This window comes from Mobula birostris, chromosome 1, assembly GCF_030028105.1.
Source record: "Mobula birostris isolate sMobBir1 chromosome 1, sMobBir1.hap1, whole genome shotgun sequence".
NCBI classification, from domain to species: domain Eukaryota; kingdom Metazoa; phylum Chordata; class Chondrichthyes; order Myliobatiformes; family Myliobatidae; genus Mobula; species Mobula birostris.
In genome coordinates this window covers 165,786,455-165,847,402 of record NC_092370.1, presented here as the reverse complement: position 1 = coordinate 165,847,402, position 60,948 = coordinate 165,786,455, and the positions used below count along the sequence as shown (strand labels likewise).

The 60,948-nt window shown below is 43.7% G+C and overlaps 1 protein-coding gene across 1 annotated transcript; it reads right to left on the bottom strand.

The window, feature by feature from the left end:
- Positions 1–333: 333 nt before the first annotated feature.
- ppp1r14d (protein phosphatase 1 regulatory inhibitor subunit 14D) lies at positions 334–53,465 on the bottom strand. Its single transcript, XM_072276901.1, has 4 exons — positions 53,061–53,465; positions 11,749–11,829; positions 4,382–4,414; positions 334–672 (listed from the first exon to the last, which is right to left on the bottom strand). The coding sequence occupies exons 1-4, from the start codon at positions 53,238–53,240 to the stop codon at positions 604–606; spliced, it is 363 nt and encodes a 120-aa protein (XP_072133002.1). The 5' UTR covers positions 53,241–53,465; the 3' UTR covers positions 334–603.
- Positions 53,466–60,948: the final 7,483 nt, after the last annotated feature.

The window sequence follows — 60,948 nt, the reverse complement described above, 5'->3', positions numbered from 1 at the left end:
CTGAAGTATTAACAACCACTGAAGCATAGTCATGGTGTAATGTTTGAAGGGCAACCAATCCTTGCACAGCAAGCTCCCACAAACAGCAATGTGTTAGACATTGTGCGATCCTCCCTATGCTTCCTCAAAGGGTGCCCCAGGATATCTGCATCCACCTGCATTCAACATGTTATCCAATGGCGAGCGTGGCCTCTAATTCTGACACGCTGTCTCACCATTATCAGCCTGATCCATGGGCTGGATTTCCTGGAACGGCTGGGTTGTGCCTACATTTTGAAAGGCGCTGAAGATCAAACGGGCTGAGGTACAGTTTACTTAACTAGCCAACACAAGTTACACCTAAACATCATTGTTTATTAACACTTTAACAAAAAAAGTCATAAATAGCCACAAACATATTTTGCTTGTTTTCTGTTTTTTTTTACAAATGTGTGGGTTTCGACCCCCAACCTGGCATGCTTCAGAGATTTCAGTCCGGTGACTGGTCTTTCTTCTTTGACCAATAAAAGGGTGTCATTTACATGAACAGATCAGAGTGGGGTTCACCTGACCTCGCAGTCAATTCCATCATAGAGACTGTTCCGCTGGGAGTTGACCTCAATGTCACTTCTTCTGGGAGACTGTCATTTTCCGAAGACCCTTTATTCTAATGAGCAGCTCATTGATAAAATCCTGGACCAAAGAAGGGAGAAAGAGAAAAGGAATCAGCTTCTGCTCTCCTGCAACATTATGTGGGCAATAGTCTGAGGAAATTAGGGATACGAGTGTGAGGGAGATATCACAGGTGTAATCTGGCATATTAAACAGACTTGATAAATGGACTTCAATTTTCTTGGTAAATTTGAATTTTGTTAAGGACCCCACTAGAAAGTAAACCTTTGCTTAACATAACTGCAGCACTTACAACCAGAGGGTGTGGCCTAAGCCCGGGAACAAATAAACTCTGAAAGCAGAATCCTTGAAGCTGACACAAGGAATTCTGCAGATGCCGGAAATTCAAGGAACACACATCAATGTTGCTGGTGAACGCAGCAGTCCTGACGTAGGGTCCTGGCCCGAAATGTCGACTGTACCTCTTCCTAGAGATGCTGCCTGGCCTGCTGTGTTCACCAGCAACTTTGATGTGTGTTCCTCGAAGCTGAGTTCATTGATCAGTGTTGAAGTGAGTGAAGTTATCTATGCTGGTTCAGGAGCCTGATGGTTGAAGAGTAATTAACTTTCCCTGAACCTTTAATAACTTTTCCTGGTGGTGTGAGACCTAGGGCTCCTGTATCCCCTTCCCAATGGCCTGGTAGGTGGGAACCTTGATGATGGATGCTGCGGTCTTGCAGCACTCCTTGTATTTATGCAATTTATATTTGCATTCATTTGCAAGATACATATATGCATTAGATTTTTGTTGCTGAATGAATTTCTGGAGATGATTACTTTGCATTTTAACATGTGATGATAGGTTATATCTTGTGCCAGTCTGGATTTCCCACTGGATGGATTATAGGTGTTAAAACCTATTCCAACATTTGAATTTAGAGCAGGGAAACAGGCCACTGGCTTCAGTATGCCCTTGCTCTTGTAGACTTAAACTCATTCATTTTTCCTCACATTCCTGTAGCCTCCCCTTAAAAGGGAAGTGAGATCCACTGCAATTTGTGAGAGTGAATTCGAACATACTTTGGATAAATACATTTCTCCTGGATTGTTATTGCTTTCTCCCATTATCATTCTGGCATGGATCTGGATTCCTGTGCCACAGAAACCTCTAATGAAGTCATAGATACAACACAGCAAAAGGCTGTTCAGCCCATCAGGTCTGCACTGACTGTCAACTACCAACTTGCACTAATCCTACCTCTCCAGTCACGCATCAAGATATACCACGCACCTTCACCTTTGGCCATTCTCTGTGGCCAATTGACCTACTATCCTGCTTTGTACCTTCTATATTTTAAATGTCTTCATTAGATTACCCCAAATACTGCACCCTTCCTCCTCCCTTTTAGGGATGTTCCCAGGCCTCCTGCTGTTCCATCAACCCTACCTGCTCCATTGAAGGATCATTTGAACCACGTACACTGCCATTAAGCCCTTTCTGTGTAACACAGTGCAGGCTTCATTGTTCTCCATGTGGAGTTTGCACAAGGACAGCTTCTATCCCGAGTGTTACACGGTAGTCTTAGGCACATTTCTATAGCCAGAGTACCTAAGACTTTTGCACAGTATTGTATTTGTTGATGTGGAGCGAAGGGCGAGTTTGTAAATCTGGCAGGAGCAAAGGAGTGTTGGGAACAGAGAGGGTGGAGTGCTGCGGGAGGATTTGTGGGACAGGTGGCAGTGAAGGAGTGCCCGGGCAGAGGGTGTGGCATGGATGCAGCCACACCCAGTCCTGAGACACCAGGCAAGGTCATTTGATTCCGAACAATTGGTTTATTGATCATTACTAGTGCTTTCCACTCCTTCCCCTCTTGCTTCCCCTTTTCTCAAATAATTTCCCTCTCCCTGCCCCCTTTGCACTCTCAGTCCGAAATAGAGGCCCATATCAGAATCAGGTTTATCATCACTCACATATGTCATGAAATTTGTTTTTTTTTGTGACAGTGGTACAGTGCAATACATAAAATTATGACAGTATTGTGCAAAAGTCTTAGGTACCCTATGTGACTAAGACTTTTGCATAGTATTATATTCCATTCGAACAAAACTTTCATACATCAAAAGGTGAACTCTTGATCGCCCAGTCTACTTTGTCATGTCCCTTGCACTTTGCCGATTACTCAATAACATTCTCCCTGTGAGTGGGTGAGTTTCTGCAGAGCTCCACCTTCCTCCCACATCCAAAGATGTGCAGGATGGTTGACCCTTGGTGTGTCAATGAGTGATCGAATCTGGGGGAATCGATGGGAATGTGGCAAGAATAGACAGGGATAAACATATATGGGTGTCTGGTGGCCAGTGTGTATTTAATGGGCCAAAGGAAGGGGCTGTTTCTGTGCTAACAAAGTCCAGAACTGAGCCCTCTAAGGGTAGTTAATGCAAGATTCCATTCACGTTTCAAATAACTGATTGAATTTTGAATTCTATTTCTCTAAAAATTGCTCTTTTAATTTCTGATGTCAGCTTTAAAATTATGCAAAGCTAGTGATATTAATCCCCACTTTTCTGTGTAGATAGTATTGTACTTGTCTGTATTTAGTAACAATGTTGACTAACACTAAGATTGAATGGAGACTGTTGTTGGATGGCAATACTAATCCCACCTGTCTATCAGCACGCTTGGTATCAACCGGTGGGTATGAAGTTAGTCACATCGCCCAGCAATATGATTTAAGAAAGCAAGGACTTGCATTAATAGAGACTGTTCACAAGGGGGTGTCGAAAGGAAATGTGGAACTCAAGTGCAATGGTAATCACCATTGCAATGCAAACAGTTTGAACACAGCAAGAAATTAACAATAAAGAAGTAAGAAGAAAGATAATTGCCTTTTGGTTGAAAACTAAATACTGGTGTTCACCAAGTCTTCTTTACAAAGTACCAATAAATCTTTTACATCCAGCTCCTAGGCATTTATTACTCATCTATAACCACTTTTGAGGAGACTATAGTGGACCTGCTGGAATACAATTGAGAGGGTCAGCAGGTTTACTTTATAGCTGGAGTCAACTACATCAGTGTGGGGCGGGAGTCACATATAGCCCCAAGGTGTACATGGAGAGCATATTATATTTTAGTGAATTAGGTTACTTTTTATGATAACCCAATAGCTTCAGTCTTTTCTGATACTGCTGCCTATACTTGTCTTTGGTCATTTTTGTGCGTCTGCTGGATCACATGCCCGTGAACAATGCCCACGCAGACCTGGCTGTTGCAAGAAGCAGACAGTGAAGAACCTCACCCTTCTAACGCCAAATGAGAAGGCAAGAGCCCCTTAATGACTTGAAAAAAGACTGAGAGGGAATCTCATTGAAGTGCACAAAAAATTCTTACAGAGCATGGCAGAGAGGACACCAACCATCCGGGATAGACAGTTTGAGATCTTTGCATCCCTGTGGAGATTTCACTTATGTAATTAGCTCATGAAGAGAGCTCTAGTGGTTCAGACACTGAGTATACTCAAGTTAGACATCGGTATTAAGTATATCAAGGGATATAGGGTTAATTCAGGAAAGTGGTGTGGAGTTGAAAGATTGGCCTTGATCTTCTTGAATGATGAAGCTGGATCAAAGATTGGAATGCCCTGCTCAACTCCTTATGGAAGCAGTATTAATACAATTCCCAGCTTGTGTGCCTACGGGACCAACCCATCCCCTTGCTCCTCCTGCACATGAACTCATTGAAGAGACCAGAGTGTTAGAGGGACATGAGAGAGCAGTAGAATTCACTTACCTCTGTCGGTTTACAGCATTCGTGTAGCATCTCCTGCAATGAGAAGGAAAGACTGTCACCTCAAGCTAGAGACATCAGAAAAGAGACATTAAAATATTGAAGCAAGATCCGTATCATGGTTCTGATATTCCCTGTAGTCGATTTTTCTTTCATAGATGTTGAGTGGAATTTCCCCGCCTGTCAGGGACCACAAAACCATTGGTGAGAAAGGCCAGTTCCCCATGTGTAAAACAGCACCGGTGTTGAATGGCGAGGCAAATAAACCATGAAAGCAGAAGGGCGATACGTTCTTCATTTTGCATGATTGCACAAAAATGAGGAACGTTGAACAAATCAGCTTGGTCAGGCCATGATTACTGTTGTGCAAGTTCAGTTTGTTGAGAAATAAAACAGCTTATTGGCCTATCAATTACTCAAGACAGTCTGCATCAGGGATGTACCCGGGTTACTACAGTAAGGGAGACAATTGCCGATCTTTGTGTCCTCAGTGGCGCCATTCCCTTTTCTCAATTCCTCCATCTCTGCTGCATCTGCTCTCAGGATGAGGCTTTTCATGAGGCTCTTCATTCCAGAACGAAGGAAATGTCGTCCTTTTTCAAAGAAAGGGGCTTCCCTTCCTCCACCATCAATGCTGCCCTCTACCGCATCTCTTCCATTTCACGCACGTCTTACCCCATCTTCCCACCATGCCAGCAGGGATAGGGTTCCTGTTGTCTTCACTTACCGCCCCTCCAGCCTCCACGTCCAGCACATAACTCTCTGGAACTCCTGCCATCTCCAACGGGATCTCACCACCAAGCGCATCTGTTCTCTCCCCGCCCCCCACTTCCTGCTTTCCACAGGGATCACTCCCTACGTGACTCCCTTGTCCGTTTGTCCATCCACACTGACATCCTCCTGGCACATCCTTGTAAGTGGAACAAGTGCTACACCTGCCCCTACACCTCCTCCCTCACTACCACTCAGGGCCCCAAACAGGCCTTTCAGGTCTGTTGGGGTCATAGACTGTGTCTGGTGCTCCCGGTGTGGCCTCCTGTATATTGGTGAGCACCTATGCTCCGTCCGCCAGAAGAAATGGCGTACACCTCCCATTCCCAATCTGGTATGTCTATCCATGGCCTCCTCTACTGTTGTGATGACGCCACACTCAGGTTGAAGGAGCAACACCTTATATTCTGTCTGGGTAGCCTCCAACCTGATGGCATGAACATCAATTTCTCAAACCTCCAGTATTGCCTCCCCCACTTCACTATTCTCTCACCTCATCTCCTTGCCTGCCCATCACTTGCCTCTGCTGCGCCTCCCCCTTTTCTTTCTTCCATGGCCTTCTGTACTCTCCTATCTAATTCCCCCTTCTGCATCCCTGTATCACTTTCACCAATCAACTTCCCAGCTCTTTATTTCATCCCTCCTCATCCAGTTTCACCTCTCACCTTGTGTTTCTCTCTTCCCCTTCCCCGTCTTTTAAATCTACTCATCTTTTTTTTCTCCAGTCCTGCTGAAGGGTCTCAGCTCGAAACGTTGACTGTACTCTTTTCCATAGATGCTGCCTGGCCTGCTGAGTTCCTCAAGAATTTTGTGTGTGTTGCTTGGATTTCCAGCATCAGCAGATTTTCTCTTGTTTGTGACAGGAATAGTGCCAGGGGATTGGAGAATGCCAAACGTTGTTCCTTTGTTCAAGAAAGGTAATAGGGATAATTCTGGGTATTATAGACCAATAAGTCTTATCTCAGTGGTGGGCAAACTATTGGAGAAATTCTTAGAGACAGGATTTGCGAGCATTAGGAGAAGCATTGTCTGATTAGGGATAGTCAACATGGCTTTGTGGGGGCAGATTGACCCTCGCAAGCCTAATTGAATTCTTTGAGGAAGTGATGAAACATATCAATGAAGGCAGAGCAGTAGATGTGGTGTATATGGATTTTAGTAAGGCATTTGACAATGTTCCCCATGGCAGGCTAATTCAGAAAGCCAGGAGGCATGGGATCCATGGATTCAGAATTGGCTTGCCCACTGAAGGCAGAGGGTAATAGTAGATGGAGCATGTTCTGTCTGGAGGTCTGTGACCAGTGGTCATGGACAGGTACAGCACATAAACAGGCCCTTCAGCCCATCTATTGCATGCCAAAACCATTTACTCCCATTGACCTGCACTGGGACCATAGTCCTCCATAGCTCTACTATCTATGTCCATATCCAAACTTCTCTTCAACATTGAAATCAAGCCCACATGCCCAGTTGCGCTGGCAGCTCATTCTACACTCTCATGACCCTCTGAAGAAGTTTCCCCTCATGTACCCCTTAAACTTCTCACCTTTCACCCTTAACCCATAACCTCTGTTTGTAATCCCACCCAACCTCAGTGGAAAAAGCTTGCTTTCATTTACTCCTCATAATTTCGTATACCTCTATCAAATCTCCTCTCAATCTTCTATGTTCTAAACAATACAGTCCTAACCTATTTGATCTTTCCTTATAACTCTGGTCCTCCAGACCCAGCAACATCCTTGTAAATTTTCTCTGTACTCTTTCAAACTTGTTTTCATCTCTCCTGTAGGTGGATGACCAAAACTGCACACAATACTCCAAAATAGGCCCCAGCAATGTCTTACACAACTTCAATATAACATCCCATCTTCTGTACACAATACATTGATTTATAAAGACCAATGTGCCAAAAGTTTTCCTTATGACCCTCTATCTATCTGTGATGCCACTTTCAATGAATTATTTATCTGTATTCCCAGATCCCTTTGTTCTACCACACTCTTCAGTGCCCTTTTGTTCACTGTGCAAGACCAACCCTGGCTGTTCCTTACGAAGTGCAAAACCTCACACTTGGTTGCATTAAATTCCATCTACCATTTTCCAGCCCATTTTTCTAGCTGATGCAGATCCCTCTGCAAGCCATGATAGCCTTCCTCACTGTCCACTACACCCCCAAATCTTAGTGTCTTCTGCAAACTTGCTGATCCAGTTAACCACATTATCATCCAGATCATTGATATAGATGACAAACAATGAAGAACTCAGCACCGAACCTTGTAGCATGCCATGAGTCACTAGCCTCTAGTAAGAGAGGTAACACTCTATTACCACTCTCTGGCTTCTCCACAATGCCAATATCTAATCCAATTTACCACTTCATCCTGAAATCCAAGCAACTGAATCTTCTAGACCTGCCTTCCACCGGGGTTCTTTTCTAGGACCCTTACTGTTAGTGATTTTTATAAATTACTTGGATGTGGAAGTGGAAGGGTGGGTTAGTAAATTTGCAGATATCACAAAGGTTGGTGGTGATGTGGATAGTGTACAAGGTTGTTGTAGATGAATGGGACATTGACAGAGCTGGATTGAGGAGGGGCAGATGGAGTTCAACCCGGAAAAGCGTGAGGTGATTTACTTTGGAAGGTTGCACTTGAAGGCAGAATACAGGGTTAATGGCAGGATTCTTAGCAGTGTGGAGCAACTGCGGGATTCACGTCCATAGATCCCGCAAAGTTTCAGTACAAGTTGATAAGAGTGCTTAGGAGGGACATGGAGTATGGGCTTGCTCAGTTGGGGGATTGAGTTCAAGAGCTGCGATGTGAATTTGCAGCTCTATAAAACCTCAGTTAGACCACATTTGGAGTATTGTGTTCAGTTGTAATTACCTCTTTATAGGAAAGATGTGGAAGAGGGTGTGGAGGAGATTTATCAGGATGCTGCCTGAATTAGAGAGTATGTCTTATGAGGAAAGGTTGAGCAAGGTAGGGATTTTCTCTTTGGAGAGAAAGAGGATGAGAATTGACTTGATAGAAGTGTACGCAAGATAATAACAGGCATGGATTTAGTGAATAGCCAGAGACTTTTTCCCCCCAGGGTGGAAATGGCTAATGCAAGGGGGCATAACTTCTAAGTTGTTGAGAGGAACTTATAAGCGGGAATGTCAAAGGCAGGTTTTTTTCTTACACAAAGAGTGGTAGTTCATGGAACATGCTGCCAGTGGTGGTAGTAAAGGAAGAAACAATAGAGACATTTAAGAGACTCTTGGATAGTTACATAGATTAAATAAAATTAGAGGCTACGTGGATGGGAAGAGTTAGATTGATCTTGGAGTAGGTTAAAGGTTGCCACAACGTTGTGATCCAAAGTGGCTGTACTGTGCTGTACTGTTCTATGTCTGATCAATCAGAAAACAGACACTTCACAGGAGCAATCGAGTGCCAGTGTACACTTTCTGCTGATGATAAACTCTGCATTCAGGATATAACTTTGCAAAATCACTTATTTGTTTTCTGAAATGCGCCCATCAATCTCTACACACAGTGTGCTTGGAGCTGATGCATGACAACAAACTAATCACAAAAGGACTTTCAACAAGTTTGATCAAATGGGGCATAAAAGTTCTGACCAAGGGTGCAGACCTGAAAGCTAGATTCTTTCCACAGGTGCTGAGTTTTTCCAGCATTTTTTCTTTGTCCTTGATTTTTAAATAAAATTGCAAAACCCAGCAGATCTTCTTGTCTTCATTTTAAGGGCTCAAATGAGATCCTTCGTTGGAATTGTAATGCTGGCACTCTTCAATATGGCCGCAACAAAGAGACTTTCTTTAAGGGTGGATACACTTGGTTTTTATTAGTGTGCACCAACCATGCAGTTCAAGAACAATCAGAATGACTTAAGTGCTCTAATCACAAGTGGCTGAAAAGGTGCATTTTCACCCCACCCTTTAAGGAAGAAATCCTGGAAGTCTTCCTAATGTGAAGTCTTCATTCCAGCCAGAATCTCTAATGAGCTCACCAGAGGGAGATCATTCAATGGGCTCCAACCAAAGAGACATTCCAATGGGCTCTGTGCCAGCAGAGCCATTAATTTGGGGAGACCCATTAAACAGTCTGACTGGAATGAATGAATGATAATCTATTGGTATTGAAGATGGAATGCTTAGAGTGCAGTTAGCCCAGGAGTATCATGACTGTCTGCAGTAAGTCTCTCTCTCCCAGTGCTTCCTTAAGCTACTGTCTATCTACAAATTGTTCCAGTGCTTCAGGCATGCTCTCTGGTCAATTAGAGTGACCATACTCACTATATATGAAAGTCTGAGCTGTTTTTCTAATCCTATCATGTTCCTGTGCTTCTAATAAGGCGCTGGGAATAGTAATGAAATTCAGGTATGTCCTCAAAGTACATTCATTATCAAAATGTGCATCTATATATACAACTTTGAGATTCGTCTCCAGAAAACAAAGAACCATACAAATTAGAAAAAGTGGCTCACCTGAGGAATGGGAGAAATTCAGAGTTCAGCAGAGGAGGACAAAGGGCTTAATTAGGAAGGGGAAAAAAGATTATGAGAGAAAACTGGCAGAGAACATAAAAACTGACTGTAAAAGCTTTTATAGATATGTAAAAAGGAAAAGACTGGTAAAGACAAATGTAGGTGCCCTACAGACAGAAACAGGTGAATTGATTATGGGGAGCAAGGACATGGCAGTCCAATTGAGTAATTACTTTGGTTCTGTCTTCACTAAGGAGGACATAAGTAATCTTTCAGAAATAGTAGGGGACAGAGGGTCCAGTGAGATGGAGGAACTGAGCGAAATACATGTTAGTAGGGAAGTGGTGTTAGGTAAATTGAAGGGATTAAAGGCAGATAAATCCTCAGGGCCAGACGGTCTGCATCCCAGAGTGCTTAAGGAAGTAGCTCAAGAAATAGTGGATGCATTAGTGATAATTTTTCAAAACTCGTTAGATTCTGGACTAGTTCCTGAGGATTGGAGGGTGGCTAATGTAACCCCACTTTTTAAAACAGGAGGGAGAGAGAAACCGGGGAATTATAGACCGGTTAGCCTAACGTCGGTGGTGGGGAAACTGCTGGAGTCAGTTATCAAAGATGTGATAACAGCACATTTGGAAAGCGGTGAAATTATCGGACAAAGTCAGCATGGATTTGTGAAAGGAAAATCATGTCTGACGAATCTCAGAATTTTTTGAGGATGTAACTAGTAGAGTGGATAGGGGAGAACCAGTGGATGTGGTATATTTGGATTTTCAAAAGGCTTTTGACAAGGTCCCACACAGGAGATTAGTGTGCAAACTTAAAGCACATGGTATTGGGGGTGAGGTATTGATGTGGATAGAGAATTGGTTAGCAGACAGGAAGCAAAGAGTGGGAATAAACGGGACCTTTTCAGAATGGCAGGCAGTGACTAGTGTGGTACCGCAAGGCTCAGTGCTGGGACCCCAGTTGTTTACAATATATATTAATGACTTGGATGAGGGAATTAAATGCAGCATCTCCAAGTTTGCGGATGACACGAAGCTGGGCGGCAGTGTTAGCTGTGAGGAGGATGTTAAGAGGATGCAGGGTGACTTGGATAGGTTGGGTGAGTGGGCAAATTCATGGCAGATGCAATTTAATGTGGATAAATGTGAAGTTATCCACTTTGGTGGCAAAAATAGGAAAACAGATTATTATCTGAATGGTGGCCGATTAGGAAAAGGGGAGGTGCAACGATACCTGGGTGTCATTATACACCCGTCATTGAAAGTGGGCATGCAGGTACAGCAGGCGGTGAAAAAGGTGAATGGTATGCTGGCATTTATAGCAAGAGGATTCGAGTACAGGAGCAGGGAGGTACTACTGCAGTTGTACAAGGCCTTGGTGAGACCACACCTGGAGTATTGTGTGCGGTTTTGGTCCCCTAATCTGAGGAAAGACATCCTTGCCATAGAGGGAGTACAAAGAAGGTTCACCAGATTGATTCCTGGGATGGCAGGACTTTCATATGAAGAAAGACTGGATGAACTAGGCTTGTACTCGTTGGAATTTAGAAGATTGAGGGGGGATCTGATTGAAACGTATAAAATCCTAAAGGAATTGGACAGGCTAGATGCAGGAAGATTGTTCCCGATGTTGGGGAAGTCCAGAACGAGGGGTCACAGTTTGAGGATAAAGGGGAAGCCTTTTAGGACTGAGATTAGGAAAAACTTCTTCACACAGAGAGTGGTGAATCTGTGGAATTCTCTGCCACAGGAAACAGTTGAGGCCGGTTCATTGGCTATATTTAAGAGGGAGTTAGATATGGCCCTTGTGGCTACGGGGATCAGGGGGTATGGAGGGAAGGCTGGTGCAGGGTTCTGAGTTGGATGATCAGCCATGATCATAATAAATGGCGGTGCAGGCTTGAAGGGCCGAATGGCCTACTCCTGCACCTATTTTCTATGTTTCTAACCCAATGGGCACTATTATGTAAAGAAGAGTGTCAAACACCCAATGTGCTGGGGAAAGAAAGCAAATTGTGCAAACAGTAAGAGTAAGCAAATAACATTCAGAAGTTCATGAGAGTTCACAACCGTTAAGGCAGTCACAGCTATGCACTAACCTGGAGTTTCGAGCGCTGGTCTTCATCTGAGATTTCTAGCAGTTCATCAATGTCAATCTCCAGCTCTGGGATTTCTTCCTCCTTCAGAAATAAAGAGAACAGTTATTTAAACGACATAGCAGACCCGGGAGAGGGGGGTGACAGTAAGAATTACCACAGGCTAATCATCTTAAACCTAGTTTCGGTTAAGGATGTGACAGTGTTAGAGAGGGTGCAGAAAAGAGGTTGACTAGGATGGAACACCTCAGTCTCGAGATGAGACTGGAGGGGCTGGGTTTGTTTTCCATGGAGTGGAGCAGGTTACAGCCATGTATCTGAGGTATATATAATTACACAGAGTGGATGGAAAAAAAGAATCTCATATGAAGATGGATAAAATGAGAAGACATAGATGTAGAGTAAGAGTCATAGACTCAGTGGGGACCACAGAGAGTGGTGAGTACCTGAAATGCACTGCCTGAGAGAATGGTGTAAGCTGAGTTTCTAACATTAGCGAAATGTCTGGACATGAACTTAAATCACCTAGGCATAGAAGGTTATGGGTCAGGTGCCGGGAGCTGGGGTTAATACTGATGATGCACACTGGTTGGCGTTGAGATGTTTGGCCTAATGGTCTATTTCCAGGCTGTATGACTTGATGCAGGCTTAGGAATCTATTATATTTACTCACAATTCCGCTTTTTGGGGCCCCAGTTGTATTTGTTCTTAGATGTCTTTTAACCAGCACTGAACATTCTACCACCACAAAGCATTTCAGTCTCAACGGGAAGTGTCGTTAGTGAACTTAGATGCAAAGTCATCGTCAGGATCTTCCTCAGATGCCCACTTCCAGAAAGGCTCTCTGAACCATAGTGTAGACTCCCATCTACCTAGAGGCAGAGTAAACACAGCCCTCACTGTGAAACTATTTGAAGAGAATTGCGGGGACCACAGTGGTAGAGGGGCACAGCCGGTACAGCCACTGCCTCATAGCGCCTGTGAGCCAGGTTCAATCCTGACGTCCAGTGTTGTCTCTGTGGAGTTTGCATGCTCATCCTGTGACTGTGTGAGCTTCCTCTGGGAGCTCCAGTTTCCTCCCACATCCCAAAGACATGCAGGTTGATAGGTTAGTTGGCCATTGCCAATTGCCCTTAGTCTATGGTGAGCGGGAGAATCTGGGGCAGTTGATGGGAACATAGGGAAAATTAAAAATGAGATTAGTGTAAATGGATGGCTAATGAACAGTGCAGACTTGATGGGCCAAAAGGCCTTTTTTCTATGCTATGCCACTCTATAACTCTATGATTACTACACATAGGCCTTTTTCTACCTCACCAAAGCATTGCCTGGGAGGAATTGTAGAATGCCCACTTGAAATTTGAATACCCACAGAAATTTGTCTTCAACTCATATTTACTTCATGATGACAAACAATATCCATCAAATGGGTCATCAACAGAGCCAGTCTCAGTTCATACCGGTGTCAAACAGTACTGGCACTTCTTTCAATCAATCTCACTTCCAATAAACTTAGCTTTGCGTGGAGCTTTAGAACACAGGAGCAACTCTGAAGCTATGACAACTATACTCCAGAACCATCCTCAGTAATCATGTTGTAGTATACAGACAAAGTGCTTGTGTCTGCTCAGAGGACAAGTTCCAAGCTTTTGTTGACTTATTTACTTAAGGTTACAAGTGGATGGGCTTTGCAAAGACCCTTTACCAACTTGCCCCTGTTGTACAAAGCCAGCCTCGAACAAAGAAGTTTGCATTAAAACTCAGGAAGATCTGGACTACTTTGCATATCTCATCCCTCAGTGAAGGCAAATATTGATGATGAGATTTGACATCACTTTCACTGGGCCAACACAACCTTTGGTCAATTGGGATAAATATTGGTTTATCAGGCAGCTCTGATTCATTGGTATGTTTCTGAGACCTGGACTACCTCAAGCAGGCACATCAGGGCAATGGAGATATGTCCAAAGCTGATCTGGTATCCAGAAAATCACCAAATTAATTGAAAGGATAAATTAAAATGTCCTACATCCCCAGCACTAAGGCCCTCGTTCACTCTGTCAGCTCCACTGAGTAGACCATTTTCATCACTTGCCCAAAACCTGACACTCAGAACAGGCATCCAATCCAAGGAGCAAATTTAACATCCCCACTGACTCCTGGAAATCTTTGGTCCACGACCAAAGTAGAGTAGAAATATGATAAGTTAGCATTGTGGGCACATAACAGCTCCAAGAAAATGCAGGGGGAGTTCAATTCTTTGCAAATCAAGTCAGGCATCTTTATCCTATCTATGGAAGAGTCTGTGGTTCCCATTTTGACCTCATCAGTCCCCTGAGAACCCACAGAGATGGAATGAAAGCAAATCATCCTCAGTCCCAGGGGACTGGCAATGAAAAGGTTTCTGTATATATCCTGGGTTAGTTCACCCTGGGGAAGATATCTTCTCTGCATTGTGTTCATTCACAATGGATAGCATAGTGGGGAGAATTTACTTCTTTCATAGCTATGCAAAGCTGCTCACATACCTGGCAACCAATCCAGAGAATTCCTCTATATCCTCATAGTACACACCAATACATAAGAGCAATCACAAATTCCTGTCACTCCTGGGGCAATTTCCAGGACCATAACTAATCACTAGGTCCAGCCTCCCCAAGATAAACAACGAACAACTCACCTTAAAGACTCTGTAAACAGTTCCAACTCAGTGACCCTTCATCACAAAAACTTTTGTGCTGTTACATGTATAAACTTACCAGCTTTACAACCCATATAGTTAATGAATCATAAAGGGTGCTCGCTATGGTGTCAAGGTTTGAAAAGACAGCACTAAATACTAAACCATATTTTTTTTTCCATTCTGGTTATGTATTCTTCACTTGGATCAAGAATTTATGAAAGACCACAGATTTCTATGGTGGTGGTCGGAATTTGTTCAATAGATGTGTTTTGAATATTTTTCCACTGAGAGAAACATGTGAAAAAGGAGATCCAAAGGTCACTCAATTCAAACTGTACCTCTAATTCTATTTATCTGTGCTGTTATATTAAGGGTCAGGGCGGAGGGGGTGGTGCAATGCTCATTCAGGTCTGAATAGGAGCCCTACAGACCTGATGCATTGTAGCACCTGACCTTTTCCTAACCTTCTGTTTCCAAGTTGGAGTTCACAATTTATGACAACTAGAAGATTTAATTTAAGAGTTTTATTGGAATGGTATTAAAACTTGGACAGATACTGTTAATGTTCTTACCACAATTATACCTCACTTAAACTGTTCTTTACCATCACCTTTTCTTAAATTAATTAAGCTACTTTCAACTCACAAATCAGGATCTCAAGTAAAAATTGTATTCTTTTTGTCAAGGTTGCTCTGAAAGTCAGGTTGGGCAAAATGCATTTTCTCAAGTTGACTGATTGACGATTCCTCTGACTGCAGCCACCATAACTGACTTTGTCCAACCTTTATCCTCACAGTTCCATTATACCAGGCGTTCCTGTACTGTATGGATCTATTTCTTTTAGAGCAATGACTCCCCTTAGCACTAATTATTGACTGATAACCTATCCATGCACATTGATCTGCTCTCTCTCTCTCTCTGTCTCTGCAAAGTGAATGTACCAGTTAGCCTCACCTCTGCATGTCTGGTTATATTTAATCGATATGTAGTTGTACAGACAACAAATTGGTGACAAGTACAAACCCAAATATCAGTGAGTATCACCAACTGCATCAACAGTTATGACACAAAAGAATTCAGAGGAAGGCAAAGAGACAATGAGAGGAAAGAGTGAATCTTTGGCAGGTGGGAAGAGGTTCTCAAAGATTGACTTTTCACTAGCCTATCTACACATGGAAATCGAGGAGTCAAGCAGGATGTTCCTCGCTATCAATACTCACAAGGGACTTTTCTAGTATAATCGTCTTAACCTTGATGTCATGAAGAAAAATGGCGTCAGACATCAGATCCTGACCAACCAGCAATGAACAGGTTAGCTTGAAAGCTTTATCTGAACCTTCAAGAAGTCCATTAAAACTATGGACAAGGGGGGCATTTCTCTACAGCACAAGGTGGACAACTTCCTTTTTGGCTATCGGAACTCTATTCATGCGACGACAAATTAAACGCCTGCAATGCTGTTCATGAGCAGGAACCTGAGATCTCGCATAAACCTCCTGAAAGCCGATCTACGGAGGGAAGTGCAGAATGAACAGTTGCTAACTAAATCAGCAAGAAGCTTCAGGGTTGGGCAGGAAGTCCTAGCGTGTGATTACCGAGTAGACAAGTGGACACCTGATTAGATAGCTACAAAAACCGGACCACTCATGTACACAGTGGATGCTGGAGATCATACATGGAGACATCATGTGGACCAGGTACTGGATGCTCAGCTGAAGAACGCACCTGAGTCAACTGCATCCAACAAGGTGGATATAATATGGCCACCGGACTTGCCTCTCAGTGACAATCAAGTCACTGATAGCAACATGACACCTGCAACAGAGAAAGTTGTCTTTGACACGTCACTGGCCAAACCTGATGCCGCTCCGCTGGTCCAAAGGCACGATCCTGAAAGAAACACGTAACGCTCAGCTATATCAGCTCGTATATATCTAGGGGAAATCCCGTCTGGCGCCCGCCTGGACGCTTCCGGTTGTGTCAGTTGCTGTAACACTGCCACCCAAATCAGTTTCAAACATCAATCGTCAGCCAGCACACACAGTACGTTTTACCAAGTACACTTTATAGATATTACTAAGTCTATGAAATTAATATAAATTCAATACAGAAAAAGGGAATGGAAAAGGCGCCAGACTTATCGAAGTTCAAGTTCTTCGTGCACAAATTGGAGCTCAGGAATTTCTTCGGGACCACCCTGACCCAGTCAACTCACGGCTCGGGACCACCCGGAGTGATTGACCGACACCTTCCTGCACGTCTGGTGTCCTCCAGGTCTCTCGTCCAACTCTCTGCCAAAGACCCCTCGTTTCCAGTCATATGAGACAGCATTATCACCCCAAGAAAGAATAACGTGGACACTGATTGGCTAATAGCACCCTGCTGTCTGTATTAACTCAAGCAAATGTCTAGCTGGAGACTTTCTCAGCACTTAACAAAACATAGAAGCCATTTTAATCCACATACGCAGCAGTTTAGAAGATTAACATAACAAAGAAGCCATTTTAAATTTAACATAACAAAGAAGAAACCTCATACAAACAGAACGCCACCCAAAAGACTGAATCTTTAGTACAGTGAAGTTAATTATGGACTGTGATTGTGAAAGCATGTTTACTTGAGTATGGGTTGTCAAAGGGAAATAAAATATTTTGTTACATATACAGTTTTATGTTACATTATTCTAAAGGGGAAGGAAATGTAATGTATGGATCTATTTCTCTTAGTGCAATAACTCCCCTTAGCACTAACTATTGACTGGTAACTTACCCTTGCACATTGATCTGCTCTCACTCTCTCTCTCTCTCTCCGCAAAGTGAGTATACCAGTTAACTTCACCTCCGCGTGCGTGCTTTTATTTAATTGATATGTGGTTGTACAGACACAACAGTTCCCAACCTTTTTTTTTGCCATGGACCAATACCATTAAGCAAGGGATCTGTGGACCCCAGGTTGGGAACTGCTGCATTATATAGACATGCAATCAACTCTCTGCATTGAGCCTCCGCTGTTCTGCTTTCAATTTTGTGTGCCTTTACTATTATCTGCAGCTATACACCTAGGTAATTATTCTGAATAAAAAGTGCATCTCCAGCAAGGTTTTAATTCATCAGTCAATATTTTCCTCAATTCTGGGAGTAACAAGATTCTTGTTTATTAAATATGGGTATACTTTTCTTCTGAAAGTTTTATTTTTCTGTTTAGTTTCAGGACAATAACATTGCATGACCTGATCTAATAATAATAATCATAATAATAATAAGTTCTTTTTTGATTGCACGTGGGGAAAGTCTTTTGTTACAGCTGCAACGTTTTTTAAAAAGTTAGCAGTGTGCAGACTTAACTAATAAAGTACAGAATAACTTACACAATAATAATTTACCAATGTGCAATAATAATGTATGAAATAATAAAACAGAGACTATTGTACTGTGATGTGTGTTCTGTTGCACAGAGGTGAACTGCTGTACATGCTGCTTTTATGATCTATCTTCCCTTGGTTCTGAATCTGCAACAGAATCTGACATTACACTTTATGTAGTTTTCTGAACTCTTTAATATTTTAAGGTTACTATGTATTCCCTAACAATTTTCTATACATGAGGATTGCAACCCTAGTTACAACATGGCAGCCTCATAATTTAACCCAAAGTACTCCTAGTGGGATCTGACCAACTTCATAACTATGGCCTAATTTCCCACCCCAGAAGATCACGGTCAACCTTCAATCTCCAAGATGCCACCAAGGTGGTTTTTGATTGTGCTTTTGTATTCATGTACTAATGAGACAGCTCTGTGTTTTGGGATGTACTGACTTTCTGGTGGGACGTTAATGAGAGGACAGTGTGTGCTCTCATCAACAGGTGTAAAAATGTCACGGCACTGTTACAGAGAAAGACTGAGAGGAATTCTCTTGGATCAACCAATGTTTACCCTCAAATATGTACGTTTGTATGATCAGAACAGACGTGTCTAAAAACTAATGCTGTATCTCAAGTGTAATCATACTTACCACAATGGAAACAGAGTCAATTTGCCAATACAATAATAACCAGATTATCTGTTTTTGGTGAAGTAAGGAGATAATGTTGAACAGAAACACAAATAGAACTATCCTCTTCCTCAAGTAGCATCATGCCTTAGAGTTGGCCTTTCTGTCAGATCAGCATTTCCCTCTGTTTGTACTGTGTGTATCAGCCTGGATTATTTGACATTTAAGTCTTAAAGGTGGGCTTGATACATTGATCTTCTAACTCAAGGGAGAAAGAATTTGTGTGTCACCACTAATAAGGATCAGGCACAAGAAAGTAGGGACCAACCTTCCAGGTTATCCAACTAATAAAAATCAGTTTCTAGGATTGTGCTGGAGAAAAATCCTGTGAACATTAAATAAGCACTTTCTTCAGTCTAAATATTTGATGTTTATTAAAGCTATTGTCCAAATGGCTGTCTGATTGGCACTCAAGAATCAGCTAATAAACTACAAAATGTCTGTTTCGCAATTACCCTGGAGACGAGGGGCTCCAAAAACAACCGAGGGAGTTTCAATGAGGAGTCATTAGAGCTAAAATCATGTGACAAAACCTTCAAGATTATGCTAAGTATTGCTAGTATTCCTACACAAGAGGGTCGGCAAAGAAAGTCATAAACACACTGAGTTGGCAACGGTGGCTACCTTTACCTAATAGTTAACGTATTCATAATAGTATAATCAGTGAACTGCTGCATTTGATTGATAAAATGAGGTGGGGAAGGGAGATAAGGCACTGATAGAACAAAGAATGATTGAAATCATCTGGGACATCATTGGGAGATTATTGCCCTACTACTTTATTAAAGATTGATTAGAGAGACAGACATGAATGTATCCACAAAGACCACATAGCACTCAAGGCATCACCATCAATAAGCAGGAAGTGATCAGTCAACATTGTCAAGCCTCACTAAAGAGACCAGGAAATAATTGCACATTAAGCAGGCTCATTAATAGTAAAAATCATCTCCATGATAATATTAGTTTAAAGTTGAAAATGTAAAAACATTTTCATCTCTTTCAAAATCCATAAATGGTACAGAATTATAGATGCTGGGGAGTGAGTACCATGTTAAGATTTAACTGCCTGATGCAAGTAACTTAGATATCTGAGACAGAGTTTTTGGTTGGAACTTGGTAATCAAAGATGCCAAGTTGCATTTTGTACATTTTGAATATCATACACTTGATATCTGCAAAATAATTCAACTAGTAAAAATTTCAAAGGCAAAGTAATTGTCCAAAGCACAAAACCATATTTCCAAACATAACAAGATATAATTCAACAATTTTGGAGTTTCACAATAATGGTTATGTTTCTGGAGTAGTAATAAAGGCTCAGAGTCATAGTGTCACAGAGCAACACAACACACATACAGGGCCTTCTGCCCAGTGAGTCTGTATTGACCACGATGCCCACCGAGTTAGTCCCAATATCCTGTGTTCAGCCTGTAACCCTCTAAGGTCGTCCCCTCCATGTTGCTATCCAAGTGCTTTTTAGATGAGACTATTATATTTGCCTTAACCACTTTGTTCCATATACTCACCACCCTGTGTGTGAAGTTGCCCCCATTTCCTTTTCTAAATTCCTCTCACCCCAAAATCTATACCTCTAGTTTTGGACTCCCCTACTATGGGGAAAAGGCCGCATTATCTCGCCTTATATATGTACCTCATAATTTTAAACATTTCTATAATGTTACCTTTTATTCTCCCACATTCCAAGGATGCTGCCTGGCTTCCTCCAGCATTTTGTGTGTATTGTTTTGGATTTCCAGCATCTGCAGATTTTCTTGTGTTTGTGATACACCAAGTATGTAATATAACTGTAACATAATGTCCCAACTCCTATACTCAGTGCCTTGACTGTTGAAGGCCAAAGTGCCTGTAAGCAGATGAATCACAAGGTTTACAATAAGATTGTATACAAGGTTGTATACATACTTTGATAATAAATGTACTTTAAACTTTGACTTTGTACTACTAATAGACAATAGGTGCAGGAGTAGGCCATTCGGCCCTTTGAGCCAGCACCACCATTCACTGTGATCATGGCTGATCATCCACAATCAGTAACCCGTTCCTGCCTTCTCCCCATATCCCTTGACTCCGCTATCACTAAGAGCTCTATCTAACTCTTTCTTGAAAGCATCCAGAGAATTGGCCTCCACTGCCTTCTGAGGCAGAGCATTCCACAGATCCACAACTCCCTGGGTGAAAAAGTTTTTCCTCAACTCCATTCTAAATGGCCTACCCCTTATTCTCAAATTGTGGCCTCTGGTTCTGGACTCCCCCAACATCGGGTACATGTTTCCTGCCTCTAGCATGTCCAATCCCTTAATAATCTTATATGTTTCAATCAGATCCCCTCTCATCCTTCTAAATTCCAGTGTATACAAGCCCAGTGGCTCCAATCTTTCAACATATGGTAGTCCCGCCATCCCGGGAATTAACCTCGTGAATCTCCACTGCACTCCCTCAATAGCAAAATGTCCTTCCTCAAATTTGGAGACCAAAACTGTACACAATACTCCAGGTGTGGTCTCACCAGGGCCCTGTACAACTGCAGAAGGACCTCTTGCTCCTATACTCAACCCCCCTTGTTATGAAGGCCAACTAAGCCCCTCTGTTCCATTACATTCCCTAGTGCTCTGCCATTCATAGGATAAATCCTACATGGGTTTGACTTTCCAAAATGTACTACCTCACACTAATCTCTATGGATTTCCATTTGTCACTTCTTGGCCCAATTCTTTGTCTGATCAGGATGACCCAATTCCCTAAATGATCAAAATGCATTATCTCACACTTATCTCTATGGAAATCCACTTGTCACTCTTTGGCCCAATCTCCTAACTGATCAGATCCCCCTGTAATTTAGGATAATCTTCTTCACTATCAACACCATCCCCTAAATTTTGTGTCCTCCACAAACGCATTGAACAAACCTTGTACATATGCATCCAAATTATTTACGTAAATAACAAAATACAATGGCTCCAATGCTGAACGCAGTGGGCATACCTCTACACACTAGCCTCTATTCTAAGAAACAGCCTTCAGCCATCACCTCCAAGCCAATTTTGAATCCACCCTACTAGCTCTCCATGAATTCCACAGGACCTAACATTCCAGACCAGCCTAGCATGCAGGACTGAGGTACAGACAGGCAACATTCACTACCCTCCCATCATTTTGCTCTTTGGTTACCTCTTCAAAAAAAAACTCAAAAAAAATGTCAAGCACGACTTTCCTTGCATAAAGCCATACTCCAGATAAACTCTATCCATCCAGCGCCAATACATCCTTCCCTCCAGATACTTCCCCATTAATGATATCGGGATGATTGGCCTGTAGTTCACTGGCCTGCTCTTGCTACCTGTCTTAAGCAATGGAAAAGCAGTAGCCACCTTCCAGTCTTCGGGAACTTCACAGTGACTAGCAATAAAACAAAGGGCCTCTACAATTTCTTAATTAGTCTCTCAAAAAAAAAGCCAAGAATCCGCTCTGTCAAGCCCTAGTGATATTTCCAACTTAATGAGCTGTAAGACTGCAAATACATCCTCCTTGGTAATATGAATGTCTCCAAAACATTACCACTTGTTTTCCTTATCTCAACAGCCACCATGATTTTCTCCTCTGTAAGCAGTGAGGAAAAATACTCATTAAGTATCCTCCCCCCCCAGTCTCTGCAGCTCAAGACATAGGCAACCCTGCTAATTTCTATGGGGCCTCTCTCTCCCCAGCCTCCCTTTTACTTTTAATATAGCTATAGAACCTCCTGAGTTTTCCTTAAACCTACCTTGCAGATCCATCTCAAATCCCGAATTTGCCCTCCTGATTTCACACTTAAGATATTATTAATTTTTTTATGGTCAGCAGGGGTTCACTCATCCCTGATTTCTAAATGCAATACATGTTTCCTTTTTCTTGAACAGAGGCTTAATATCTTTTATCAGTCAAAGTTCACTAAGCTTGCCATGTTTAGCCTTCACCTGAACAGGAGCATACTGCTCCTGGACATTGGATATCACACTCTTCAAACCCTCCCACTAACCATTCATTTCTTTTCAGCTTCAAGCAGGCTTACCCAAGCAACACACACAAAATGGTAGTGGAGCTCAGCAGACCAGGCAGCATCTATGGAAAACAGTAAACAGTTGGTGTCTCAGGGCGAGATCTGAAACCTCCACTATTATTCCTACCATGGCAGCTGGGAAATTTATAATTTCTAGAATATTTAACAATGATCATAGAGATCACAGAGCTCCCAGACCAGGGTATCAACTCAACTGGTTTTCTGGTTCCTCACTGGGGAAGGAAATTTGATGTCCTTACCCAGTCTGCACCCATATCCAACAAGAGTCTAATGTCAGGTTTGTCCCCTATTTCCTCTTCCTCTCTTACCTCTAAGAAATTAAGGCCAATTGCATGCACCCTACTTTTCCCCTTGATTCCAAAGCTAACCCTGGAACTCTTCTAGATGATGTTACATGGTATCACAGCAATTATAGTGGAGGAGTTGATTTATTTTCAAAGTTTAAAGTTAATTTATTATCAAAGTACATACACACATGTCACCATATACAATCCTGTGATTCATTTTCTTGTAGGCATATTCAATAAATCCATAACAGAATAATAACTATAATAGAATCAATGAAAGACCGCACCAACTTGGGTATTCACCAGTGTGAAAAGACAAGAAACTGTGTCATCATAAAGAGAAAGAGTTGATAATGATAAAGTAATAAGCAGCAGCTATTAAGAACATGAGATGAAGAATCTCTGAAAGTGAGTCCAAAGGTAGTGGGAACACCTCAATGATGGGACAAGTGAAATTGACTGAAGCTATTCCTTTTGGTTCAAGAGCCTGATGGTTGAAGGGTAATACCTGTTCCTGAACCTGGTGGTGTGAGTCCTGAAGCCTGGTGTGAATACCTTCTTCCTAATGACAGCAGCAAGAACAGAGTGTGTTCTGGGTGGTGGGGTTCCTGATGATTGATGCTGCTTTCCTGCAACAACACTTTGTGTAGATGTGCTCAATGGTGGGGAGGGCTTTACCCATGCCAACTGCACCAAATCCACTACTTTTTGCAGGATTTTCCATTCAAGGGCATTGGTGTTTTCATACCAGCTTTTGCAGCATCTTTTGTTCCATCGCTCTTCCGGAAAGGAAACTTATTGAATATCCCATTTCATTACTAGATTATGGAGGGAGGGAAACTGTCAGACACTACTGATGTTCCTCAGATTTAACATAATAGCAGATTAAGGGCCTGTTTTGTGGCTTGATTTTGCACATTAGCATCCAACAAGTGCCCTTAACAGCTCCCTCTGAGACAGCAGAGCTTAGAGTTGGATATCTGAATTAATAATCCAAAAAGTGTAACTTGAAATCTCACTGTCCCAGTTTTAGAATTATAGTGAAAGTGAACACTGAACTGTAAAACCAGCGCTCTATCACCGGCCAGTACACAGCCAGTCTTTATATGGAATTGCAACATGTTATGTTGCCCGAAGTGACTCAGCAAACTACTGCCACTTAATTGGATTAAACCAGTAGTTCAAGAAAGACCAACGCCAAACTTCCAGGCAAACAGGGATGGGCAATAAATAGCTGCCCTTAAAGCAAGCAGTTTGATGAAAACCTTGTACTGATACTAGCCATGCCCTGGATTGTTACAGGTTGTGACAGCCGCTGGTGACATCATCACTTGTCATCTGATGGGAAGAACTGAGGGACTCTGTATTCACCGAAAAGAAAAATGCCCATTCAATATCGATTTCACACAGACTGCTTTCAATTCAGAGGGCAACACTGTTACCAGGAAGCTTTGTAGAAAGAAGCTTTGTTTTGATAAATTAACCCACCGAAGTGCGGAGTGGGATTAAGCATGAAGGAAGGAACCAGGCTGCGACAGGATGCAAAGTGTCTCAAAGTGTTTTGCGGAGATTGGCTTGGTTTACGTTTAAGATGCTAGGCTTCCACCATGGGTTCACAGCTCAATTTGGGAAATAAATACGAAGAACAACTTGATACAGTACTTCCTCTGCAGTGATACAATGGAAGGAGAGCAAGAGAATTTCCCCAGTGTCCCAATGATCACCACCCAAACACATGATCTAATCATTACTATTATGGTGCATTTATCGCATTTCTTAAAGTTTAGCAATGAATGCACTTGAAAGAAAAATGCTTAGCTAATTGTGAAGTTACTTGAGAGCCTTGAAGACACAAAAGTTTAAACACAAGAAAATCTGCAAATGCTGGAAATCCAAAGCAACACATGCAAAATGCTGGAGGAACTCGACAGGTCAGGCAGCATCTATGGAAATGAATAAACAGTCCATGTTTTGGGCCAAGACCCTTCTCCAGGACTGGAAAGGAAGAGGGAAGATGCCAGAATGGAAAGGTGGTGGGAGGGGAAGGAGGATAGCAGGAAGGTGACAGGTGAAGCCAGGTGGGTGGGAAAGTTAAAGGGCTGGAGAAGAAGGAATCTGATAGGAGAGGAGAGTGGACCATGGGAGAAAGAGAAGGAGGGGGTGGAGGGGGAGCTGATAGGCAGGTGAGAAGAGGTAAGAAGCCAGAGTAGCAAATAGAAGAATAGGGAAGGAGGAGTGAAAAATATTTACCAGAAGGAGAAAATAATGTTCATGCCATTGGATTGGACACTCCCAGGCAGAATACCAGGTGTTGCTCATGCACCGAGTGTGGCCTCATCATGGCACAAGAGGAGGCCATGGACCCACATGTCAGAATGGGAATAGCAACCTAAGATAAAATAGGTGGCCATTGGGAAACTCTGTTTTTGGCAGATATAATGGAGGTGCTTGTCAAAGTGGTTCCCCAAGTCTCACTAATGTAGAGGGGGCCACAGCAGGAGCATCAGACACAACAGACAACCTGAACAGATTCACAGGTGAAGTGCTGCTTACCTAGACAAACTGTTTGGGGCCTTGAGTAGAGGTGAATGGGGCAGGTGTAGCATTTCTGTCACTTGCAGGGTCACATGCCAGGAGGGAGATTAGTGGCGAGGGATGAATGGACAAGAGAATCATGGAGGGAGAAATCCCAGTGGAAAACAGAGAGTGATGGGGTGGAGAAAAAGATGTGTTTGGTGGTAGGATGGCAGATGCTGTGGAGAATGATATGTTGGATGTGAAGGCTCATGGAGTGTTAGGTTAGGACAAGAGGAACTCTAGCACTGTTAAGGCAGTGAGAAGATGGAGTGAGCGTGGATGTCTGGGAAATAGAGGGGACACAAGAGCTGTTGTAAAAAGGTAAGTCTCCCATTTTATGGGAAATATCAAGGTCTAAAATATCAAGGTGAAAAAACATAGCAGGAAGCTGGGAGTCTCATCTCTGGAATGAATGGTTATGCAGATATGGGTCAAACAGTGTGCAAGCTGAGTGTAATGACTTCACCCTGCACTAGAGGCAGCAGAGATCCAAAATACTGTAACTAATGGACAATACAAAGGGAAAATTAAACTGCCAGACGTCCTCAGTGGGTCAGGCAGCACCTATGGAGGCAAATATTTGGTCAAAATATTGATTCGAAACCCTGCATCACACAATCCTGATGCAGGACCCCTACCATCTCTTTTGCCTCCACAGACATTACCAGCAGAGATGCTGCTTGACCCACTGAAATCATTTTTTTTTGCTCCATATTCCAGCATCTGCAGACTCTTCTGTCTCTGGAAAATTAAAAAAAAAATTGTAAGTAAAAGTGGGATTTGTAATCCTTCTTTAAAAATTGTGATTAAGGAATTGAGATTCCTTTGCTTCAGAATTGAGATTCCAGTGCTTTTCCATTGTTTAAGCCAGGTAGCAAGAGCAAGCCTGTGAACTACAGGCCAATCACCCCGACATCATTAATGGGGAAATTTCTGGAGGGAAGGATGTTATCGGCGTTGGATGGATAGAGTTTATCAGGAGTATGGCTTTATGCAAGGAAAGTCATGCTTGACATTTTTTGAGACTTTCTGAAGCAAAGGAAAAACTGAGAGACTGAAGATTAGAGGAGCAAGGGAGAGCCCTCCAAGTATTTATCCAATTCTTCTTTGAAACATTATTGAAATTGTTTCTATCACAGTTTCAGGCAGTGTAAAGAAGCATTTTGTTTAGCTGCATCTGTGTCTTTTGCCAAATGCAACAACAATTATCCACCATTTTCCTGGATAAATCTACCCATGTCCTCTGGTTAGTGACCCTCCAGCTTAGTGGGACAGTTGTAAATTCCTCCTAATTTTAGAACATTTGGAAATAATTAAGATTTACTCACCCGGGGAGTTGAAGTGAATTGTGAATTAGCTTCTATTTTAAGCCTTTGCATTGCATATAAGGAGATCAAATTCACCTGGCAGCATACCAAGGTGAACAGAATTAGAACAGAAACAAAAGAGATTCTACAGATGCTGGAATTCCTGAACAACACATACACACACAAAATGCTGGAGGAACTCAGCACGTCAAGCAGTATCTAAAAGCTAGCAGTGAATTGCTGGATTGAATGTCACCTCTTATGTACACCAGAGCAAGTTGTATTAATTTAATAGTTTAAAGTGTTGTCATTTCCACACATGCTGCCTAACCTGCTGAGTTCCTCCATTTGTACTAGCCTGCTGCATTGTCTGGTCACATAATCTCAATCTGTATTCCATCAAAGATTTCCTTAGCTTGAAAGCCCATAACCTTCCGCAGAGAATGCACCTTGCTCCCCGTTGTGGTGAAATTGGCACACCCACAACCCAGCAAGACTGGGGGTGTCCCCACGTGTAATGCCTTTCCTGGGGAGGAGTGGTTAAGTGCAACTATTGCCATTTAGGGCAGTAGATTTAAAGAGGGCACAGTGCCTGTTTTGAGAAGATTAGATGAAGATACCAAAGAGCCTCTGTGTTATGAGGGCTTAGATGATAGGTTAAGGGTCTTAAGAGTCTCAGATCAGTCAAAGCAGACTTGGGGGCCAGCAATCTGCTCTGACCATCACCTACCCATTTTTACTCTAATCCTACACTAACCTACTCTATTCTTCCACATTGTCATCAATTCCTCCTAGATTCTACTACTTATTAGCATTGTAGAGGTAATTTACAGTGGCCAATTAACCTACTTGCTCATTTTTGGGATTTGGGAAGAAACCAGAGTATCTGGAGGAAATCCATGCAGTCACAGGGAGGTGGTCAGCGTACACAGCATACTAGAGATCAAGCACAAACCCAGGGTGCTAGTAGATACAATGCCGTGCCACCACATCAATGCCACGGTGCCATTTCTGTGCCACAAGGAAAGTTATAATGAAGGGCAAGTCACTGAGTATGAGTTCTACAAGAGAGTTTCATAGAAAGTAAGATATAAAGTAGGAATTTCCTCCGGAGATTCGGCATGTCATCAAAAACCTTGGCAAACTGATGTGTGGTGGAAAGCATGGTAACTAGTTGCATTACGGCCTGGTATGGGAACAACAATGCCTTTGAGCAGAAAATCCTACAAAAGGTAGTGGATTTGGCCCTTTTCACCACGGGTTAAACTCTCCCAACCATTGAGCACATCTACATGAAACATTGCTGTAGAAAAGCAATATCCATCATCAAAGATCCTCACCACCTGGGCCATGCTCTATTCTTGCTGTTGCCATTAGATAGATGTTACAGGCACCTCAGGACTCACACCATCAGGTTCAAGAACAGTTACTACCCCTCAACCATCAGGCTCTTGAACCAAAGGGGATAACTACACTCACTTAAGAACTCTTTTATCTTGTTATTTCATGCTTGTTATTTGTTGCTATTTATTTATTATCTGCATTTGCAGTTTGTTTAGCATTTACTGTTCCTGATGTTTACAGTTTACAGATCCTGTTTACAGTTACTACTCTATAGATTTGTTAAGTATGCCTGCAGAAAAACAATTTCAGGACTGTACGTGGCGACATGTATGTACTCTGATAAATTTTACCTGTACTTTGAATTTTGAACTTTGAAGGAATTAGAACAAACATGTGTTATGGATCAGGTCAATGGGCGCCAAAGGTGTTAGAGTGATTTTTGGGTTTAGGTTATTTACATTTAGCAAATGACTTTGGTTACCAGTCTTCTGCCTTTGAATATGTATTGTGAATTTGATTTGGAACAATAGATTCCTAAAAGCTGTGGGTCCCAGTCCAGACGATGCTGGCGTCTGTGGGATGGATGCAAATCAGGAGGCGTGAAGTTTGTATGTAGTTTCAAAAGAAAGCATTGTCGATACTCTCTAAATATGGAATTATCCTTTGTGTTTAGCACATGAATATCAAGCCCCACGTTGGGCCAGCAGATTTTTCCACTGAAAGCGTCTTCATATGATGCCTCCTGTACCTTGTTTCGTCAAATAAAGAAGCTGCTTTGTATCTACCAGTAATTTTCTCCACGGACTTCATTCACTCAACAACAAAGGGGACAGCACTCCAATGGTTACCTCATACAAAAGAAAGCAGTTGTAATTACCAGATTTCAATCATCCTAGCCTCGCCAGGTCATCATACTGCAGCATAGCGGTGTCCTAAACTCAAATATTTCCATCTTCCTTTCAACATAAGTCAGATGTTTGGTGATGATTGCACAACTTTGAATTCCATTTGCTTCTCTTCATAAAATAAAGCAGCCCTTCACTGCAACCATGAAAACCTAGACAACATTCAGGCATGGAATGATTAGTAGCAAGAAAAAAAATGAGAAATTTGAGCTCAGGAACATCTAAGAATTAATGTGCAGATGAAGCAAGTGGTATGCTGGACTTCATTGAAAAAGGATTTGAATCTAAGAATAATGACACCTTACTGAAATTAAGAGACCTGCTAAGAGGTCTCCCTATCCAAAGACATGTTGTTATCAGGTTTAGCTAGAAACAGGGTCAGAGACTCAAACTAAAGAGCAGCCATTCAGATCTGAGATGAAATTAAATTAACTCATGCAGAAAGCAATGGATATTTGGATTATCTACTCAAGTGGAAGCTCAGTTGCTGAATAGATTTAAAAAAGAGGTTGACTTTTGGATGTTAAAATAAATCATGTTTCATGGGGGGTTAGTGCAGGCAAAAGATCAGTCATGAAATTGAAAAACAAAGCAGACAGGAGGCACAAAATGGGCGACTCCTGCTTCTTTTTCTTGTGTCCTTAAATGCCACAGAAGAGTCAGCCAATAACATTTCCAATAACTATCTAACCATCTAGCCTCAGCATACAATGGCTTTTACCATTGGGAATCCTCCAGTATCCCAGGGATCCCCACTGGTCAGAAACTCAACTGGATCAGGCACATAAGTACTAGACCAAAATACAGCCCAGAGACTGGGTATCCTGCAACAAGTGGCTCACCTTCTAACGACACAAAGCTTTCCCGCCTTCACAGGCGCAAGTCAAGAATACACTGACATATCCTACATTTGGCTGGATGCAGAACAACAATATTCAAAAAAGCTCAACATCGTCCAGGAGAAGGCAGTCCATGAGATGCTCTGACCCTAAATATTAATTGCTTCCACCACTGGCACGCAGTGGCTGCGGTATGCAGCATCTACAACATGTACAGTGGTTAATCATGAGGCTGCTCACAACATCTACTAAATGCATGACCTCTCCAGCAACAGGTACAAGAACCGCGTGTGCATGGAATTGCCACCACCTGCAGGTACCTCTGCAAGTCTTACATCTTCCTGATTCAGAAATACAGCTTCATCCTTCATTACACTGTGTTTAAATCCCCTAGTACTCTGAGAGTGGAAGAATTAAAAGGATTATAGTGCTTCAAGGGAAGTGCTCACTGCCTCCTTCTCAAGAGCAGTTAGGGATGGGGATGACTGTGGTCCTAGGTATCCCATAATTGAAAGGATAACTTTTTTGTCTCAGAGATTTTAAACACAGATGTTCCCCCTCCCCCAATGGGGATGTTTCTTATCTGGAATAATCTATCAGTGGAAGTAGGACAGACAGATACAATTATGATGTTTAAAGGTATACCTAGAGATTTTGTGAGCTGCATGCAAAAATGCCATCGCGTATCGCCAATGCCATCTTTGAAAAGGTATATAGATAGGAAAGGCATAAAGGGATCTGGGGAAATGGTTAGCAATGCTAAACACAACTGTCAGCATGGATGAGGTGGGGTGACAAGGCTCATTTCTGTGCAGTACGTCTCTGTAATTTTATGATCCGATGAGCTGCAGCGATATTGAGGCAGCGTCACAGGGGAGTAATACAACCCGATGTGCGTCATCCTGATACACATCAAGCACACAATGTGACAAAGAGGTGACGAGGACTGTGCAACAACACGAAGATTACAATGTTGGGCGACAGTTTTAAATAGTATCAGACAGCTCTGCTCTTAAGCAGTCATGACTATTGTGCATTAGAGAGTAGCAGCAGAATATTAGACCAGATAGGGTTAGAAAGAGGGAATTTCAGAAGAGAGCAGACCACATTGAGGGGTATGGGAACCATGTAAACTCAAGTGTAGCCTTAGATATTAAACAAATTATCTTAAAAGGCAAATCTTTTATGGGATTAGCCTCTGACCTTCTATGACTATTCTGAACTCGATGCCCTGAGAGAAAAATCTATCAGTCCCAGAGTAAACTAACCAAAACAACTGACAGTGAGCACCGATGTAGCAGAGAGACTTTGAAGCCTGCTGAAATCACTTCACAGTAGGAAGAGAGGCAGTGACTCAGGAACATCAGAGTCAACATTAGTATGAGTTTACTCACCTGATTGGAATCCACAGGTTTATATGTCTGACTAATTATTTACACTGGATTCCCAAAAGGAAGTAGATCTTCAGTTATAATTTTTGGTCTTTCATTGGACTTTGATCCTTGTTAGTGGTACAGATGTTCATTGTTTTGGCCTCTCTCATATCAGTACTTTTAATTGCTCTACATTTAGCAGCCTTGCTCTTAGCTCCTTTGACTCTGTTGTTGGTCTTGATAACGCAGTATATACAAAGTTGACAATGCCTTCAATAAAATCAGACAATGCTGGAAACTCTCAACAGGCCAAGCAGCACGTCTGGGAAGAGAAACAGATCTGACACTCTTTGTCAGAATGGTTTGTCAGCGTCTCTGATCTGAAAATATTAACCTTGCACCCACTTCCCCACAGAGGCTGCCTTGCCCACTGAGTTTTTCCATCATTTCCTGCTTTTATTTCAAAATTTCATCATATGCAGTTTTATTTTGAAATTCAGGACCTCTTTCTCTTCATCACTGACTGGTGAGCGTGTTCACTCTGGGGGAGTGTTACCTCAGCTCTTCTCCACCTCTGAGGAGAGCACCTGGCCCAGGATTTCCAAATGGGATCTTCTACTCCAATAACCTGGAGGAGCAGCCAATAAGACGGGCCAGTTGAGAGGAGGCAAAAGCTTTCTCAAAAGAGAAACAAGTATTAGGATTAATAGGTTGAAGGTGAGAGGGGAAATATCTAAAGAAGACATGAAGGCCAGAGCTTCCACAGGGAGGGTAGGTATATGGAAGAAGGCGCCAGAGGAAGCGATGGCGATGCGTACAATTAAAACATTTAAGATATATTTGGAAAGATTTATGAAAGGATACGAATAGGAAAGATTTATGGTGATATAGGCCTAATGCAAGCAAGAGGGACTAGCTCATTGGTTGGCATAGATGAGCTGGACCGAAGGATCTTTCTCCATGCTGTCTGTCTCTATGACATTGCACCTCTCGGGAAGTAAGGGGTTAAGAATCATCTTTATTAAGACCTCAAATCAAACTGCTCAAGATAACTGGGAGGATGAACCTGGGACTGTTTCTTGAAGCCACACGTCGTAGAGGTGAGAACAGAACATTTTTTTGAAACTTTATGTAATGAGGCACAGTTCATTAATTATCTCACATCGGATATTCTCCAGTGAAGACTGATAATACTATTTTTGAGAATGACGGTTAAATATAAAATTACTCTTAAATAAAGTTATACATGCATGAATGAGAAATGGCTTGGAGATAATGAAGGCAATTAGATCAAATGCTGGTAAATGGGCAATAGCAGACACAAAAATATTTTGCAATGTTTAACATGCATTGCTCCTTTGAGAAACAAAATAACTCTGGTTGAAAAATGAATGATCTGGAACAAACCATAAAGATACAGATAGAATTTGATTAAAATTTAGAGGCATAATATTGCCTAATGATTTAGGGAGTTTATAGGAAGAAGTAACAAATGGTCAGAAAATTACAATGAGGAAGAAAATAAGATAATTGATTAGGCTTATAGTAGACATACAGACTCTCACAGCTACCTGGACTATTCCTCATCCCACCCTATCTCTTGCAAAAATATCATCCCCTTCTCGCAATTCCTCCATCTCTGCCGCATCTGCTCTCAGGATGAGGCTTTTCATTCCAGGACGAAGGAGATGTCTTCCTTTTTTAAAGAAAAGGGCTTCCCTTCCTCCACCATCAACTCTGCTCTTAAACGCATCTCCCCCATTTCATGCACATCTGCTCTCACTCCATCCTCCCGCCACCCCACTAGGAACCTTGTCCTCACCTACCAGCCCACCAGCCTCCGGGTCCAACATATAATTCTCCATAACTTCCGCCACCTCCAACGGGATCCCACCACCAAGCACATCTTTCCCTCCCCCCCACTTCTGCTTTCCACAGGGATCACTCCCTAGTCCATTTGTCCCCCACTTCCCACCGATCTCCCTCATGGCACTTATCTTTGTAAGCAGAACAAGTGCTACACATGCCCTTACACTTCCTCCCTCACCACCATTCAGGGCCCCAGACAGTCCTTCCAGGTGAGGCAACACTTCACCTGTGAGTCGGCTGGGGTGATATACTGCCTCCGGTGCTCCCGACGTGGCCTTCTATATATTGGCGAGACCCACAGGCTGTGAGACCATTTCACTGAACACCTACGCTCTGTCCACCAGAGGAAGCAGGATCTCCCAGTGGCCACACATTTTAATTCCACGTCCCATTCCCATTGTGATATGTCTATCCACAGTCTCCTCTACTGTCAAGATGAAGCCACACTCAGGTTGGAGGAACAACACCTTATACTCCGTCTGGGTATCCTCCAACCTGATGGCATGAACATTGACTTTTCTAACTTCCATTAATGGCCCACCTCCCCTTCGTACCCCATCCCTTATTTATTTATTTGTTTTTATTTTTTTTCTTTTTCTTCTCTCTCTCTTTTTTCTCCCTCTGTCCCTCTCACTATACTCCTTGTCCATCCTCTGTGCTCCCCTCCCCCCTTCTTTCTCCCTAGGCCTCACATCCCATTATCCTCTCCCTTCTCCAGCCTCATATCCCTTTTGCCAATCAACTTTCCAGCTTTTAGCTCCATCCCTCCCCCTCCTGTCTTCTCCTATCATTTCGGATCTCCCCCTTCCCCTCCCACTTTCGAATCTCTTACTATCTCTTCTTTCAGTTAGTCCTGACGAAGGGTCTTGGCCCAAAACGTCGACTGTACGTCTTCCTAGAGATGCTGCCTGGCCTGCTGAGTTCCACCAGCATTTTGTGTGTGTTGCTTGAATTTCCAGCATCTGCAGATTTTCTAGTGTTAGCTACTTTCAAGGTGCTGTGGTCTTGGACTCCAAGATCCCTCTGCACATTAACACCATTAAGGGTCTTGCCTTTAACTGTATACTGTCCCTTTACATTTAAGTTCCCAAAGTACCACTCTTCACACTTGGCTAGTGCATCTACCACTCCTCTGCCCATATCTGAAACTGATCTCTCCTTAGACAATCTTCTACACCATTCACAACATCACCAATCTTTGATTCATTGGTGAACTTCCCAACCCACCCATCCATATCTTCATCCAAGTCATCTATATAAATCACAAACAATTGGAATACCTGTGGAATGCCACTAGTCACAAACCTCCATCAGAATAAGTCTCATTAATGACTAACTACCCCACTGTCCTCAGCAAGTCAGTTTTGAATCCAAATGACAAAGATCAGTTATGGTAAAAGTGCTGAAAAACAGCAATAAGGAAGTTCTAACAAGCCAATTTGCTAACGACAACACTGATAAGGGCACAGGGAATTCTAGGGGAATTTTTTTTTGAGACTGTAACCATGAAGAAATTATTGTCTAGTGTCTTCAGACTTTCAATGTATTTTGATAAACTGTTTCATAAATGAAATGCTGTTTAACAGAATAAAGGGCTCAACATAGTAGAATAATATTACAGTATGGGTTTGTAGGGTAATGTAATGGGTGACAGATAACAGATATTGTTCAAAATAGAAACTGTTCTACGTAATTCACAAACACTTTCATTGAGCTGCTGTGTTCACTTTAAGAGATTGTGTCTGATATACTGATGTCACTGCAAGGTGATTGCTTTTGATTTGATTGTAATGGAAATAAAGTGCTGCAGCTTTTGTTAAGCACATCAAATGACTTTTGTATGTTTTATTCACAGAATCCTACATTGATGACAATGACGCTCTCGGATGATTCCAGTGTTACTCAGTGACATGTCAACCAATATAGTCGCTTTAAAGCTGCCAGACTTTTGGGAGCAGCAAGCTACCATGTGGTTTGCACAAGCTTCGACAGTGCCAGCACATCGAGGCATCAGAGGTCTGCGGACACTGTGGGTTCCAGTTGCCAGAGTCATCTCTTATTCATTATGGACACCCTTTCGGAGCGATGCTTCCTGTGTGACACAGGTGCTCAAGTGAGTGTGCTGCCAGCATGGCACATTGATTACAAGGCAGAGAACGAGGAGCCCTCACTGGAGGCTGCCAATGGCAACGGGATCCAGACTTATGGGACACAACGTGTGACACACTGCTTCAGTGGACAATACTACAGATGGGACTCTGTCTTTGCTGAAGTCGCTAGACGCAGACTTCCTGTGCATCCCAAAGGATTGTTAGTAGATTTTAAGAACTGCTGCTTGTGGACACAAAGGATTTTGGATCAATACCCTGTACCCCAGTAAGTTCCCCATGACAACTCTGCCTAGCGCATGCACCACAATATGAGAATTCACTTGCCTGCTAGGCAAATTTCGAAACCTCACCAAGCCCACACTTTCCGCTAGAGACACAAAGCATGCAGTTGAGCACAACATTTCCACAACTTGCTTGCTGGTCAATGCCCGTGCATATAGACAGGACCCAGAAAAACTCACCAGTGTGAAGGATGCGTTTGCTAAAGTGGACTTAATCAAGGTGCCTATGTGCACTGAGCACATTCCCAAAACTGCTGTAATAACCCTATTTGAGTTTCTGAACAAGCTTTTGGGCTGAAAAGTACAGCACATTTGATTGAGAGCTTCTCGGTCTCTATCTGACCGTCCACCATTTTCACTTTCTACCGGAGGGGCGGCGTTTCACAGCGGTCATTGGCCACAAACTCCTCGTGCACACAATGGCCAAAGGATGACAGCAATGCTACCTGGCCTGCAATTCACGACTGACATACATCGAAGGGAAAGACAATGCTGTGGCTGATTGCCTCTCACGGCCCACCATTGATGCCATACACATTGGGGCTGACATGGCAGCCAACCAAGCTGCCGACCCAGAGGTTCAAACCTGCAGGACAGCAGTTGGCTGATGTCAAGGTCAGAGTTGCAGGAGTTTCTCTCCTATGCAATGTCTCAACTGGTTGCCCTCGCCCTATAGTGCCTGCAGACTGGAGGTGTACTGTTTTTAACTCCATTCATGGCCTCTCGCATCCGGGCAGGAAGGCTACACAGAAACTGGGTGCTTTAAAGCTTATGTGACACAGCCTTAGGAAGGACTTGCGAGATTGGTGTGCACCCTGTCTTGTGTGTCAGCTGGCGAAAATTAATCACCCCATTCGGGCACCGTCGGCACCTTTTGAGGTTCCTGAGTGATGGTTTGACCACATCAACGTGGGCCTCGTTGGTCCTCTCTAGAGTCAATGATGGCAGCAGGTGTTCATCAACACCTGGGTTGCTCGGATCAGCACCCCATCTGTAATTACTTCCGACTGCAGCCCCCAATTCACGTCAGACCTCTGCGCTGCCGTGGCCCAGAACCTCGGCATTAAATTGCATCACACCACAGTGCATCACCTGCAGTCCAAAGGCATGTGCGAGCGGTTTCACTGTTCCTTGAAGGCTGCTGTGAGGGCCTCCCTGATGGATGTGTATTGGTACGATCATCCCCCACGGATCCTGCTGGGGCTCAGAATGGCTCCAAAGGAGGACCTGCAGTCCTTCACAACTGGGTTGGTGTACAAGGTGATTTTATTCCTGATGCTACCACCTGGTCAGTGTCTCAGCAGCGTCCCACCCTCTTCAGAAAACTCAATTCTTTTACACCTACTCCTACCTCCCATCATGGCATAGAGCACTCTTGGGTCCAGATCGCCTATGTTCTACCTCATTAGCTTTTGCTCACCATGATGTACATCAATGCCCCTTAAACCCCTCCCTTAGGCTCCTTTACGTTGGCCCATTTCTTGTTTTACAATGAGGCAAAAAGACTTTTATTGTAGATAGGAAGGGTAAGATTGAGGAGAGATTTGATAGAGGTGTACAAAATTATGAGCTATATAGGTAGGGTAGATGCATGCAGGCTTTTCCCACTGAGGTTGGGTGGGACTACAACTAGAGGTCATGGGCTAAGGGTGAAAGGTGAGAAGTTTAAGGGGAACATGAAGGGAAACTTCTTCAGTCAGAGGGTCGTGAGAGTGTGGAATGAACTGCCAGCGCAAGTAGTGCACGCGAGCTCCATTTTGACAGTTAAGTGAAGTCTGGATGGCTACGTGAGTGGTAGGGGTGTGGAGGGCTTTGGTCCTGGTGCAGACTGATGGGAGTAGGCAGTTTAAATGGTACGGCACAGGCTAGTGGGCCAAAGGGGTTGTTTCTGTTCTATGCTGTTCAGTGATTCAACGAGTCTATGTAAACCTGGATGTATTTCTGTAAGTCGCCTTAACCTGGCCCACCACAATCCGGATGGTCCCACTGCCATACCCCTTGCATCACAGCACGACCATGCGTGTGTCAGCGCACCCCTGGTCGAGCCAGAGGCACCTGCCATTACTCCAGCCAAGGCATGTAGGACCCGAGCCAGGCTGTTTTTGTGAATTCTGGGGTGGGGGTGGCCTGTGTGGGGTAATGTAATGGGTTAATGGATAACGCATGTCGCGTATTGAAACTGTTCTAATTCACAAACACCGTCATTGAGTTGTGTTCACTTTAAGAGACAATGTCTGACATAACGACGTCGGTGTAAGACAACTGCTTTTGGTTTTGTTCCTTATGGAAGTAAAGTGCTATGGCTTTTGTTAAGCACATAAAACAACACTCACATGTTTTATTCACAAAATCCAACAAGTTGGAGACTATCCAATGGTCAAACAGTAGAGTGTAGAAATGAAGATGCTCTTTTATTTTGGTAGTGGATCAGTGCTATACCACCAGTGATATACAATTTATATTAATGACTCTGATGAAGTCATGAGGGTATCATATCCAAGTTGGTTGCCAGTGGTAACTTACATGGGAAAGTAAGTTTAGTGGAGGACTGGGAAGTCTTTAAATCATATACAAATTCCTAGATGTGTGGAGTATACTATGGGAAGAATTGAAAATTAGGAACATATTTCAAATGATGAAACTAGTAAATATTAGAGTTCAGAGGGATGTGCTTTCCCATACAGAAAGCACAAGAAGTTACGTGGCAATTCAGCAAACTATTGGGAAGCCTGATGGTTAATTGGCTTTTATTGTGAGGTGGTTGTAGTGCAGCAGTTAGGAAGCCTTGTTACAATTCCACAGGACCTGAGACTCCACACCTGGAAGCCATTTTCCATGCCTGAGGAAGAGACTATATACTCTCTGCACCATTCATGACTCCTCAGATAGTGAAGCAGTTCATACTCAAATCCAGCAGGACCTGGATAATATCCAGGCTTGGACTGACAAATGGTAAGTAACATTCAAGCCACGCAAGTGCCAGGCAATAACCATCTCCAACAAGAGAGGCTCTAACCATCGTCCCTTGACATTCAGTGGCATCACCATCACTGAATTCCCTACTATCAACATCCTGGGGGTTACCATAACAGGAAACTGAACTGGTCTAGCCATATAAACACCACGGCTACCTAAGCAGGTCAAAGGCTAGGAATCCTGTGGTGTGTAACTCATTTACTGACTCCCCAAAGCCTGTCCACCATCTACAAGGCTCAGGGCAGGAGTGTAATGGAATATTCACCACTCACTTGGATGAATGCAGCTCCATCAACACTCAAGAAGCTTGATACCAACCAGTACAAGGCAGCCCAGTTGATTGGTACCCCTTCCACAAGCGTCCAATCCCTCCACCATTGATGAACAGTTGTAGCAGTGTGTACTATCTACAAGGTGCACTGAAACAACACACCAAAGTTCCTAAATCAGCACCTTCCAGACCCATGACTACTACCATCTAGAAGGATGAGAACAGCAGATACCTGGGAACACCACCACTTGGAAATCCCCCTCCAAGTCACTCACCATTCTGACTTGGAAACATATCACCGTTCCTTCATTATCGCTGGGTCAAAATCATGGAATTCCCTCCCTGACAGCACTGTGGGTGTACCTACACCTCAGGGGCTGCAGCGGTTCAAGAAGGCAGCTCATCACCACCTTCACAAGGGCCATAAATGCTGGCTTAGCTGGTGACACCCACATCTTGTAAATGAATAATTTTTTTTAAAAACTTGCCATAAAGACAATGTGATCTTGGTTTATTAGATTTATGCTTAGACTGAATGATGATGCACTGAGGAAAAATTGCGTCGAGTTGGCCAGTGCTCACCGGAGTTCAGAAGAATGAAGTCATCTCATTTCCTTTAATTGCCTGTGGACTGTGGGTGTCATCAGTAATGCCCAGGTTGTGGTGAGTGCCTTCCTGACTGGCTACAGCACTCAGGCACGAGGAAGGGTGGCATGCTGGTCTACTCCTGGCTGCTAATTAGAAGACAAGCACACTGCAGCACTAGTTTTTGAGGTCAGGTGGCAAATCTATTTCCCTAAAAGATATTAATAAAACAGAAGTTTTATACAGTCACCATCCTAGACCTCATTGTAAATTTACATAATTAACTTCATTAACCTCTGTGGCTGCATTGGGAAATTGGAACTGAATATCACTGGACCAATAGTCCAAACTTCTGGAATTTGCAGTTCAGTAACATAAACAATATGCTTCTTCCACTCCATGGACAGAGGAGATACTGAGAGGTTAGTCTGTCTGAAATGTCTGGAAGCAGGCAGCAGGATAAGGTATTAGCCATCTGGGACTAAAATTATTTAATCATTCTTTATCCAAAGCTCTTTTAATCAGAGCCATGGGTCTCCAGTCACTGAATTTATTCATTCGTAGGATGTGTGTGCCACCGACAAGATCAGAATTTCATGCCCATCTGTAACAGTCCTTGGCCTGAATGTTTCCTGGGCTAGTTTGAGGAGCACTTAATAGTCAGCCACACTCTGCAGTAGCAAAGGGGCCAGTTGGTGCTTCAGGCCGAGACTCTTCATCAGGACTGAATGTCTCCTAGGTAATCTTGGGGAGCACTTAATAGTCAGCCACACTCTCTGCAAAGAGGTCAGACTGGATGGGCCCAGCAAGGCATTAGTTCCTATGATAGTATGTAACCTCATGCAACATTTATTCTTATCCATAGATGCTGCCTGGCCTGCTGAGTTCATCCAACATTTTGTGTGTATTACTTTGATTTCCAGCATCTGCAGATTTTCTCGTTTGTCATCACAGTTAAAGCATTTTTTCATTAATGGAAGAAGGAAATGGATTGCTTCTTGTTATGACCCAGCCTTCAGAAGTTCTGACATAAGACAGTGAGGGAATGGGATGAACATAAGAGGGAGATACAGCTCCTTCCTGTGTTTTTGTTTTGTTCCTTGGAAAAGATGCGTGGTGGAGAGTATATTGGCCGGCTGCATCACAGCCTAGTATAGAATCACCAATGCTCTTGAACAGAAAATCCTACAAAAAGTAGTGGATACGGCAGTCCATCATGGGTAAAACCCTCCCCACCACTGAGCACATTTACACGAAGCGTTATTGCAGGAAAGCAGCATCCATCATTAGAGGTACCCACCACCCAGACCACGCTCTCTTCTCACTGCTGCCATCAGGAAGGTGGTATGGGAGCCTCAGAACTCACACCACCAGGTTCAGGAACAATTATTACCCCTCAACCATCAGGCTCTTGAACCAAAGAGGATAACTTCACTCAACTTCACTTGCCCCATCGTTGAAATGTTTCCATCCCCTATGGATTCACTTTCAAGGGCTCTTCATCTCATGTTCCCGATATTTATTGCTTATTTATTTACTATTATCATTTCTTTCTTTCTTGTATTTTCCCAGTTTCTTGTCTTTTGTACACTGGTTGAACACCCAATCTGGTGTGGTCTTTCATTGATTCTGTTATGGTTATTATTCTAGTATGGATTTATTAAGTATGCTTGCAAGAAAATGAATCTTGGGTTGTATATGGTGACATATAGTATATGTACTTTGAACAAAGTGGCAATGCATGACATTGTTCAGGAGTCTTCGCATTATGAATGACCTGACTTACAGATACCCAACTTTAGGCAATTTAAAGCAATTTCAAGCTAGTAATAATAAATATAAAATCATTTGTGTTACTTATTAATGGTTGGATACACTATATATTCCATTAATTTAATTATGTGTAATATTAATCAATAAATTGAAAGAATTATAAGAATTGTAAGTAGAACAATATGATATGGCTTGTAATAAAAAAAGAGGCTTTTCTGACTAATGGAGAAATTGGCTTATAGGCAATTCTCAGGAGAGGAACACACACAAGATGCTGAAGGAACTCAGCAGGTCAGGCAGCATCCATGGAAATGAACAAAGGGCTGATGTTTCAGGTCGAGATCCTTTTCAGGACTGGAAAGGAAGGGTGAAGACACCAGAATAAAAAGGTCAGATGAGGGTAAGAGGAATAGCTAGGCGGTGATAGGTGAAGCCAGATGGGTGAGAAAGGTCAAGGCTGAAGAGGAGAGTGGACCAGAGGAGAAAGGGAAGGAGGAGGGGAACTAGGGGGAGGTGCTAGGCAGGTGAGAAGAGGTAAAAGGCCAGAGTGGGGAATAGAAGAAGGGGGAAGGGAAAGGGATTTTTTTTAAACCAGAAAGAGAAATTGATATTCATGGCATCAAGTTGGAGACTATCCAGGGAGAGTACAAGGTGTAGCTCCTCCACCCCAAGGGCGCCCTCATTGCGGCACCAGAGGCGGCCATAGACCGACATGTTGGAACAGGAATGGTAATTGGAATTAAAATGTTGCGCCACTGGGGAGTTCTGCTTTGGCAGATGGAACGGCGGTGCTCAATGAAGCGTTCCCCCAGCCTCACCAATGTACAGAAGGCCACATAAGGAGATCAATAAATACAATAGATGACCCCAGCTGATTCGCAGGTGGGGTGCTGCCTCACTTCGAAGGACTGTTTGGGGCCCTGAATTGAGGTGAGGGAGGAGGTAAAGTGGCAGGTGTAGGACACTGGTTGCTTGCAGGAATAACCGCCGGGAGGGAGGTTAGTGGGAAGGGCTGAATGTGCCAGGAGGGAGATTAGGAAAGGAACCTTGCTTAACTCTGGGAATGCCTGTGATTGAGTTGCTGTGTAAAGCTTCAGTTTCACCCAGGACTCAAGAAGAACACACTTGCTCTTTTCCCAATAACATTTAGGAACTCAGCAGGTCAGGCAGCATCTATGGAGAGAAATAAACTGTTGGCGATTTGGTCTGAGACCCATCATCAGGACTGGAAAGAAAGGGGGAAAGAAGGAAGAACAAGACGTTGGGTGAGGGGAAGCTGTACAGACTGGCAGGTGAAAAATGACACCTGGTGGAAGGGTGGAGAGGATGGGGGAGGATGAAGTAAGAAGCTAGGGTGTGATAGGTGGAAGAGGTAAAGAGGTGAAGAAGAAAGAATTTGATAGGAAAGAACAATAGATCATGGAAGAAGGGGAATACGATGGTTCTCCTCATTTACGATATTTAATACATACCCAGACCAGCCTTACTTTATCAGCTTGCCCCAGTGTGAGTGGATATGGAAAGGGTGGCAGTGGAGGATGACCCTTTATCAGGGACATTATGGGATAGTTTTGCATTCAGTTTGAATGAAGAGAGATTAAACCAGGAGTTAAACCATCCAGTAATTTTTAGCATAGCAAACTATTGCAAATGTCTGTTTTACAATTTTGTTGTTTTTAAATAACAAAATAGGAGGCAATTCAGCCCGTTATGTCATTGCTAGCTTTTTGAAAAAGGCTGCCCAATCTCTCCTATTTCCCCACTTCTTGCAAAATTTTCTTTTCCAGTCCTCCTCTGAAGCTGATTTCAAAACTTAATCTTAAATCTGCTTTTGTTATCAGTGCATTCAAGACCATGAAAAGTTTTGCCATGAAAAATAAATTATCTCCTTGTTACCTCTCTGTCTTTGTAGCCAATTATTTTTAAAGAATCATGCACTTCCAGCATCCACACTGAAGTGAGCTCCTCCAGCGTTTTGTGTGTGTTGCACAATGTATGACTTAGGTCAGTGTCGTAGAAGCTGGTACCAAATGTCATCCTGCAACATGAATGAACACAGGTCTCCACTAATGGCTTTCACCCTGTGAATCTAATCTTCAGCAGGATTCGCTGTCTCTGGCTGCTCATCACTTCATGCATCTTCAGCTCACTGACAGCAGGAAAGTGCAGGAAGACCATGACAGGGATGCCGATGACAAGGAGAAATGCAAATGGAGGCTCTAAATTGACGCACTCCCATTTCTTACCATGGTGACGGTCTTAGCAACACACATGCTACCTAGTGTCCTGGTGGCTGGGTAAGGTGCTGCAATGGTCCTGAGGCCAGAGGCCCCACAGGATCCAAGACCAGAGGACACTGGCTAAAAGTAACTTGCCCGTCCTAAACCAGATCTGAGCAGTTCCCCTCCACCTCCGCTAAGGACACAGAAATTACCCCATTACAGGAAGAAGCGTGGTCTCCATCTGCCCAAAGTTAATTGCTAGCATTCAGTCCTTTGTACTGACAAAGGAAAAAATATTTGCTGATGCCACTGCCTGGAATGGATTATATTTGACTACTGATCTTCCAAAATTGAGGAATAGATTGACACTGATCAGTGGGTCATGCACAGTTGTTTGCAGAATGCAAGTGGGAAGGTCAATCTAGCATTGAGGTGTGGGTTGTGTGGACTAATAAACTTTACAGTGATGGGGACATTCCATCCAGCAACACTATTATCTTTGCTCTTTCTCAACTGAAGGGGCTCTACCCTTTAGATTTGCCTCCAATTCTTGGTGCTTCTCAGTTTTCTGCAGTGAGCAGTCGACACTCACCATTTCGGAAAGCCTGGCTGTTGGAAATTTGAAGGAGAGCTCCAGGTAAATCCAGAAATTGAAGGCTTGGCCTGACTCTGACGAGCTCAGTGAGATATTTATTGATGAATATGAAGCTTTAGCTGGTCGGTATTGATCTCCTCAGTGGGTTTCCCAATTACTGTTATCAACCTTCATTACTGGTATGTCCCATGTCTCCAGACAGCTAGCCAGGTGTACATTAGCAAGGGTGAACATGAAGGCTAAGGCAAAGCAGGATATTAGCATCATGGCAATGTCCTGTGTCATACACCTACTGCACGTGATGACAAGCACTCCTGAGACAAGCAGGGGAGGTACAAGAGCAATGAGCCCATTCAATCTCTAGGTCACCTCTTCTTATGGGACTCATTGCAAGCACTTTTAAATTGGCCATTAGTCACCTGCCTTGTGCACTAGCAGGATCTCGGAGAGTCTGTGGGATCTCAAGAGACATTGGTACAATCCCAGAGTGATCCCAAGGGATGGAACTTAAGGATGCAGGTAACCTTGATGGCCGCTGGCAAAGCACGGCCACCAGATCCAGCAGATGACAACACGTGGTCCAGTTGGCTGCAGGTAGGTACCACCACTGGCCATGTTACTGAGTCTTCCAGGGACACCGGTGTCCAGACCACTGGCTGGTTTAGCTTCCTGTGAGCTCCTCTCCTCTGCTGACCCTCTCTGGACATCCACAGGTATCAGGAAGCAGCCAAATCAGTCTCCACTAGGTGCATGCACAGTGCTGCAGAGTTAGCAGTGACCAAGGTAGTCTGACCACAATGAGCTGTAAGTTGCAAAGAATGCAGGGGCACTGCTAAAGTTTGGGAAGTGAACTAAAGAATTTACAAATTCTCAAGTAAATTCCAACAAAACACTCATGTGCTCTCTTTGCATGTGTCTGCAAGGAATACCTTTCCCTCCATCACTGCAGGAAGCAGCTGGGAGGCCCTGGGGTTTAGGGCCGGACCCACCTATCAACTCTTCATTCTCCCTCCTGTGCTGCTGTACTCTCTCGGCTTCACTACGGAGTCCTGGGAGGCTCGGGAAATCCCCAGCTCCTGTCATTGTCATTCATGATGGGTGACTATGTCAAAACTACCAATATCCCCTGCTCGTGGAGTGATCCCGTACACAGCCCAATTAAGACACAAAGGCCAATGGGCTAAAGTTTTCTCGAAAGAGCACCTTCACTGCACACTTAACCAGAGCCCCAACCCCACTCTCTCACAATGAAACAGAATCACAGAATAATTATGTAACAGGTGATGAGACTGTTCAGCCCTTCCAGTCCTTACCAGCCCCGTGTAAGCACAATCCAGATAGTCCCACACTCTATTACGTCCCTGTGCCGCTGAAAATTCTTTCCTTTCAGGTACTTAATTGGTACTTGATGGTCATCTTCAACTTATTGAGCTATAAGACTCGCCTCCTTTCTGTATGACTCTGTCTTCTGTCATAGAGCAAAGCAAGTTGCAAACAACAAATAGGCTTCCGACTTTGGATCCTGAGGCCCTTCCCCTAGGACGCCTAACAGACTCAGCATCATGTGTAGGTGATTGTCCTTTCGAGAGTCTAGTAAATGAAATTACTTAATCTAACCATGTTAAGTACCTGCCTGCAATATAATTTGTTTTCTTCTTGTACATTTATGAACTCTATCTGGTACATTCACCACATAACAGCAGCTTTCCCATCATTTATTTACCAAGGGACACATCATTCATGAAAACAGTAACCACTTACATTGACACGTCGCAAGGCATAGCCCCATTATCAGGCATTAGGCATTAGCTCAGAGACAAATTTCAACACTTGCTTGCTTTGTATGCTTGGAAAATTTCAGTGGGTTGCTGCAGGAGCTGACTTTTTTTTGTGAAGATCTGGTCCAAAATCCCTCGCTGATTTTCTGAGTAACTCAGACTCACAATTGCATTCTTTAGCATGGACATGAATTCAGATCAACGCATCCAATGTAGAGCTAAGAAGAATTAAGCCAAAGCTCCAGGATATCTTCCTGAAGCCCATTAAGGTAGAGACATGGTTTGGACTGATTGAATATAAGTGATTACATCATGGTCTGCTATGGAAATTCATAGAAACATAAGAAACTGCAGAGAACAGTAGATTCAGCCCTATACTTCACAGGTACCTCCCTCTGCACCATCAGTAGTATCTACAGTAGGTGTTGCCTCAGGAAGGAAACATTAATCAAAGATCTTCACCATCTGGGCCATGCCATCTTCTTGCAGCTACTATCAGGCAGGAGACAGAGAAGCCTGAAATCCCACATGACCAGGTTCAAGAACGGCAACTTCCCTTCAACCTTTCAGCTCTTGAACCAACTTGCACAACCCCAATCACTACATCACAATGACCATAAAACACTACAATAGACTTTTTTTTGGCTACTTTTTAAAATATAAATATCATGCATAATTTATGCCTTGAGTTAAGCTTTGCTGATCATTTTTATCAGGTGAGCTTTTATACTATTAACCCTGCCATGGATGGTAACAAGCCCAGCTGTGGAAGGATGAGGGTCAGGCATGGGGCCAGCAAACCCAGCCCATAAAAAGCCAGAGCTGCAGAAATGCCAGCAGAAGCTTTAAAGGCCTCATCCCTGGGACAGCAAGGATCCTCAAAGCTGGGCTACGCCTGGGGACAACTTGAAATACTGGCCCAGGACAGAGGACTCCGGAGAGCTGCTGATGGTGGTCTACGGCCCAGTAGAGGTGATAGGGTTAAGCAAGTCAGAGATTTTACTCTGTGTGAGATGACCAAAGATGGTGAGGCCATGTTCAAACCACATTTTACATTCAGTCTTCAGCTCCTTCCCCTACTACTCTGTTGGCAATCAGTCCCATTGTATCCCCTGTATATCTCATTTGAAATCCTTAGGACCGTTCTACAATTTCACCGCAGACCAACCTCATCCTGCACCCCCATTTAACCTATGTGTTTGACCTCCTTTGACTCATTCCCAAATTTACCACAACCCTTCTTCACCAAGCCTTGCAGATCTGCTGGTACATGCCGGGGTTTATGGAGTTATAGAAAAGTACAGCACAGAACCATAACCTTTAGTACATCTTGACTATACTGAAACACTCCTATCAACCTGCACCTAGAACATACCTCTCCCATCCATCTTAAACATTGAAATTGAGCTTGCGTGAACCACTTGCACTGACAGCTTGTTCCACACTCTCATGATCCTCAGAGTGAAGAATCCAGGTCAACCTAACCAGTGTAGAGCTAACAAGAATGAATCCAGAGCTCCAGATTAACTTCCCGAAGCCTATTAAGAATTTAAACTTTTCACCTCTCACTCTTAACCCATGACCTCTAGTTGTAGTCCCACCCAACCTCAGTGGAAAAATCCTCCTTGCATTTATCATCTACAGCCCTCATAATTTTGTACACCTCTATCAAATCTCCCCTCAATCCTCTATGTCCAAGGAATAAAGCCCCAACCTATTCAATCTTTCCTTATAATTCAGGTCCTCCAGTCCCGGCAAAATCCTTGCAAATTTCCTCTGTATTCTTTTAACGTTATTTATATCTTTCCTGTAGGTAGGTGACCAAAACCACACACAATACTCCAAATTAGGCCTCACCAACATATTACACAACTTCAACATAATGTCCCATCTCCTGTACTCAGTACATTGATTTATGAAGGCCAATGTGACAAAGGCTTTCCTTGCGGCACTGTCTACCTGTGCCACCACTTTCAATCAACTATGGACCTGTATTTCCAGATCCCTTTGTTCTACCGCACTCCTCAGTGCCCTACCCTTCACTGTGTAAGACCTACCATGGTTGGCCCTACCAAACTGCAACAACTATCACTCGTCTGCATTAAATTCCATCTGCCATTTTTCCACCCATTTTTCTAGCTGGTCCAGATCCCACTGCAAGCACTGATAGCTTTTCTCACTATCCACTACACCCTCAATCTTGGTGTCATCCACAAATTTGAGGATCCAGTTAACCACATTATCATCCAGATCATTGATATATGTGACAAAGAGCAATGGACCAGAATTGGTCTTTGCAGTCCTCCACTAGTCGAAGGCCTCCAGTCAGAGAGGCAACCATCTGCTGCCACTCTCTGGTTTCTCTCATCGAGCCAATGGCTAATCTCATTTACTATCACATCTTGAATGCCAAGCAAATGAACCTTCCTTATCAACCTCTCAGGTGAGATTTTGTTGAATGCCTTACTAAAGTCCATGTAGACAACACCCACTGCCTTGCCTTCATCAGCTTTCCTGCTAACTTCCTCAAAAAATTATATAAGATAGGTTAGACACGACCTACCGCTCACAAAGCCATGCTGACGATCCCTAGTCAGTCCATGTCTATCCAAATTCTTATATATCCAGTGCCTTAGAATTACTACTGTTGTCAGACTATAATTTCCTACTTTATTTTTAAAGCCTTTCTTAAACAGCAGAACAACTGTCCTCCAATCCTCGGGTGCCTCACCTGTCGGTAAGGATGATTTAAATATCTCTGCTAGAGCCCCTGCAATTTCTGCACTTGCCTCCCAAAAGGTCCAAGGGAACACCTTGTCAGGTCCTGGGGATTTATCCACCTTAATTTGCCTTATGACAACAAACAACTCCTCCTCTGTAATCTGCTGCTTTGGCCCACTTCAATAGACTCTGTGTCTTATCTCTTAAGTATTTACAGTTCCAAAAAATCCATTTAACATCTCCCCCAACTCTTTTGGCTCCACGCATAGACAAAGGACCAATTTTGTCCCTTGCAATCCGTTTGCTCCTAGCATATCTGTAGAATCCCTTAGGATTCTCCTTCACCTTGTCTTCTAGGGCAAACTTGTGCCTTCTTTTAGCCCTCCTGAATTTTTTTCTTAAGTATTCTCTTGCACTTCTTATACTCATTTGTTCTTACCTGCCTATACCTGCTATGCACCTCCTTTTTTCTTAACTAGGGCCTCAACATGTCTTGAAAACCAAGGTTCCCTACACCTGTTATCTCTCCCTTTTATTCATACAGGCACATACAAGCATTTCACTCTCAAAATTTCACTGTTGAAGGCCTCCCACTTACCAGTTACACATTTGCCAGAAAACAGCCTTTCCCAATCCACACTTGCCAGGCCCTTTCTGATCCCATCAAGATTGGCCTTTCTCCAATTCAACGTCCTAACCTGTGGACCAGACTTACAGTATCTTCTACTTATTCACTTTGAAACTAATGGCATTGTAATCACTAGATGAAAAGTGTTCCCCTACACAAAGTTCTGTCACCTGCCCTGCCTAACTCCCTAATAGCAGATCAGGTATTACATACTCTCTGTTGGGACTTCTATGCATTGACTAAGGATATTTCCTGAACACATTTGACAAACTCTATCCCATCTAATCCTTGTATAGTATGGGAGTCCCACTCAATATGTAGAAAGTTAAAATCATCCACTATAACAATCTTACATTTCTTGCAACAGTCTGTGGTCTCTCTACAAATTTGTTCCTCTAAATTCCACAGACTGGTGGGTAGTCTATAATATAGCCCCATTAACATGGTCATCCCTTTCTTATTCCTCAGTTCCACCCATAAAACCTCACTAGACAAGTCCTCCAGTCTGTCCTGACTGAGCACTACTGTGATATTTTCCCTGCCTGGTAACACCACCCCTCTCCCTTTAATCCCTCTCACTCTGTCACGTCTAAAACAATGGAACCGCAGAATACTGAGCTGCTGGTCCTGTCCCTCCTGCAACCAAGTGTCACCAATGGCTAAGATAACATAATTCCATGTTCTGATCCATGCCGTAAGCTCATCTGCCTTTCCTACAATATTTCTTGCATTGAAATGTTTGCAGCTCAGGACATTAATTGCACCATGCTCAACCTTTTGATTCCTGACTTCGTCTGAGATCTTGCCAATAACTGTCTCTGTCTCCACTATCTGTTCTGGCACTCTGGTTCTCATCTCCCTGCAACTCTAGTTTTAAACCCCCCTCCCCGTGCAGCACTAGCGAACCTTCCCACTAGGATATTAGTCCCCCTACAGCTCACGTGCAAACCGTCTCTTCTGTAGAGGTACTTGCCTGGAAGAGTCCAATGATCTAACAATCTGACGCCCTCCCTCTTACACCGGCTTCTTAGCGGTTGTTAAATTGTATGATCTCCCTATTTCTGGCCTCACTAGCATGTGGCATGCTTAGTAATCCTGAGATCACAACCCTGGAGGTCCTGTCCTTTAGCTTAGCACCTAACTCCATGAACTGCCTTTGCTGAACCTCATCATTCTTCCTCCCTACCCATGTCATTGATGCCTACATGGACCACATCCTTTGGCAGATCAACCGCCTAATGGCCAAGACTTGATCTGAGATGTCCTGGATCCTGGCAAATGGGAGGCAACATACCATTAGGGATTCTTGCTATTGTCCACAAAGCCTCCTTTTTGTTCCCCTGACTAACGAATTCCTATCACCATCTTTTCTCATGATGTGGAGGTCCCCGATGACATGTTATGGATGTTACTGAAATACAAATAATCAGTGTAAATTCATGCGCATTTCATTCCAGCTCCTAAACTGTATTTAGCCATATTCATTCCCATTCACTGTCTTCATACAGTCATGCAGACAGTCAACTGATGGGATCTGCTCCTTGTGAGAAATATTGGGTACATTACTAGTCAGCACTTGATTGGGCATATTCCATACCTGATCCTAATTAGATACTTCAATAGAAGCTATTTATGCTTCATACTCAATTGCTCCCATTTCACATTTGTGCCCAGTTCCACACATTCCGACACATTTGGTTCAATCCATTCTCAATCAATGTCTGACTGAATCCAATTACTAAGCAGCATCTGCCGGAATGCTTGACCAAACCACTCAATCCATTCCTGGTTAACATCTCTTCGCATCCATTCACAGATCTAACTAAATCCATTCAGAATCACTATCCAACTGAATACAGTACTTAAATGCTTTGAAGTTATTTCAAATCTCTTTCTCAATTTGTGATTAACCAGGTTGAAATGGTTTGTTACTGGCTGATGGTTCCCAATTAATATTAGAGCTTGTGTATATCTATTTCTATCTATGGTGTTATTACATTAACAAGGCGTGATTTGACAACTTCATATTCTGAACTACAAATTTCACTTCATCTGGTCAAACTACGATCAGTGGCCACTTTATTAGGTATTCATACTTGTTAATGCAAATATCTAATCAGCCAATCATGTGGCAGCAACTCAATAAAAGCATGAAGATGGGGTCAGGAGGTTCAGTTGTTGGTCAGACCGAACATCAGAGTGGGGAAGAAATGTAATCTAGGTGATTTTAACCATGGAATGATTGTTGGTGTCCGACGAGGTGGTTTGGGTATCTCAGAAACTGCTGACCTCCTGGGGTTTTTGCACACAATAGTCTCTAGTTTACAGAGAATGGTGTGAGCAGCAGTTCTGTGGGCAAAAACACCTTTTTAATGAGAGAGGTCAGAGGAAAATGGCCAAGATGAAAGACAACAATAACTCAAACATCCAGACATTACAACAGTGACATGCAGAAGAACATCTCTGAACACACATCACGTCAGGGCTACAGCAGTAGAAGGTCACGTATAGGAATACAAGGAATAGCTAATAAAATTGCCACTGTGTAGTTTCTAATCCAAGCCAGCTAGATGAACAGTGAAAAACTGAAACCAGAGCACTGTGTTACTCTACAACCATGTGTTGGCAATTGATCAACCTATCACACTCTCACAGACCCACTATAGTACCATCCTAAATCCACTGACAAGATAATCGAAAAAAAATCAATATCCTCTCCCAAGCCAACCTTTACAGCAGGGAGGTACTAATTGGACATATTCCCGCAACAGATAGTTTATTCTGAGTCTTGTCATGGAAAGAGATTAGCAGGTGGACAGACGAAAAGGCGGAACAATCTTAAAAATAAAATGCAGCATCATTCACACACGCATGAGAATCACTGAACCCTGACTGAAGCAGCATCATTCATGATAAAACTGACAAACTTGAATTCAGGAACCTTGATCACACCAAAGCCATGGAAAATGTTAGAAGAAATGCCCTTCTCCCAAGTCACCTGCCTGTGCTACCAAGTACACCTGGCCGCCCATGACGAAATCTGCAGCTCCCACGTCAGCATTGTCAAAACCAGGAAAACTGATGTGGAATCAAGTCATTTTCATTCCCGACAGACCACTCAGGGAAAAGAATAAAAATTTGGCATTTTCCAGGTGTTCATATTGGGTTGGATTTTTGCCTCTCCATTGTATGCCGCAGCAGGTTCACTCATTCTCAGAGAACATCAGTCCTTTGTGTCCACCAGTTTGTGCTGAGCTGCATGCTCTCAGAGATTTCCACCCCCCACAGGATCTCACAATTCAACAGAACAACTCTCCCTTCTCCTCTTACCTCTACAATACTCCTTCAGAAACGTGCTTTTATGTACTCTGAAGGACACCTATTTGCACAGGACCACTCTTACATCATATACCACAGTACCTTCACCTTCCCGCGGTCCCGCGCCCAGGAAACCGTCCTTGTTGATTCCCATAGGCACCACAATGCACCTTCCCATTGCTGTATATTCACTGTCATCATTCCACAGAGACCCGCCACCCACCTCCTGAACGTCCTTCATGCTTTCCCTACTCCTGCCGAGCCCATTGACATTCTCACAGTTAGATACCCACCATCACAGTCTGCATTTCTCGTACCACCATAGACAAAATCAGATGCCCTTCAGACAGCCTCAGGTACACAAACACAGCACTTTCTGTAAGGGCACAACTCAATGGTGAATTTCCCTGACAAATTCAGTAATCACAATAAAGCTCAATCCACTCCAAATTCACAACTCGGTTTTAGTTTTGCAGATTAATTTCTACTCTTTGATTCAATTTCCCTTCACACTTCTTTCACAGAAGCACAAGTAAAATGTTAGGAGCTCACATGTTAGTTCGTGCCTTCAGCTATTGCAGCCCTGCTGCAGAGAGAACATGGAGCTTTATTCTCCACGGTCTTGGACAGAGAGTATTAACCACAGCAGGAGTTAATAATAAACAGGCAGGAGCCTTTTAGAATCGACAGGCAGGCCCAGCCTGAGCCAAGGTAAAGGACTAACCATGCTGAGCACTCACCTCACATCCATACAGCTGATGGAGCTGAAAGTCCAGCCATTCCTCGATGTCCAGTCTCCTCTGTAGATCTTTCCTGTCATATCGGACTGTGAACTTGCCCAATTTCCTCTGTGACTGAGGCTCTTCTTCCTTACTCGGGGACTGGAAGTAGACCCGGGGCTGCGTGCTGGGCTCCGCCATCGTCAGAGTGACCTGTCTTGACTGAGCAGTGCAAGAAAACACTTGAAGGTTTCAACAGCAGGAGCCCTGTGCCTGCGTGTGAAATAGAGAGGAGTGCAAACCGTCACTCCTCTCCCCCTCCCCCTTCTCTCCACCGGCAGATGGGAGACACCAGCACACAAACAGGATCTGTGTGACAATCTGGATACACAATACTCTTGGAAAACAAAGGCAGAGCGCTGTTAGCTTCAATGATTATTGTGAAAATAAAACTATACAGATTAAAATAATCTGGCTGATCGTTGCTACGTGATAGACTGATTCATCGAGCTAATCAGGCAGTTAAACAATCAGCAGTTTGAACGACAGCCTCATTTTAGGAATTACCTCCATAAATGTCTCCCTCTCTCCACCTTATTCTCCCTTTATGCCCTTTAAAATCGACTTTGTATTTTATTATCCTCATATCCCTGATTTTGGGAGAGAGCTAAATTTCATTAGCTCTTTCAGCTTTCAATCATTTTACAGTGTTAAAAGAATAATATGAATGTAGGTCATTGTTACTACTGTCATGAGGCTGTGCAACAAAATACAATATTTAAGTTGTAGCTCTAAGATGGGAAATATCCCATTTTTTCCATATTTACTATAACATCAGTATAAATAGAATTACGTTAGAATAATGATATTTCAAACATCAGAAAACCACAGATTCTTAACCTGATTGGCTTGGCTCCTTAGAGGAAAGAATAAAAGAAAAGTTCTTCCTATTAGTCAACCTGTCCTGATGATAAAACTCCCCCCTACTCCTGATGGGAACTCTTTTTAAAAGGAGGACATTGACATAAAAGACTAAATCTCTTTCTCGATGTTACTAGGCTTGGTAAGAAGCTCCAGCATTTTCCATTTATATCTCCAGTTGAAGGGAGCTCCTCCTACTGATCAGAGTGCTCCCAATTGAAGAGAGGGCTTTTTATTTGTGAAGAAAATTTCTATTGGTGAAGACAGATCCGCTCGTGGAGATCTCCAATCAGTGAAGAGAATTCCTCGTATGGCAGAGATTGGTGAAGAAAGATCCTGCTATTGATGGAGAGCTCCAATCAGTGAAGAAATTTCCTCATAATGAAGAGAGTTCCCTCTGTTGGAGAAGAGTACTATTGCTGGTGAAGAATGTCTGCTGACGATGAAAAGCTTCAATGAGCAAAGAAAACTTCTCCAATGGTAGACAGTGACCTCAGATCTTTGATTGGAGTCCTTCCTTGTGAAGCCTATCAGTACAGGGTGCATCTCAGTACAATTTCCTTTTGTTATGTATAGGGATTAGGAGCAGTAGTAGGTCATCTGACCACTGAAGCCAGCTTCACCATTTAATGCAATCTTGACTGATTTATTTGCAGCCTCAGATCACATTCCCATCTAGTCATTATAACTTTTCATCTCCTTTGCTTATCAAATATTTACCTTTGCCTTAAAAGTATTCAAAGACTCTTTAGCTGCTTCCTTAAGTTGCAAAGACTCACAGCTCTCTGAGAAAGAAGATTTTCATCTTATTTCATTCTTAAATAGTTCTATACTCTCTCACATGGGAAAAATATCCTCTTCACATCCACACAATTATGAATACTCAGGATTTTATATGTTTCCATAAGACATAGGGGAATAATTAGGCCATTTAGCCCATCGAGTCTGATCCACTTCAATCAGGTCTTGCTCACTTCTTTAAGATTCAGCAAATGTAGCCCAGGCATCATCATAGGCAAGCTACTCATTGCAGGTATGGGTATATAAAATATTTCTGAACTCTTTCCAATGTAATAACATTACTCTTTATACAAGAGAATAGAACAGAGAACATCAGATAAGGTCTCATTTTCCTACATTATATTCCACCTGCCACATCTTTGCCCATTCATTAAATTACCCATATACCTTTGGAGCCCTGTAAATTCTTTATAGAGCTATTTTCCAATGTATCTTTGTGTCATCAGTGAACTTTGGAATGATACTCCAAGCCTTCAGCAAACTCATTTGTATAAATTGTAAACCATTTAGATTCTAGTATTGATCCCTGCAGTATATCATTTGTAACAACTTACCAGCCAGTATATGATCCACTTTTATACCGACTCTCCATTTCCTGTTAACCAGGTAGTCTTCTATCTGCCAATATGTTATCTTCTCTACCATGAACATTTAATTTCTGGTTGTAGAACAGATCTTGTTTAGAAAGAGAACTCCAACAGTGAGCAAAGAGCTTATACTGCTGGTGAAAATGCTCATCATAACCCAATTGGTGAAAGGAGAACTTGTTAAATAAGAATGCTCTCTCCAATGAAGCAACTCTGTAGATGACGTTACTACCTTCTGCAGATGTAAGGACCTCTTCTATGGCAGTCACTTGAGGCATTTCATCCAGAACACATCCAATGGGTCATGATGCCTAAGTCTCCAGAGAGCAGGGGACAAAGTCTACCAACATTGCCTCCATCCAGATGGCCACCCTTCAAAGTGACCTCATTGAGCTCTGCTCAGAACGGAAGAGAACAAATTCTGAGAGTCACTAATTCCAAGGGTCTACTACCCTGGACTGACCCCACTGCTGCACAACATTCCATTCCATTGGGCTTCCCACACTACCTACCCTTCATAGAAAGGTTTTAATGGAAAAACACCTTTGACCACAAGTCAATCAGGCTGTAGTCAGCATGGAACACTCTGCAAGCCCTGTGGGAGAAGAATGCAATGGATCCTGTGGGTTGGTTGTGTAAACAGACTTTCCCATGGTCAAGAATATCATCAAGAGGTGGTGGCTGAAGAAGATGGTATGTGCCATGAAAGACCTTCACCATCTGAGACATGCCCTCTTCTCTTTACTACCATCAGGGAAGAGATACAAGAGCCTAAAGACCAACATTCATCAATTTAGTAACAGCTTCTTCCCCTTTGCCATCAGATTTCACTAATTTTGCACTTTTTATTTATTTTTGTGATTTATAGATATTTTGGACTTTGTACTGGACATCTGCTGCAAAACAGCAGCTTTCACACCGTATGTCAAGATAATAAATCTGATCAACACACATCAAAGTTGCTGGTGAACGCAGCAGGCCAGGCAGCATCTCTAGGAAGAGGTACAGTGGACGTTTCAGGCTGAGACCCTTCGTCAGGACTAACTGAAGGAAGAGCTAGTAAGAGATTTGAAAGTGGGAGGGGGAGGGGGAGATCCAAAATGATAGGAGAAGACAGGAGGGGGAAGGATGGAGCCAAGAGCTGGACAGGTGATTGGCAAAAGGGATATGAGAGGATCATGGGACAGGAGGTCCGGGAAGAAAGACAAGGGGGGGGGGACCCAGAGGATGGACAAGGGGTATATGCAGAGGGACAGGGGGAGAAAAAGGAGAGTGAGATAAAGAATGTGTGTATAAAAATAAGTAACAGATGGGGTACGAGGGGGAGGTGGGGCATTAGCGGAAATTAGAGAAGTCGATGTTCATGCCATCAGGTTGGAGGCTACCCAGACGGAATATAAGGTGTTGTTCCTCCAACCTGAGTGTGGCTTCATCTTTACAGTAGAGGAGGCCGTGGATAGACATGTCAGAATGGGAATGGGATGTGGAATTAAAATGTGTGGCCACTGGGAGATCCTGCTTTCTCTGGCGGACAGAGCGTAGGTGTTCAGCAAAGCGGTCTCCCAGTCTGCGTCGGGTCTCGCCAATATATAAAAGGCCACATCGGGAGCACCGGATGCATTATATCACCCCAGTCGACTCACAGGTGAAGTGTTGCCTCACCTGGAAGGACTGTTTGGGGCCCTGAATGGTGGTAAGGGAGGAAGTGTAAGGGCATGTGTAGCACTTGTTCCGCTTACACGGATAAGTGCCAGGAGGGAGATCAGTGGGGAGGGATGGGGGGGATGAATGGACAAGGGAGTTGTGTAGGGAGCGATCCCTGCCGAATGCAGAGAGAAGTGGGGAGGGAAAGATGTGCTTAGTGGTGGGATCCTGTTGGAGGTGGCGGAAGTTACGGAGAATAATATGTTGGACCCCGAGGCTGGTGGGGTGGCAGGTGAGGACCAGGGGAACCCTATTCCTAGTGGGGTGGCGGGATGATGGAGTGAGAGCAGATGTACGTGAAATGGGGGAGATGCGTTTAAGAGCAGAGTTGATAGTGGAGGAAGGGAAGCCCCTTTCTTTAAAAAAGGAAGACATCTCCCTCGTCCTAGAATGAAAAGCCTCATCCTGAGAGCAGATGTGGCGGAGACGGAGGAATTGCGAGAAGGGGATGGCGTTTTTGCAAGAGACAGGGTGAGAAGAGGAATAGTCCAGATAGCTGTGAGAGTCAGTAGGCTTATAGTAGACATCAGTGGATAAGCTGTCTCCAGAGACAGAGACAGAAAGATCTAGAAAGGGGAGGGAGGTGTCGGAAATGGACCAGGTAAACTTGAGGGCAGGGTGAAAGTTGGAGGCAAAGTTAATAAGGTCAACGAGCTCTGCATGTGTGCAGGAAGCAGCGCAATGCAGTCGTCGATGTAGCGAAGGAAAAGTGGGGGACAGATACCAGAATAGGCACGGAACATAGATTGTTTCACAAAGCCAACAAAAAGGCAGGCATAGCTAGGACCCATACAGGTGCCCATAGCTACACCTTTAGTTTGGAGGAAGTAGGAGGAGCCAAAGGAGAAATTATTAAGAGTAAGGACTAATTGCGCTAGACGGAGCAGAGTGGTGGTATAGGGGAACTGATTAGGTCTGGAATCCAAAAAGAAGTGGAGAGCTTTGAGACCTTCCTGATGGGGGATGTAAGTATATAGGGACTGGACATCCATGGTGAAAATAAAGTGGTGGGGGCCAGGGAACTTAAAATCATCGAAAAGTTTATGAGTGTGAGAAGTGTCATGAACATAGGTAGGAAGGGATTGAACAAGGGGGGATAAAACCGTGTCGAGGTATGCAGAAACGAGTTCGGTGGGGCAGGAGCAAGCTGAGATAATAGGTCGGCCAGGACAGGCAGGTTTGTGGATCTTGGGTAGGAGGTAGAAACGGGAAGTGCGAGGTGTGTGAACTATAAGGTTGGTAGCAGTGGATGGGAGATCCCCTGAGTGGATAAAGTCGGCGATGGTGTGGGAGACAATGGCCTGGTGCTCTTCAGTGGGGTCACGATCGAGGGGTAAATAAGAGGAGGTATCCGCGAGTTGTCGCTGTGCCTCGGCAAGGTAGAGGTCAGTACACCAGACTACAACAGCACCCCCCTTATCGGCAGGTTTAATAATAAGGATAGGATTAGTGCGGAGGGAGTGGAGAGCAGAGCGTTCCGAAGGAGTGAGGTTAGAATGGGGACAGGGTGCGGTGAAGTCGAGACGGTTGATGTCCCGTTGGCAGTTAGCGATAAAGAGATCCAGAGCAGGCAGAAGACCAGAGCAGGGTGTCCATGAAGAAGAGGAGGGTTGAAGACGGGAGAAGGGGTCATCGGTGGTGGTGGAAGAGTCCTTGCCGAAGAAGTAGGCTCGGAGACAGAGACGGCGGAAGAAAAGTTCTGCATCATGGCGAACACGGAACTCGCTGAGGTGTGGGCGAAGGGGGACAAAGGTGAGGCCCTTACTGAGGACAGAGCGCTCTGCCTCCGACAGTTGAAGGTTGGAGGGGATGGTAACGACCCGGCACGGAAGAGAGCTGGGATCAGAGGGGGGAGGGGGGAGGCTGGGGGTGTCAATGGAGAGGGGAGGGTTGGGGTGAGAGGAAGATGGAGCCTCTGAGGACCCAGGAGCTGATGATGGGATCTGAAGGAGATGGGATTGCAGAGTATTGGTGGGGGAAAGGGAGACAGGAGTCACAATAGCAGCACATAAAGACCCGGCCTGGAGTTCAAGGCTGGAATCTTGAGAGCTGGGATCAGAGGGGGAGGGGGGCACAGCGACAACTCGCGGATACCTTCTCTTATTTACCCCTCGATTGTGACCCCACTAAGGAGCACCAGGCCATTGTCTCCCACACCATCACCAACTTTATCCGCTCAGGGGATCTCCCATCCACTGCTACCAACCTTGTAGTTCCCACACCTCGCACTTCCCGTTTCTACCTCCTACCCAAGATCCACAAACCTGCCTGTCCTGGCAGACCTATTGTCTCAGCTTGCTCCTGCCCCACTGAACTCGTTTCTGCATACCTCGACACGGTTTTATCCCCCCTTGTTCAATCCCTTCCTACCTATGTTCGTGACACTTCTCACGCTCTTAAACTTTTCGATGATTTTAAGTTCCCTGGCCCCCACCACTTTATTTTCACCATGGATGTCCAGTCCCTATATACTTCCATCCCCCATCAGGAAGGTCTCAAAGCTCTACGCTTCTTTTTGGATTCCAGATCTAATCAGATCCCCTGTACCACCACTCTGCTCCGTCTAGCGCAATTAGTCCTTACTCTTAATAATTTCTCCTTTGGCTCCTCCCACTTCCTCCAAGCTAAAGGTATAGCTATGGGCACCCATATGGATCCTAGCTATGCTTGCCTTTTTGTTGGCTTTGTGGAACAATCTATGTTCCGTGCCTGTTCTGGTATCTGTCCCCCACTTTTCCTTTGCTACATCGACGACTGCATTGCGCTGCTTCCTGCACACATGCAGAGCTCGTTGACTTTATTAACTTTGCCTCCAACTTTCACCCTGCCCTCAAGTTTACCTGGTCCATTTCCGACACCTCCCTCCCCTTTCTAGATCTTTCTGTCTCTGTCTCTGGAGACAGCTTATCCACTGATGTCTACTATAAACCTACTGACTCTCACAGCTATCTGGACTATTCCTCTTCTCACTCTGTCTCTTGCAGAAACGCCATCCCCTTCTCGCAATTCCTCCGTCTCCGCCGCATCTGCTCTCAGGATGAGGCTTTTCATTCTAGGACGAGGGAGATGTCTTCCTTTTTTAAAGAAAGGGGCTTCCCTTCCTCCACTATCAACTCTGCTCTTAAACGCATCTCCCCCATTTCACGTACATCTGCTCTCACTCCATCATCCCGCCACCCCACTAGGAATAGGGTTCCCCTGGTCCTCACCTGCCACCCCACCAGCCTCGGGGTCCAACATATTATTCTCCGTAACTTCCGCCACCTCCAACGGGATCCCACCACTAAGCACATCTTTCCCTCCCCCCTTCTCTCTGCATTCCGCAGGGATCGCTCCCTACGCAACTTCCTTGTCCATTCGTCCCCCCCATCCCTCCCCACTGATCTCCCTCCTGGCACTTATCCGTGTAAGCGGAACAAGTGCTACACATGCCCTTACACTTCCTCCCTTACCACCATTCAGGGCCCCAAACAGTCCTTCCAGGTGAGGCAACACTTCACCTGTGAGTCGGCTGGGGTGATATACTGCATCCGGTGCTCCCGATGTGGCCTTTTATATATTGGCGAGACCCGACGTAGACTGGGAGACCGCTTTGCTGAACACCTACGCTCTGTCCGCCAGAGAAAGCAGGATCTCCCAGTGGCTACACATTTTAATTCCACATCCCATTCCCATTCTGACATGTCTATCCATGGCCTCCTCTACTGTAAAGATGAAGCCACACTCAGGTTGGAGGAACAACACCTTATATTCCGTCTGGGTAGCCTCCAACCTGATGGCATGAACATCGACTTCTCTAACTTCTGCTAATGCCCCACCTTCCCCTCGTACCCCATCCGTTACTTATTTTTATACACACATTCTTTCTCTCACTCTCTTTTTTCTCCCTCTGTCCC

Coding starts and splice junctions, on each gene's coding strand:
- ppp1r14d (XM_072276901.1), bottom strand. CDS start 53,240: ATGGCGGAGCCCAGCACGCAGCCCCGGGTCTACTTCCAGTCCCCGAGT. Junction 4,415..11,748: donor ACCAGCGCTCGAAACTCCAG/GTTAGTGCATAG, acceptor TTCTCATTGCAG/GAGATGCTACACGAATGCTG. Junction 673..4,381: donor AATGCTGTAAACCGACAGAG/GTAAGTGAATTC, acceptor TCTTTGGTCCAG/GATTTTATCAATGAGCTGCT.